This window comes from Pezoporus wallicus, unplaced genomic scaffold (genome assembly GCF_028554395.1).
Source record: "Pezoporus wallicus isolate ANWC-B61680 ecotype Strahan unplaced genomic scaffold, APGP_CSIRO_Pwel_v1 contig_7363, whole genome shotgun sequence".
NCBI classification, from domain to species: domain Eukaryota; kingdom Metazoa; phylum Chordata; class Aves; order Psittaciformes; family Psittacidae; genus Pezoporus; species Pezoporus wallicus.
The window spans coordinates 550,176-622,264 of NW_026641434.1; the positions used below are offsets into that span (position 1 = coordinate 550,176).

The 72,089-nt window shown below is 42.1% G+C and overlaps 1 protein-coding gene across 2 annotated transcripts; it reads left to right on the forward strand.

Moving 5' to 3' along the window:
• The first annotated feature begins 300 nt into the window (after positions 1–300).
• PCSK1 (proprotein convertase subtilisin/kexin type 1) lies at positions 301–33,281 on the forward strand. 2 transcript variants are annotated; one of them, XM_057423925.1, is made up of 14 exons: positions 301–498; positions 2,263–2,367; positions 5,814–5,924; positions 8,169–8,315; positions 8,751–8,827; positions 10,967–11,097; positions 15,068–15,240; positions 17,502–17,714; positions 18,859–18,959; positions 20,049–20,282; positions 21,759–21,916; positions 23,901–24,034; positions 25,927–26,088; positions 30,297–33,281. In XM_057423925.1, exons 1-14 carry the CDS (start codon positions 319–321, stop codon positions 30,657–30,659), a joined length of 2,289 nt encoding a protein of 762 aa, XP_057279908.1. In that variant the 5' UTR covers positions 301–318; the 3' UTR covers positions 30,660–33,281. The 2 variants fall into 2 exon arrangements, with proteins under 2 accessions (XP_057279908.1, XP_057279909.1); XM_057423926.1 differs by having other exon boundaries at positions 11,009–11,097.
• Positions 33,282–72,089: the final 38,808 nt, after the last annotated feature.

Sequence of the window (72,089 nt, forward strand, 5' to 3'; positions counted from 1 at the left end):
CCCAAAGGGGCCGCCAGCGGCAGCAGGAGGGCCGGCCCCTGCCGCCCGCTCGCGTCCCGCCCGCTCGCTTCCGCGCACGCCGCCACCCCTCTCCCGGGAATTACCACCCCCTTCCCGGCTCGGGGGCCAGGTACACTTGACGTCAGGATGTCTGTCGTCGTTTTGACGTGTAAACACTCATTTCCATTCCGACTCCAGAGGGTCTGGGTGCCGCGGCCCCGGGCAGCCGCGCCAGCAGGCAGCAAGCAGGCAGCAGGGACCCCTATAGCCGCGCTCGCTTAGCAACACATCGCCCCGCAGCCGCCGCTCCCCGCGGCCATGGACCGGCGCCACTGGGCAAGCCGGTGCTTGGCACTGGTGCTGCTGGCCGTCTGCTGCCTGCCCCGCGGCGGCTGCTCTGAGCGCCAGTTCCTTAACGAGTGGGCAGCGGAGGTCCCCGCGGGCCACGCCGCCGCCAGAGCCATCGCAGAGGAGCTGAACTACGACCTCGTGGGGCAGGTACGGCTGCGCACACAGGCGGACTGCCCGGCGCCGGGGTCCCCTCAGTCTCTCCTTTTCTCTATCCCTCCCTTTCTCTGCCCCTTCCTCCGAGCTGCACCGAAACTTGCGCGTGGCGGCTGTTCGCAAGGCTCCGGGGAGTTTGAAGTGCCTTCTACCCCCGCCCCCTCCCTGGACCCGGGTCCCCGCAGGGCGGCAGCCCCGCGATAGCAGCGCCCAGCCGGGGACTGCTTTTCCTGAAGGGGCCGGGCAGAGTCGGGCTCTGCCTGAGGAGGGCTGAGAGTCAGGCAGGGAGACTCTGCTCTCCCCGAGGGACCGGGCAGCGCACCTCATCTCTCCTTGAGGGCACCTGGCAGGGCACCCCAGTCCTCCTTGAGAAGACTGGGCAGAGCACCCGGCTATTGCTGAGGGAGCCGCGCAGTGCACACTGCCCCCCAGCCGGGAGCCCTGGCAAGAGGAGGCCGCGGGCAACCCACCCCGGAGGCTCCGTCGCCATCGTGGGTCTCCTTTCCATGAGGCCCTCCCGACGCTTTTCTGGGATGCTGTGACGTCAGCGTTGTCAAGGATGAGTAACCGCCTTTAGGTGATAGTCCCGTATTGCCCCCACACCCCGTCCCCAGGTGGGGGTCTTTCGCCGGGCAGTGCGTCTGGGAGCGCTGGGGGCCCTGGCACCGCTCGCCGAGCCGCGGCCCTGCGCCGGGAGCAGGCCGGGAGCGGCGGAGTCACCTCTGCCCGGGTGGGCCGTGAGCCTCAGGGCAGCCCATTCCCGGCTGCTCCCCGGGAGGGCGGGCGGCCACAGCCTTGCTCAAACCTAGGGTGTGATCGCACCGCTGTGGAATTGGTCTTTCCACCTTTGGAGTGAGGGGATTTGCCCCTACCGATTTCAAACAGCGCTGCTCGGGGAAGAGGGATGTTTAAACCCACATCTGAGAGTGAGCGGGTACTGTGCCTGTCAAAATGCCTGTTCGGAAGGTGCCCATACAAATCAATCCTGCAGTGAGGCTTCTGAAGCCACATGGTGTTTTTTACACGTGTTCAGCAGCTGAAACTGGTGTGTGATTACATTAAAACCTGTCCTTTGAAATGTGGCCATGCCAAGGTATGTCCATGACAAAGTATGTCCATCCTGGTCGCTACTACAAGTAACTGTGTTACCAAGTACTGTAGTGGTAATGACTGCTACCTCGCTAGCTCAGATGATTCCCCCAGCTTCTAGCAGCACACAGGCTGTGATAAGCACTCAATACTTGAAGAGTGTTTTTTAGTTTAGATTAAAATAGAGTCATAAAATAGTTAGGGTAGGAAAGGATCTTAAGATCATCTAGTTCCAAGCCCCTGCCATGGGCAGGGACACCTCACACTAAACCATGTCACCCAAGGGTCTGTCCAACCTGGCCTTGAGCACCAACATGGACGGAGTATTCACAACTTCCTTAGGCAACCTATTCCAGTGCCTCACCACCCTTACAGTAAAGAACTTCTTCCTTATATCCAATTTAAACTTCCCCTGTTCAAGTTTTAACCCGTTACCCCTTGTCGTATCACTACAGTCCCTAATGAAGAGTCCCTCCCCAGCATCCCTGTAGGCCCCCTTCAGATACTGAAGGCTGCTATGAGGTCTCCACTCAGCCTTGTCTTCTCCAGATGCTCGTTTCCTTTCTTTTGTCTTTGAAGCAGAATGAATTTGGTCAGGTTGCAATAGTTGGTACTTGTTTGCAGTATGGAAATACCTCTTGATAGTTAAAGTACACCTGTGACTTACAGATCGGATCACTCAAAAATCACTACCTGTTCAGACATAAAAGCCATCCAAGGAGGTCCCGAAGAAGTGCCATTCTCATCACTAAAAGACTTTCTGATGATGAGCGGGTGAGTATTAAGTTTACTCCTTGTCATGCTCTGTGTTTATTCTGTCTCCTTATTGCTCGCTTTACGATGAGGTCACAAGCAGGCTTTCCTTGTTTTGCAAGTCTAAGCTATTCAGACATGCTGAATAATACTTTATTATTCTGTCATTAACAAGCAAAGTCTGACCCTCTCTTACCATATTTTTGCAAGTGCTTTCTAAATTAAGATTTAAAATATGCAGCAATGCAAAGGCTTAGAATTTCAGATGTTTGTTACTGTTGAAAATACAAACAACCACAGGGCTTGATTCAAAGTAAAAACCCATGGATGCACTAAGTTTAATCAGGCCACCCCTGTGCAATTACCATGGGAATTACATTTGATTTGAAGTGATTGAATATTAAATAAAAAAAAAAAGTAGGTGAAACAGACTGAGGTTTTGCTGGATTCACTTCTGTGACAGCTTAAAACCCCTTCTCAAAGGATCCATCACACGTTCTAGACTTGCAGTCCTTAGGTACAGTGGGATCCCATGGCAGACAGAGAACAGGCACAGTGGAGAGCCAGGATCTAAGGGTCTGCACTGGTGCAGTAGACACCCCAGTTATCTGACTTTATTTAAGAGAGAAGCATGTCTGTTTGTAAGTGTACTGGAAAACTGGGGTGGGTGGCATATTTAAGGAACAGACCAGAATGCTGTCAACCCCTCTTAAAACCAGTTTCTGGCAAATTTCAGAACAATGAAATTTTAATTTCAAATCAGCATTGTTGCAGCAGTGATTGTAAAAATACGGATAGCCCAAAACATGAAGTAACCCAGTTGTGAAAACCAGCAATTTATCATATAAGGGCAAACCACTTGACAAGTAATTGATTATATGGAGGTTTTAGATGTAAGTGTCATCTAGGAAGAAATATTCTATATGTAGCTAGAAGAATTAAAGGAGGGGGTGAGATGGTTTATTTGCCTGTTCTGCTTCAAAATGGTACACTCCCATCTATATATCCATGCAAACATTGGTTTAACAGTTAAAGTCTTCCTGATGAAATTACTCTAAACTGGGGATGTTCAAGACCACAGCTTTAGTGTAAATTCTACCTAATATCCACACCCATGACCAGATGTTAAATGTGGTCATAGTACAATGTTCAAAACCAGTTTTGTTCCAGTTCCTCCCTTTTTCAGACTAACTATATCAAATCTATCTCTGTAAGAGGGAAGCATGACTATGTTTAATATACCAAATTCTAATGCCATAAGCAGAATGGAAGCAATTGTGTTACGTGCCTTACTGCCAAACATTATTGCAGACTTACATAGATTCAAAACCAGAGTTTCAAAGTGCTGGAGGTGATTTGATAAATTTACTCCAATTTCACTTTTATTTACCAACTAGTATGCAAATTAGCTATGTGAATGAACAAGATGTAATTATGTGATTATGTAAGAATATAAACACAAAGCAATCATGTAGTACTGCATACATGGACCTGCCCATGACAGGGGGGTTGAAACTAAAAGGTCCTTTCCAACCCTATCTATTCTGTGATGCTATGACTGTTTCTCCAAAAAGCTGCTCTTCTTCAGTAACTGCCCATTTAAAAATATTTAAATTCAGTCTTCAAAAAGGGAGGGAGAAGGGAACAGTGCTTTTGTTTGAGTAATGCCTTCATGAATTTTACGGTATGTTAAGTGTGAAAGCTGGGGTAAAACTTGGCTCTCATCTGAATATTTATCTGCTTCCTATAGATATCCCCATGTTTGTTGTAAAACAGATAAAGACTGTGAATATATTGAAGGGATGTAATGGTCTGGTTCCCTTACTTCTTCCAGTATTTGCACTAGTTCCACAGTCTACTTTCTTGCAAGATACTGCAAGGTTATTTTCACTGCTTTATGTATCTTTGACTGGAAGCTTGGCATAGGGCCTTCAGCTTTTGCTGTAGATGGATGGTTGGAACCTCACCCAGTTGCTGAGTGACAAACATTTGGCTTGTTTGACATATGTGCTTGGTAGTTTCATCTCATTTTTCTCAGTGCAGTTGTCCACGTGGAAAAAAATAACAAGCATGTAAGTTGTCAATTGTTAATTACTGTTGGATGGTGAAGAGGCCAAGCTTTACTGTGGGCAGGGAATAGCGATAAAGGTAATTGGTCTAACCTGTTCAGAAGTATGTGTGGCCCTGGGTGTAAATAGGGCAATTTAAAATGTTTATACTTGCACAGGTATATTCATCTTCTGTGACTAACTGCAGTTTATAGGGGCTTTAACACTGAATATATAGCAAGGGGAACAGTATTAGGGAACTTTCAGTGAGCATGCTTGGAGTAGTTACCATTTTCAAGGATTTATATTATTGTAATGAATTTTCATTAGACTCTCACTAGGAAATCACGTTTTAATCAAATCAGTATCATTTTTAATCATTACAGTTTCTGAGTCACTCATTATTGTTTCATATATGGTGATAGATGTAAGGATCAGAGAGAAAAGTAATGAAATCTATTCAGACATTGAAAACAAAAGGTTAAATCCAAGTCGTCCTTTGCTTTAGGCTTATAGCAAGATCTTGGCCGTCTACTGAACCTGAATTTGCTTTGCTCATTTTGAAGTTGGGATGAAAAGCACCAACTTGATCTGTGTCAGAGTGACCATTCAGGTGCTAGCAATTAATAACATTTTATACCCGCTTGAACAGGAGCACACAGCACGGAAGAGGTATTAGAATCAGAATTTGGTTTTGACTGGGTTTAATAATACCTTCAAGGGAACTAAGTGGGATGCATTTTTAAACTGCAGCCTAGTGGCTTAGAGATTGCTGTGTGAGTGGACAAATGTTGTGCCGCTTGTACTGATGCTCCAGCAAAACATGCTGAAGCATTTTGGCTTTCACTTTCCTGAAGCTGAATTCTGCTGTGATGAATTTAGTCCAATATTCATAGCTTACTAATTGATTGCACTTCAAAACACCACTGCGAAGGAGACTTGAAGGTCCAGCTGAGCTATGAGTAACAGCATCATTATGATTGCTATACTAAAGCCAGACATAATCTTTCTGCTTTCCTTTTAAATCCCAGTAGAAATAGAAGGTGCTTAAAATGTAGGTGGGAGAAAAAAGCAGGCTGTGGTTTTTCTTGTTTCAGTAACCACCACTGCTTAGATAACCTTCTAACTGTATTGAACATTTGGTAATAAAAGCCTGCATTGTGTGGCACTCACAGGAGTTCTACTGTTCACTTGTACTAAATGATTTTCTATTAATTGATTCTAGAGTATTGTGATTTCACTGAGTCCTCTTCCCCAAAGCACACTGTGCTAAAATAGAAGCAATTCTTCTGTATCAAGCATTGCTCATTTTGCTTTAGGCATCAAAATTTTGCTGTGTGTGGAAAATCCTTATCCCCTAAAAGAAAAAAGCCATAACCCATAAAGGCTTACTTGTCATATCTATGCAAATAATTGTAGGTGTCATGGGCAGAGCAGCAATATGAAAAAAAGAGAACTAAGCGTGCCATCGTGAAAGACTCAGCAGATAATCTTTTCAATGATCCTATGTGGAATCAGCAGTGGTATCTGGTAAGAATTTATTTCACTATGGAACTGGGGAATGGTGAATTTCAGTTGTGCTATCAGCTGCCTTATTTTACTAGTATGAGTGCGACTGCAGTGAAGGGAGTAAATGAAGAGTCCCCCTCATTAGCATATGCTATAAAAATGAGAGATCTCTGCACATAATATTTCTGGGCAACCTTCTGTTTTTCCTGAAGTGTCATTTGTACAAAGACTCTAAAAGCCAATTCAGGCAGCTGCTTAGGATGGGGGTTGATGTTAGAAAGTGTAGCAGTTAAAAGCTACCTTTGTGATAATTTTAAAATATTTACTATTGGCATATTAGTCATCCCTTATCATGTCTGAAAGTGGCCATGTATTTCTTTATTAAAATTAGTAGTGCAGAGTGCATGCTTCGGATGAGAACAAAAGGATACACATGCATATGACAGGCACCTTCAGCCTCTTGGACTAGGATTTATGTAGAAGCGGGTCTCTACAGGTCACACGTTCAGTACCTCAAGGAAGTCAAATTTCCTGAGTTCTATAGTTCTTGTTTGCATCTGACAACTCAGAAATACAGTTGAACATTTATGTTTTATATGGTTTCTTTTGAGAGTCTGTATTTCCACTGTGCGTTCTAGCTGTACCTTTGTTCTAGGCTTCATTGCTGTCACTCAGAATAGGGGTGGGATCAAAGGTGAGTGCAACAAATCAAGAAGAAAGGTCAATGATGTGCCCCAGTTGGCTGCAAATATTTTTCTCTTCTTCAGCTCAGCTTAGAGAAAACAGACCAAACCCTATGCTGTTTGTATAATGTTTTGCCCTTCCTTTCTTTTGTTTGTGCTAGGAAAAATAAATTAGAAACTGCATAGCATAAAATAGTTCCATGAAGATTCCTGCAGATTTCTTTTCAACATAAAAAGATTGTCATTAAGAATTTAACTTTTACTTGAAGCTGAGTATCTGTTTGCTCCTTTGCCTGTTTCCAGTAGGAAGCAGGAAATTTCCAAGATGTCTGTGTTAGACATATATGCAAACACACGCAAAGAGCAAAAGAGCAAATTGTAAAAACAACAATGTCCTGTTCTCCAGGAGGCATAGCTCCTTTTTCCACCTTTCTGTGTTTTTCACTTCTTCCCTTCAGTTTTCCCATATGAGAAACAGGAACATTATGCTTACCCTTGTTTGCAGTGTACATTGATTTTTTTTTTTTTCTGATGAAATGCATAAATATGTTAAATATTTTTTCCAAAATGCATTTCTTGCTTTGTAGTAAATAAATTAGTATTACCTTATTATTATGATTTGCAACAGTTTTTAGCTTCATTCAGTGTACCTTCACACATCACCAGAAAAAAGGGTTATTTGATGGCTTCAAGAGAACAAAATGTGAAACCTCGAATAACTCCCTGAATGGCAGCAGCGAGAATAGAAAGCATAAAATGAAAGAAAGGTCATTTCAGTAATGAATTTCTTTTTCTAAGCCTCATACTTTAATGCAGAATTCCTGTGGAAACAAAGAAATGAATAACTTGTGATCAACTAATGTAATTATGCACAGAGAAACAGGAAAAAAAATGGCTGTTTTTTTACACTTTTGTTTTTATGGGTTTTGTAAGGAAGTAATCTAAATTAAATATATGTACTGCACATCTAATATTGAAGAGGAAAAATTACCCATTTAGGAGCTACTCTTCAAAGAATTTTCTGTGGAAGAGAAGTCTATAGATGATTCATGCTTCCAGTTGATTTACCACAGGAGCAGTAATGAGGATAGTCAACAGAAACTTGTGATTCAGCAATTGTTCCTAATCAAAGGACTACCTTAATTGTTTTATCCATTAATTGCTTTGTTCTGGCTAACTTGAATGTCAAAAGAGGAAATGCATTTGGAGAAAGCACAGCTTACTGTACTGTGGGGTACTGTCTTGGCTTCTCATCAAGGGAAAAAACCAAACATTAGCAGGTCTGATTATTAACTCAACGTTCCAAGGTTCATTGGTGCATCCTCACCATTGCCATGTTTCTGTTGCCTTATGCCCAGTAAATACAGGATGCTCTTTGTTCAGAGATGCTTTTCACAGAACTTAATTAAGGGCATAAATCCTTAAGTGCTGCAACTAATTTTTACTTTATCTTTGCAAAATATACGCAAAATCTACAAGCTCAGGCTGGGATGGTTTAGAGCATCTTTAAAATACAGCTTTAGACCTGTGTAGTGTTAGTGGATAAAAATGTTGACGTATTTTAATCCTTTCTGTCTCCCAGCAAGATACAAGAATAACTCCATCCCTGCCCAAACTGGATCTCCATGTTATTCCTGTATGGCAGAAAGGGATAACAGGCAAGGGCGTTGTCATCACAGTATTAGATGATGGCTTGGAGTGGAATCACACTGACATCTTCTCTAACTATGTAAGTTTGGCCATTAGAATGCTATGGAATAAATTAATCAACTGTAAATTTGATATACAGACACTCTTACTCATCTTGCTGTCTGTTCCGTAAGTCAGCTCCTGCAGTACAGAGACTGAAATGTTTGCCTTAGGCATAATTTAGAACCTGGTCTGTGTCACAGGAACTGGAATGTTACTTAACAATGATAGTGGGGTGGTTCTTTTGTTGTTTTGTTTTTCCCTTGGTGGATTTAATTCCCAGGCATGTTAGTTAAAGCTCCATGAAAAATTTATGGAATTGCTAATGCCCATCAAATTCTACCAACTTGATTGCTGTCAATATGAGGCACACCAGATAAATAAACACAGACTGTAGAACCCATTTTGTTACGTATTTTAAAATGCATTTTGTAGTTGTCCAAATTAAGTCTGTTGTTCTTTTTCTTACATGTAGGATCCAAGGGCAAGTTATGATTTCAATGACAATGATCACGATCCCTTTCCTAGATATGATCCAACAAATGAAAACAAGTGAGTAGCCTTCTAGCTGCGTGAACAGAACAAAACAGCACAGTGTTAATTTGTCTCTTAGAATGTGCAAATGCAGAAATACTTGTATATGTCCTTTATGACAGTCATATAATAGAAGGAGGAATTTGTGTAACAAAATCACAGGATGGTTTAAGTTCAAAGGGACCTCTGCAGGTAATCTGGTCCAAACCCCTGCTCAGTCAGGGATACCTAGAGCCAATTGTCCAGGACCACATCCATATGGCTTTTGAATATTTCTGAGGAGGAAGGAAGACTCCACAACCTCCTGGGCAACCTGTGCCAGTGCTCCCTCACTCTCACAGTGGAAAAAGTGTTTCTTGGTGTTTGGGAGGAACCTCTTTTGTTTAGTAATCTCCCTCTGCTGTTTTAGTAATCTCCCTAGATGTGCCCTGAGTTTCTTCATCTTTGTCAGGTAAGCTACTGACATGTTTCTGTAAACTGAAGGGAACTATCTGTTCATGTCACTGTGTGTGATTGTAGAGTGATACCTCCCTAAGTAGAGTTTTACTTCAGTTCTTTGCTTTGCACCAGGAATTTTAGAAGAATATGCTATAAAGGGCTCTGAAAGAGACTGTATCTTAGAGGAATCTAATTTACCAAGGAACCTATTCCTTGAGGTCAGCTGTTGTAGCCAAGGACACTCTACTCCAGTTTTGGCAGTACCTTTTGAACTAATAGCATAGCTTCTAGCTCAGTGTGTGCAGCCACAGGTGAAGTCATACTTCTGACCTCGTGAATTTGACACATGGTCAGAGACTGAAGTAGGTTACTTTCACTCCCATGACAAACTTTCTGTCTCTTCTGAGGCATATGGAAGCTTTATTTAGACCAGATGTGGCCTAAATATCCTCAATGTAATAACCTAGGAAGTTACAAAATGCTTGAACACAAGACTGTAGTGGCAGGACAAGGGGTAACGGGTTAAAACTTAAACAGGGGAAGTTTAGATTGGATATAAGGAGGAAATTCTTTCCTGTTAGGGTGGTGAGGCACTGGAATGGGTTGCCCAGGGAGGTTTTGAATGCTCCATCCCTGGCAATGTTCAAGGCCAGGTTAGACGAAGCCTTGGTAAGATGGTTTAGTGTGAGGTGTCCCTGCCCATGGCAGAGGGGTTGGAACTAGATGCATTTAAGGTCCTTTCCAACCCTAACTATTCTATGATTCTAAGAACCAGCCAGCTCACTTAGTGGACTTGAGTGGCCTGCAAGGTGAGAGAAATTTTTTCTGATACCCTCTGTAGAGCTACCTTTCGGATACTCTCTGGAACGCCTGGATGGGTCTGTCATATCCAATCATTTCTGTCGTGCTTCAGGGAGGGATTTTGTCTATCAGAAAGGGAAGAGAATGGACTTTTTTAAAAGCTGGTACTTGGAAGAAGTCAATTTCCTAAAACAGGATGCTGCTACTCAATACAGATACAGCAGGAAACTAATGCACTGATTCCCTGTTGTCTCTCAGACAGCACAGTGACATCCACAACATAAATCAGTGTATGGGGGAAAAACCCAAGTAATTAATCAAAGGATAAATATCCCATGAATAAGACATCTGAAAAATGACATTTCTACTTTGTTACAGTGTTACTTAAGAGCAAGAACCCATTATCCTGTTGTTCTGATGACATTATCTCTTAAATCTACCTGGTTTACCTCTAATCTTTGTTAATAAGTAAATGTAATTCTGCCTAGAAGCAAACAGTTAATTGAATAACAGTCTGTACTATTAAATAATACAGCTCTTCTACAGTTTACACTTATATGCAGATACTCTGTATTGTGGCATCAGAATCACCTATGGAGAAAAAAAAATTGCATAGAAAGTAGTTGGTTACAAGAAAAATTTGGAGATGATGAAGATACTTTAAAAGCTTAGTTTCTGAAATCCTAAGTACTGGCATCTAACAGGTCTATTGACTTCAGTGTGTTTTAAGTAAGGTATTTATCATCTCCTCACAATGATCCTTTGATCATGAAGTAGATGAAGTTAAGTTGCTTGAAGCCTACGAGAAACAAGTATTTTTGTGTTACGCAGATACAACTGTAGCTGCATTGCGTTCATTTAAAGGAAGACCTCCGGCAAATCAAAGTCACTGATGACTCTTTTGTGTACATTACACAGAGATACTATGAGACGTAGCTTGTTCTTGCTATATTTATTCAGGCATGGAACGCGGTGTGCCGGAGAAATTGCCATGCAAGCCAACAACAGAAAATGTGGAGTTGGAGTTGCCTATAATTCCAAAGTTGGAGGTAAGAAAACAAAAATTATTAGATGCCTAATATGAACAGAAACCAGGCAGATCCTGTGAAGTGCTGAGCATTTTCACCTACCATTAATCTGAAACACCAATGATTGTTCCTTTTCAGAAAACATCGATCTTGCAGTGTTAGGCTACAAAATCCCAAGTCTGGCCATATTGCAGAGTGTTACTGCGTTTGACAATGTTTCATGAATATCAGCACACTGTCTGGAACCTGGCTGTTAGTTGAATATAGGCAGAACATATAACAACAGCAACAACAATATAGGTGGTGGTAATGATGATGGTGATAATAGTAGTAGTAGTAATAATAATAATAACAATAGCAAGAACCTATATTGTACCCAACAACAATAGCAAGAACCTATATTGTACTGAGAGATAAGACTATATCTTTTAAGGAATGATGGACCCACTTACAATTGCTTATCCTGGAAGGAGGTGGGTTGAGGAAGAAGGATTGAGTAGAGTGAAAGTAAAAATACACAAATTTATACCTACGCTTGCTTGCAGAGTATTGTTTACACAATTGCATTTGAAAGGTCGTATCAGTGAGGATATTCAAACTGCTGTGGCTTTTGTTTCAACAGCTTACCTCTATACTATCATCCTAAGTTAATTTTGAAAATAAGTATTCTTGCTTGCCCGTCCATCAGTATTGCTGGGTTTTTTTGAAGTGGTGACTGAAAGCTTAATCCATTAGAGGTCTATGAAATAGTTGTGATCAAAGCATCAGTGGCAAATGGTTATTTAGCTCAGAGGAAGATACTTGTACAGAGCTAGTTTTTCCATTACTCCCTTTTTCCCTTTTAAACAAAGAGATGATGAGTGCCAATTGACAGCCATAACTGCCATTCCACCATTTCAGTCTTAGGCTTGTAGGTTCCCATTTACTCTACTGAGCTGTCATAGATGTCAGCTTTGCAATCTGCCTTTGCCATAAAACATTATGCTGTCATGCTCTGTTTAAGTAAAATACCTCACTCATAAGAGGAAGACGCCAAGGTTTCAAAGCAGGGGAAAATGGATGAAGCTGAAAAGATGTCTGAACTCCCGCTGTGCCCATATTTTAAGGCACTTGCATCTACAGAGAAGATTCTTCCAGTTATTTGCATATGCTCTGTGTTCATTTGCAGATGCAAACTACAGATACATGCAGGGTGATTTGTCTAGGACAGGAAAATAACAGGATGAAAAGCAATCCAGGAATCTGAATTACACAGAAAGCTGCTTATACCTGGGCTGCAGAGGAGGAAGAATGGAAAAGTTGACAGAAATTGTAAGCTGTTATATACAACAAGCTTGATTAAGATAGGTACATAACAAAAATGTGTTCAAAGAGCAGTGGAAGATAGGCGACGTCTTCAAAATATTCATGTAAATTTGAAGTGGCTAAACATTGGAAGGCTTTTTTGATGTTCTGGGCTATACAGGATTAATTAATTTCTTCACAGTCTTTTCTTCCTTTTTTTTTTTTTTAAATCCATGAATTGGCACACTACACACTTCTATTTGGTATTAGTTCAGGATGACTTCTTTAGGTGGCTCTTTGCTTGTAGCAGTTGCCATACTGAATAAATCCAGTGGTCCACAGCCAATGGCTTCTCTTTGATAGTCAGCAGTAGCTGCTTTAGGGAAAGAAACCCTGATGTGGAATACTGTGTTCTCTTAACCTTCAGCATAAGAGGTTGGTTTAACTTTGTCTTGAGGGGTGAAAACAAAACATTCAGTTCAGAATGCTTTGTTTTCCATGAAAATACTGTCTTTAGTAGCCCTGAGTGTTCTCACTAGTAACATCAATGTCTGGATCTATTCTGAAACCATGATTAGTCTCTTCAGTACTCTGTGCCTGTGAATCCCATAGGCTTTTCACTGCGCTCTGTAAAAAAAATAAAAATGGCTCTCAATACCAGTTTTCCAAGTGACACCTTTCAGTGTCCTTTAATATTCACTTCTTGTTCTCTGTAGTGCTAAGAAATACATGTGTATCAATCGCTTTTGGGGTAAAACAGGGTTTATATGTTTTTTTACATGTACCTAACCATAGCACTGTGCTCTGATATTTCCATGATGCTACCATGAAAATCAAATGATTAAGAAGCTCCATTTTACAAAGGACTGGGCTGAGAGATCCTGCACAGTGACATGTTGCTAAAAATAGCCTTCTGCCCGGCAGATACATGTATGTGTCTGAAATTACTTTGGCTTTGGCTTTTGATTTTGTGGGACTGTTGATGGCAGTAAGCATGTGCAAGAATACAAAAGAGTTTAGGCAATAGGACATAATTTGAATCTGCTTAGGGAAATATCACTGCAGCTATGAAATCCTGAGTTGACTTAAGCAAGCAGGATTTTTGGTGATCACAAAGACAAGACTCATTTTTTCCTTGCACTGTTTTCATCAGTGTGTCGTCAGTGTTCTTGCTTTCTCCCTTATTACAGTATTTATCTTCAGAGTTGGCTTTGTCTATTTCTGTGGGAAATATCTGTACACTACTCTGCATTTTCAGCACTGCATTATGTGTTTCATGCTCAAACCCAGAGCTCACAGTCATATTTCCATGCAGGCAGATCTTTGCTCACAGTGCACTACTATGAGAGCATCTCACAATTCTGAGCCAACTGAAAAATGAGTATTCAAAATGTTATGAGTTTAAGCCTATCCAGGGTAAGTGGTATTTTTAGTACCTGAGGCCCAGGAGATATGGATATACTTTGATTCTTTTTCCAACTTTGTGAGTGATAGTGGATTAGCAGTGGTTGAGTAGATTAACTCCTTTGTCTGTTTTTGATACTAATTAAAATGAAATAATAAAGCCAAGCTTTATCTCGGAAGTAGTATGAGTCTTAGAGGCCAGCCGTATGGGAAAAGGATTATGCTTACAGTCTTCTTTTTTTTCCTGCTTTATACTATGAAAATAATAACAAGGCACTGAGCTACAAGAGCAAAGTTGTTTATGTTTTTCCTACTATCCTTTGGGGAAAAAAAAAAAAAAAATCCCCATTTTGTGGAAAACACTAGAAAATGAATCCTCACATTTCACGAATGCCAGTAATGGTGCAGCTGCTTTAGCACCAGCTTCCTGCGTTCAAGAGAACCCAGACATTTTTTCATTTTTACTGCCTGACAAAGTGGCTTAATCCTGACAACCATGGCTCTTACATTGCTGCTGTTGCTGGGAGAGCCATGGCATAGTGGGAATTTTGCCAGACTTCTGCTGTGGACAGAGGTAACAGTCCTACTGCAGAGCTCCAGTGCTGATGAACCTCTGTCTGCCACTGAATTTTAAGTACTGCTGAGATCAGGCTTGCTCTGAAGAAGATTAGTTCATGCAGTTCTTAATAAAATGTTAAAGGCTAGGTGTCTCTAGCATTTTGGTATTGCATACAGGAGAAAAAAAAATGGTCAGTGGGAAAACAACAGTGGGAATTTTTTGTGGTGATGATTGAAAAGCTAGTGAGATACCAGCGTCAAAGACAGCAAACCCATTAATAACTGTGAGGACAAAGTGGTTTAGTTGGAACGTTGGGAACTACGTCTTTGAACAAAAATTCTCAGAACTCTTAAAGATAAAAGTAATGGTTATAAAACCTATTTCATTTTAGTGACATGCTAGCAGTTTTTGTTACAGATTTAACAGAGAGGAAGAGTAAAAGAAGAGCTCAATACAGTAGGAAAAAGCAGGAAGAGTAAAGAAAACATCTTGGCTTTATGTAGAAAGAGAAGTAAATAATAGTCAACTTAGATTTTTAGAGGGTTTTTTTTAAGTGTTTGTAGAGAGCACTGAGCTCTGCATATAATGTGTAACTGTACAGTTTCACACTGACATGAATGTTGCTTACATGAAGAGCAGTAGGCTGTGCTTGCAGTAGTTGCATATTAATTTGGCTGGAAATTTCACAGTTAACAAAGGAGGGAACACAATGTAAATACAGTTTGCTTCTTTTTCTTCATTAAGGTATACGAATGCTGGATGGAATAGTCACTGATGCTATTGAAGCCAGTTCAATTGGTTTCAATCCAGAACATGTGGATATTTACAGCGCAAGCTGGGGCCCTAATGATGATGGTAAAACTGTAGAGGGACCTGGGAGACTGGCACAGAAGGCTTTCGAGTATGGAATAAAGAAGGTACAATGCTTAAGAGAAAGAATAAAATGTGGTAGAGAACAGAATTATAAAATGGTTGACACCAGGGGAAAAAAAACAAAACCATGGTTTGTGCTCTTTTTGCTCAAGTGTATTTAAAAAGGAGGAGAGGTATTTTAATAGTACAGGTCAGAGAAATTACCAGCTAGAAAAGCACCGTTGAAGCTTTCTAACTGGTTTTAAGCTGTTATTCTCCACAGATAAGCTTTCTTTTTCCATCCTCACTTTTTCTGCCTTTGTCTCATCCTGCCACCCTTCTCTGCGCTGAACAGTAATTGGATTTCTGCACTGAAAGCCTATCCAATTTAATATAAAATTTCGGCTTTGTGAGTATTTGTCTGTGAGAAATAGCGATGGATTTCAGCACCCTGTGGTTGGGCTTGTTTCGTATTAATTGCATTAGTTTATAAATTGGTGCATATCATGATCCAGTTAAAAGGAAGATAGTAAAAATGCATTATGAAGAGAATTGGAAACAATGTTTTTACAGTTCTTTTTAATGTTATCCTCTTCAGATCTGGTTGGATGGTAAGTAGGGTACAAACTGAGAGCTACTGGGGATGTATTAATACCACCTTGCTCTTGCCAGTGAGGTAAAAAGGTATCTAAAGATGGACAGCTACTAATACAGAGAGGAAGACAAATTCAGAGATGAGAGAGGAGAGAAATGGAGGGAAGCTTAAAGGACAGAATCAAAAAGAATGGATTTTGGAAGAAGGGCAATTAACATTAGCATACAGGAGGAGAGAAGAAAGAAGAGTCTGACGACTGATAGGCATACTGTGAGGGAAGACTGGAGACCAAGAGGAGTGGGCTGGCGATAAACAGAGCTAAGTCCATAGATAGGCAGCAAGAGAAGAGGGAGAATTAAAGGCAATAATTAGGGAGGAAGTGTGTCAGTGGGCCTACTCTGAAAAAGCAGGTTCTTTGGTGAAGAAAGTAGCTTTTTTTTACAGCTCGTATTATTTCTCAAGGGGAGCAAATTTGCCCATTCATTTGTCAGGCTTTCTTTGGCAAGGAGCTGGATGATCTCCACTCAGTTTAAAGTCAAACAGAGTTCGGGTGACCAGTGACTTTCATCCCTGCCACATTCATTGCTGGCCTGTATGCTTAGTCTTAAGTGTTTTAAGGGGCATTAGCAGTACTCTTAAGTGAAACCAAAGCAAGTATTTACATATACCAGTGCTTTTCTGGACTGCAGCCTTTGTTCTCAAAGTAAGATACGATCTAATTTTCTGTAACTGACATAGCTTGTTCTTCCCATTTTAACAGTTGTATCACAAAGAGTGCAGTTTGCTTTTTCTTCATTTTTGGTATTTTAAGTGCTGCAAATGTCTTAACACTTCCATGAATAATTTCAAATCTCATCTGAGTGGGATGATAAAAATCTGTATTTAACTGCTGTTTCTAATGAATGTGCATAAATCAATAATGAGCAACATATGAACTTTTGCTTTTCATGTGAATCTTTTTTTTTTTTTTTTTCCTGAAGGACTAGCACAGCTTAAGACTGGATAAGGTAATACGTGTTTCCCTACGATAGCTGTGATGCTTTACATGCTGTCAGCTGCCAGCATCAGTTGTTAGCTGCTGCTCCCTCTTTACATACTGGAGATCAGAGCAGGGAATGAACATGGTTACATCTGGAGGCTGGTGTTGGTAGCCCACAGGCCTGTAAGAGGATTTTCAGTGAGATGTGCTTGCTGGTGTCCTGTGTTTCAGCAAGTAAAGGCCAACCATGAAAGGCTTCCTTACAAAAAATGAATGGATGGAAAAGTCTTATCATGTGCATAATTCATACTGTTTACGCATAGCTCCATGATTGCAGAAAGGCAAGTGAAATAAGTGAAATAGAGAAGTTTTTACTTCCCATTTCTTAAAAAAAAAAATCAAAATGCTTTTTTTATAGAAGTAGTCTGAACTAAAACATCAATGTGTGGGAAAACTTACCTGTTGAATACAGATTCTGTTTTTAACTTAAAATCCTATTCTGAGGAAAGTTGCTGTACGTGGAACACTAACCCTCGACCAGTCAAATTAAGATATGTACTGTAGGGTGTGTAGTAGGATACCTCAAGTAGCTGGTTTCTTCTGTCTCTGTCTTCTACGGTGTGCATGGAAAACTGTCCTTTTCTATCTGAAAATGTTTTATTTATCGGGCTTTTTTGGGGGGGAGAGGTTGTTGAGAGTACATTACAGAGACTGAAATCTCTTTGATAACTGCTCATTTCCATTTTCTCTAGGGCCGAAATGGGAAAGGCTCCATTTTCGTATGGGCTTCTGGGAACGGAGGCCGTCAGGGTGACAACTGTGACTGTGATGGTTACACTGATAGTATCTACACTATTTCCATTAGCAGTGCTTCTCAGCAGGGCCTTTCTCCCTGGTATGCAGAGAAGTGCTCTTCAACTCTGGCCACAGCTTACAGCAGTGGGGATTATACAGACCAAAGAATTGTAGGTTGTTTTTACCAGATTCAGAACAAACATAAAAATGTATTTCATATGCAAATAATAAGTGAGAGCTCTTAAATGCTTGTTTTCTAGTACCCGCTTTGTGTTATGTGTTACATGCTTAGTGCATTTGCCTTGGAAAACAGAGGGGTTTGTGTTTCAAAAAGTGATTGCATTCCTGGAACATCTTCGACTGTAAGCAATAGCTAAACAAAATCATTGCGTTGATCCAGTTAAATCAGCTTGCTGAATTTGCCTGCTGTTTGTATTGCAGAGGTCTCTGCATGAAGCTTTATATGGTCTCACTCTTCAGAAAGGACAAATGAAGGGAGTTTTAGAGGAAGGGCAAAAAGAACCTTTGAATTTAGTGAGTCAGTATCTCTCTATACCTTGCCATTACCTTTTGTAAGATTGTGACAGCAGTAGTACTGCTTGCAAACCTTTAAAAGGTACTCAGCAAACAGGCATATCAATCTCCATGCTTTCATTCCTGTGCAAGAAATAACTTGTACTGAAGAAAGTTCATGTGATAAAATAATGTTGAAGTACTTATAATTTCTGTTCAGCCCTGGTGGATGCTAATTTTACTATAAACTACATTGATGGGGATTAAAATGTCATTCCAAGTTAGCCAGGAGATGTGTCCTTCCTAAGTGGTTTCTCTTCATACCTGAGATGTAGATACATGGGTAAAAGAGCTTGGTATTTAATTTCCAAATAAAGCACATGTTTCATTGCAAATTATAGTTCTTCTGCTGAAGAGGGAGCAGAACACCAATACTAATCCTATGAATAATTTTCTAGGAAGCAGTGATTTTAAATGTTCTAGGCCCAACACAATGATCTGTTTTTATGATTCACCAGTAAGCCTGAAACACTTATTGTGAAACCTGAGAATAAAATAAGATACTTAGTGTGGGAGTATTTTGTTCCAACACAAAGCGTTTTGATACAAAAATTATAGTTGAAGTAAAAAGAGTGGATTGAAATATGAACAGATTTAAGCATCCCTCACTTTTGTGCTGGTGAGAAATGTATTGACGTGCATCAAGTAAAGGATATATGGTTATGCTTGTGAGTGTGGATATGACTGTATTTACAACTGTTTATTCATGCAGTCTTTTTTTGTTGTTGTTTTTTTGCTCAGACAAGTGCTGATCTTCACAATGAATGTACAGAGACTCACACTGGGACCTCTGCATCTGCACCACTGGCAGCAGGAATTTTTGCTTTGGCACTGGAAGCAAAGTAAGATGCCACACAATTACCTTTGAAACTCCTCTTTCTCAGCCACCCCACCATCTTCCCTGAAGTGTTGTCTGTATGAAGTGGCACCATCTCATGCTGCAACTCCACTTTTTGTCAGTCAGACTTGCTCAGGCTGATGACAAAAATAAGCAGCTATTTGCCTCAACACCTTCTGAGTAAAGAAGAACCAACATAAGTAATATGTGATGACAGAGGAATTTTAGTCCATTTCATGCATTGGCCACAATTGTTCACTAAATTCTGTCAATTGCACTTCAAAGCAGTGAGGTTGCACATGTATCAGAACGTAATTTGAAGACAATAGGTTGGAGGAGTTTAAGTCTTTAGTCAATTTACTGAAGCTTTTCTGCTGCTGCTGAGGCATAAAATGGAAAATACCCAACCTTGACTGTCAGAGCAGGCTGGGAGCAGGCAGGTTAAGATCCTGTAGGGCTGGTAGTCAGAATGTAGGACTTAAAGAGGATAAGAAAGAACAGGATAAGACAAGACAATGGCTTTTTCACAGAAAACACATCATGCATTAAGGCATAGGCTTAGTGCTTGAATGGTGTGGGTTCAGCTCCAGTTCCCATTGCATACTCCTTTGATGGCATAAGCCAAGATAGGTAGGGCCATAGAGTTAACCACAGATAGAATCAAAACACCCAGTTAATTTTCAAAGTCCATGTCCCATAAAGACTGATGGGACATACTGAAATGCCTGAATAATTTGGAAGAATTTGACTCTTAATTTTGCTAGATAACTATCCTTCATTTACACGGAAACCTTGTCTACCTGGAGAAGCATTGTGAGGATAAGCATGTATATTTTAAGCGCTGTATATTTTTAAATAATGGAATACCATATACATTCAAATCGCATTCTGTTGCAAACTAAATAATAATAATAATGTAATTATATCATTATTAATAATAATCACGCTATTATTTTTATTATTTATATGTATTATTATAACTGTAATTATTATTGATTATATTATTATTGATATTATATTACTATTATTACTATAATAATAATTGAGAGAAAAATAGCCCTGAAACAATTAACGAGGAACATTTTCTCAACAGCCCAAATCTAACATGGAGGGATATGCAGCACTTGGTAGTGTGGACCTCAGAATATGATCCACTGGCTGGAAATCCAGGATGGAAAAAGAATGGAGCAGGACTGATGGTCAACAGTCGATTTGGGTTTGGACTACTCAACGCCAATGCATTGGTAGATTTAGCTGATCCCAAAAGATGGAAAGGTGTGCCAGAAAAGAGAGAGTGTATTGTCAAAGACAAAAGCTTTAAACCAAGGTAAGAATTTGCATTGCAGTAACTAAGCTTATATCTCTTTTATTAAAGCCTGAAGGATAGTATTCTGCACAGATTGCTCTGAACCAGACTAAGAGATTTCTTTTGATTCATTTAATTTTGCCTTACTGTGTTCATCAGGGGCAGGCAAGGAGCATTTCTTTGCTTGCTTTTTTTAGTGTAAGACTGATGGAAATTACTAGCATGAAGCTGTAACAAAGATAATTATGTCTGCTTGTGCAGCCAGTGTATGGATGGATGATGCTGTGAGACTGAAAGCAATCAGGTAAGCTATGAATGTTTAGAGTGCTGTCAAAAGATGAGTAAAAAGATACCAAAGACTCCCAGGGATTTAAAAAATAAAATAAAATCTGTAATCAGTCTTAGCAATTCTTCTCCCGTGGTAGGCACAGTGCATGTTGAAGTCAAGGTGATAGACTGAGCTTTAGTCACATGTGGCATGTCTCTTATGAAACACAAATCTCAAAGGCTCACTAAAAAGACTTACCAGCCGCATTCAGAAGTGCTCCCAGCATAGTGGGCCTAACTGAGCTCAACATGCAGGTAAGTTGTAATTAGTCACTAAGATGATTAATTAAGAAGGATATAATTTTTTGTCTCCACTTGTTCACTTACAGATTTATTGTCTATTAAAAACACAGCTATTTCAAAGATTGAAATTATACTCTGTGAGTGCATTAAAAATCTTTCGGCAGAAATATATTACTGTGTTTTGGAGTGTCACTTCTTGGTAACCTTATTATTTATACTGTTCTACTACCAATTTACTTTTGTGAGCTCTCCTTTCCAAAGAGTGTTGACCCAGTACTGATGTATGTGATACTTTCTGTTTATGTATGCTTATTGCAGTCCTCTATCTTACATTATAAAAACAAAGATCCTACAATTCTGAGTTTAGAATAATTTATGTGGAGATTTGGATACCTCATTCTCATTAGAAGTAATGAAATTTATACAGGGAGAGGTTTGCATAGTAGCTCTTTGTACAGATGTTAGCTTTTCCTTCTTGAGATGGTGCTGACTACAAAAGGTTAAAACAGCTGTGCCTGCTGCAGTATTTTAACTCCATGGTAACAGCTCTTCTGAATATTTGAGGCAATTAAGACTAAGCCATGACATAGTCATGTGATGCAAAGATTGGTATTTTGTAGTCTCTGTTGGACAACAAAGTTTTGATAGAAACCCTCAGTTGTCAGACTTGCTTGCTTCCAGGATATGTTGCACAAGTCTGTCTTAAGCAGCTCTTATCATTTGTCCACTTAAGTATTGTCTGTGCTTCCAGAGCTCCCCGTGGCTTTTACTGGAGCATTCAAAAAAATAATGAATGTACAGTTTGTCTTTACTTCTTTCTTTTTTATAATTTTGAAATGGGTGTTAAATGTGTCATTTGCACGTAACATAATGATCCAGAATCAAAAGTTTCTATGCATGATCAAAGAACTCTTGTAATTTTGCCAGATTATTAAGAGCAAATGAGGAAGTCATCATTGAAATTCCTACAAAAGCCTGCGAGGCTCAAGAAAGCTTCATTTCATCTCTGGAGCATGTGCAGCTGGAGGCAACGATTGAGTATTCCCGTAGAGGTGATCTTCATGTCACTCTGGTATCTCCAGCAGGTACAGGAAGCAATTGCACACTCTATTTGTGTTGCTGTGGTGTGTAACATTTATTTCCTTAAAAACCACCTCTGTGTTTTTCAGTGGTTTAGAAAGAGCTAAATACATCATCAGACAAATGTAGTGACCTCCAGTGGGAGAGCATGAGTACAAAGCACCCTGGGAACCAGAAAACTGGTTCTCTGAAACCCTTTTTTAGCCTTCAAGTGTTCTGGGTTATATTTGTGAGAAAAGGTTTGAAAATCAGACTTCAGAAAATGAAGGCACTGTTTATAATAGGTTTCTGTTTAGGAACAGGACCTATAAAAACTGAGAGTTCCTGGCAGACAAAAAATTGCAGTTCAATAGTGCTTATCAGCCTTACTACAATTAAACAGACTAATGGAAAACTGAGGAAATCTGACTCCCTAGATTTTGTGTAACTGTGTCTTCCCACTGGTGTATTTAATAACATGGTGTCTCTGTCAGGCACCTTTGTATAGCTATACTAAATGTTTTAGAATATGGCAAGCCATCTTGACAATGCCCAGAAAAACACCATGAAGAGAAGAAGAAAAAAAAGAGAATTAGTATGAACAACTTGGTAGAGACTAAGATCTGTTAGATGAACTGGTGTTAGAAGGAAAAAGACAGAAAGGTGTTCAGGTATGAATTTAAACATGAGGCTGATCTAATTTACTGAAGTTAAAGCCTAATCTAGTAATTCAGAGGTAAACTACTAGAGTCTTCATTCATATTATTACTGTAGGATCTCACTAGGGAGCAGGATTAAGATACTGTACATGCAGTGTATTTCAAAACCCTACCTTGTCTGGGATTCCTTTTACGCCTAACCTTAATTCTTCCTATTCTGAGTCTACCTTTTGTGCTACAGGAGCAATGTCATTGTGAGGTGTTTTACCCTTGACTCTTGGTGGTATTTTCAAATTCAATTCCATCTTATCTAAGTTTTAGTTTGGAAGTAAATATATAATCTGTCTCTAGGTACCTCAGGGAGATGACAGGAGTAGTAACTCTTATTCTACTTTCATAGAGGTATTTCGCTCCCAGAACACTGTTCTGTTGCTAATCTGTAGGAAGCATGGCTTCATCTTAGAAAAACACCTCTTTTTGAAAGACTGACGACAGTAATATGTTCTTCATCTTTGTATGTATTTCTAAGAGTTTAGCTGAGATAGTCAAGTGCTGCTGCCTCCACTATAGTATCATGTTTCCTTCATGGTTAAGCTATTTTTCCCTTGGTTCTTGCTGTTTTTTCCCTTTTCTGCAAAACAGTACTACCAAATGTTTGTCATTCCTTCTCTGTATTTATGATGTTACCTTTAAATATATTTATAGCTTGTGATCAGGCTCCCTGGGGCTTCTTTGCTTTTTATTATGTAACTATAACTCACTTGCTCTCCCATTATATGCAGAAAAGCTCAAGAAATTTCCTACTATGCAGCAGGATCTTTTCTGAAGCAGAAATATTCTGTGAACTGCAGCATTTTTGTTATAGTAATATCAATGCATATTCTTTTCACCCTTTTGAAGTCTCAGGCTGTAACTCATACAAAAAATCCCAACTGTGATAAATTTAGGATAAGGCTTTGGTTTCACAATACTGTGTAAACTGGTTTGCCTTCAGAACTTCTGTCTCAGAAGTTTGTTGAACCAGTCGCCAGTGGAAAAGGCTGATTGCATCTGACCTCTGTTTCTTATGTTTCTTTATGTGCATCCACTGCTTTTTTGTGTTGGAGATTGAACACTAAGCAAGATGTACCTTTTAGCATGATCTGATAGTTTTTATGCTGTTAAATACTGCTGTGAAAATAACTAAAGGAACCACTGATCAGAAGTAGCACATTTCCTGTTCCACACGCAATTATGCAATAGTGCATTTTCCAGGTTATCTATGCGCTAGATAGTGTGCATGTTGAGTAACGTGAAGAGTAAAAGCAGTCACACATGAACAGTCACTACTGTTGATCTTGCACTAATACAGGGACCAGCACTGTCTTATTGGCTGAGAGAGAGAGAGATAGATCTCCCAATGGCTTTAAGAACTGGGACTTCATGTCTGTTCACACATGGGGAGAGAATCCAACAGGCACCTGGGTTCTAAGAATTACTGATATGGTAAGTATGTCTGTATGTTAACTAGCTACATTTGGAAGCTAACACAGGTAAAAGGATCATTAGCCACTCTTCTCATTAAGCAAACTACAAGAATTCATTCAAACTAAATCACCATCTGTATTAAAGATACGGGGCTTTGAGTAACTTCATCTAGTGGAAGGTGTCCCTGCACATGACAGAGGGGCTGGAACTAGATGAGCTTTAAGGTCCCTTCCAACCCATACCGTTCTAGGATTCTATGATTAAAAGAAAAAAATAGGGTCAAACTTTCTTGTTCTTTACATAAACGCAAAGAACCAGCCTCATTTCACCAACATGTACCTGTCAAAAAAATTTCATGCCTGTGTTTCTCACACATTATATGTCAATGAAAGAAATTGCTTCATGTAATTCGCTGTGATTCATGGAGTGAAATATGTAATCAAATTAACATATGATTAACTATTATTTAGTTAATAATATTTCTTTTTCTGTAGAAAAGAACACAGGGCATATCTAGTCTTTTCTTGGTGTGTACATAATTTTCAGTAGTTCAAAACTCATGTGAAATTCATTAGTTGAAAATGAACCTCAGAGAGCTGTTTTGATGTATACCTTTCCCAGACTTCTTTCTTAGAGTAATTACTGCTGAACAACATTTAAGGATTAAAGACAAGGAATCTACAGATAGGAAATAAATAAGTTTACTAGAACCACCTGGGGATATGGATTACAACAGCAAAACACTGGAATAAAGCTGCTTGATAGGCAGCTGAAAAATCATTCTCTTCAAAGAGAGAGTGGTCAAGCACACTCATCTCTGGAGGATTTCACTGAAGTTGTCTGTTAATAAGCTTGTCATTAGGGGTCAGATCCTGACAGAAACTGAATGCTTCCTAGCAGACACTGAACCTCCAGTCCCTATTAGCCTCAGACTGTATAAACAGGAGGATAATGCCAAGTACTAAGCCGATGGACAAGGCAGTAGAAGTAAATATCAGTGTCAACAGTGTGGTGTTATTGCTGCAGGCTTATAGATAGCCCCATGGTTACAGATACCCTGCTCTTTGTAATCAATATAGTGCATTTTTAAAAAAGTTTAAAGCATTTTGTTTGCAATTATCTTTCATTTTCAATTTTCAACTGCGAGTTTTCTGAAACTTATAATAAACCAAGCATTCTGTCCTCAAGATGTCATGTACTCTTTCTTCAGCTTGTAGTGTTTTGTGATTCCTGAAATAAGCAGAAATCACAGATTGCCATACAAAGTTACTCATAACTTAGTTGTCATGAGAGCTGTGTATGTTAACTTTGGTATAGACTTCTGTTAAGAAAGAAGAGCTTCAGTCTCTATCTTCAGTCACTAAATGATAGAGCAAAAATTCTGAAAGAAGCTTCGGTAAAATAAAGTTTTAGCAGCCTCTGTACTTGTCTCTTCCATTTTCTACTGCTAAAATACCACTGCCAAACCTAATGGACCTAAAGCTGTCTTTCAGATTGCTTTGTACATCACTGCAGAATATTATTCCAAATTACTGTTCCACTGGTAAATTTTGTGAGGAAATTGCCAAGGAATGGCCTAGTGAATAAACAGTAATAACACAAAATACTACTTTAGTAATTTTTAGCATTCTGTGTTATAACAAAATTCCATTGATGCTCACACAATTAATTAATAATTATGTTGCATCGAAGTGTGAGATTTGGAGTAGTTAAACCATTGGATTAAATCCTGCTTTCTGATATATCCTGTCTCTAATATATCTCTTTTATGCTTATAAGTAATTGTCTTAATTTAGATACTGAAAGCCTTATAATTTATTTTAGTCACTTCTGTCTACTTTACAATCAAATGTCCTGTTTCCTCTTCTTATGTCCTGAGAACCTATGCTAATGCCATGCGTGTCTTTTAGTCCAGACGAATAGAAAATGAAGGAAGGATTGTAAATTGGAAATTGATTTTGCATGGCACTGCTACACAGCCTGAACATATGAAGCAGCCACGTACATACACATCTTACAATGCTGTGCAAAACGACAGAAGAGGAGTGGAGAAGATGTCAGATTTTGTAGAGGTAGTGTTCAGTTAGGTTTTTTCCCTATCTATTTTACAATTTATAAGAAAATGGTATTTTTTGCTAGTAGGAAGATATGTACTCCTTCTGTATTTATGTCATCTAGCCCCTAACCACTTTCGAGTTTTGTATCGTAATTTTGTCCATGTCCACAACTGATATTTTTATTAGTCTCTGTTTTCGTATGCCAATATATAAGGGGTTTAGGATAGTAAGAGGATATTGTTACTAAAGCAAGACGGTATTGTTACTAAAGCAGTAAACTCAATAGCTAATGCAATTGAGTGATACAAGGAGGAGGAAGACACCTTGGACAGACACACTAAATTTATGTAATTCTGGTAAGAACAAGTGTCACATCCAAAAGGAGCTTTGCCTGCTGGAGTGTTCCCAGGATGTTTGGAAGGAAGTTAGTAACAGAAAACATGACAAAAGTCAGGAATTCACTGACTCAGAAGGTTTCTTAAATGGATGTGTTGCTGTTATCTCCTTTGTCACTCTTGCTTTACATATCAGGTAGCGTGCTCTAAACAAACTCCAGGCTTGTGAGAGTGACAGTTTGTTTCTAGATACATAGGGTGGTAGTATTGTACATTTTCACAACACTTGATTATGTCAACATCTTTAGAATACTTAATCACATAATCACAATAATGTCCATAAAGTATAGAGGGTTTAACCTTCTTCAGCTGGGTTTGAAGGAGAAGATTGAGGGAGACATGATTATGATCTTTAAACACGTTATATAAGTGTATGCAGGTGTAGCAGCCATGTACATGAAAATAAATTGGAAGAAATATGTCAGTATGGCAGGCATAATAGACACTGTTGAAACAAGGTTATGCCTCTCACCAACTTCTCTTTTCATCTGTATCTGGCATTAGTCTTCCAGGAACAAACAAGAGGAATTAGAGATGTGTGCACGTCTATGGGGGTATGATATAATAGGCATCACAGAAACATGGTGGGATGGTTCCTACGACTGGAGTGTTGGAATGGACGGTTACAGGCTCTTTAGAAAAGACAGGTCTGGCAGGTGGGGAGGGGGAGTTGCCCTTTATATGAGGATAGGCTGGAGATTATGGAACTCTGTCTGGGGACAGGTGAGCAGTCCACAGAGAGTTTGTGGGTCAGGGTTAAAGGGAATATAGCTATGGGAGACATTACTGTGGGGATCTGTTACAGACTGCCTGATCAAGGAGAACCAGCGGATGAAGCACTCCATAGACAGATAGGAAAAGCCTCACGCTCGCAGGCCCTTGTTCTCACGGGTGACTTCAACCACCCTGACATCTGTTGGAAGGACGGTACGGCCCAGCACAAGCAATCCAGGAGGTTTCTCGATTGTGTAGAAGACAACTTCCTTCTGCAAGTAATAGAGGAGCTGACAAGGAGAGGTGCCGGGCTTGACCTCGTGCTCACCAACAGGGAAGGGCTGGTTGGAAATGTGATGCTCCAGGGCAGCCTTGGATGCAGTGATCACGAGATGCTCGAATTTGAGATCCTCAGGACAGTGAGAAGAGTGTGCAGCAAGCTCACTGCCGTGGACTTCAAGAAAGCAGACTTTGGCCTCTTCAGGAGCCTGCTTCGGAAGGTTCCATGGGATACAGCCCTATAGGGCAGAGGGGCCCAAGACTGTTGGTTGATATTCAAGGATCACCTGCTGCAAGCTCAGGAGTGTTGCATCCCAACCAGAAGGAAGTGCAGCAGGAGGGCCAGGAGACCTCCTTGGGTGGATGAGGAGCCTCTGAGGAAAATTCAATTGCAAAAAGAGGCTTATAGTAAGTGGAAGCAAGGACAGGTGGCATGGGAAGAGTACAGGGATGTTGTACGAGAAGCTAGGGACCAGGTTAGGAAAGCTAAGGCCCAGTTAGAATTAAACTTAGCTAGAGGTATTAAAGATAACAGGAAGGGATTCTACAGGTACATAGCAAATAAAAAACAGACTAGAGAGAATGGAGGCCCCCTCAGGAAGCTCTCGGGAGAACTGGCTACATGGGATTTGGAGAAGGCTGAGGTTCTGAATGACTTCTTTGCCTCAGTCTACACTGGCAAAGGCTCTGACCAAACCACCCAAGTCTTGGAAGGCAGATGCAGGGACTGTGAGAATGAAGACCTTGCGCCCACTGTAGGAGAGGAACTGGTTCGAGACCATCTTAAAAATCTGAACGTGCACAAGTCCATGGGTCCTGATGAGATCCATCCGCGGGTCCTGAAGGAGCTGGGAAATGAACTTGCGAAGCCGCTAGCCATCATATTTGAGAAATCATGGCAGTCAGGTGAAGTTCCCGATGACTGGAAAAAGGGAAATATAACCCCCATTGTCAAGAAGGGGAAAATGGATGACCGGGGGAATTACAGACCAGTCAGTCTCACCTCTGTGCCTGGCAAAATCCTGGAGCACATTCTCCTGGATGGCATGCTAAGGCACATGAAAAACAACAAGGGGCTTGGTGACAGCCAGCATGGCTTCACTGAGGGGAAATCCTGCCTGACCAATTTGGTGGCCTTCTATGATGGGGCTGCAGAACTGATGGACAGGGGTAGAGCAGTTGATGTCATCTACCTGGACTTGTGCAAAGCGTTCGACACTGTCCCACACGACATCCTTGTCTCTAAATTGGAGAGACATTAATTTGATGGATGGACCACTCGGTGGATAAAGAACTGGCTGGATGGCATCATGCAAAGAGTTGTGGTCAATGGCTCAATGTCCAGCTGGAGACCAGTAACGACTGGTGTACCTCAGGGATCGGTGTTGGGACCGGTCTTGTTGAACATCTTTGTTGCTGACATGGACAGTGGGATTGAGTGCGCCCTCAGCAAGTTTGCCGATGACACCAAGCTGTGTGGTTTGGTTGATCCGCTGGAGGGAAGGAATGCCATCCAGAGGGACCTTGACACGCTTGTGAGGTGTGCTGATGCCAACCTCATGAAGTTTAACCATGCCAAGTGCAAGGTCCTACACCTGGGTGGGAGCAATCCCAGGCACAGCTACAGGCTGGGCAGAGAAGAGATTGAGAGCAGCCCTGCGGAGAAGGACTTGGAGGTGCTGGTCAGTGAGAAAATGAACATGAGCAGGCAGTGTGCACTTGCAGCCCAGAAAGCCAACCGTATCCTGGGCTGCATCAAAAGGAGCATGACCAGCAGGTCGAAGGAGGTGATCCTGCCCCTCTACTCTGCTCTTGTGAGACCTCACTTGGAGTATTGTGTGCAGTTCTGGTGTCCTCAACATAAAAAGGACATGGAACTGTTGGAACAAGTCCAAAGGAGGGCCATGAGGATCATCAGGGGACTGGAGCACCTCCCGTATGAAGACAGGCTGAGGAAGTTGGGGCTGTTCAGCCTGGAGAAGAGAAGGCTGCGTGGAGACCTCATAGCAGCCTTCCAGTATCTGAAGGGGGCCTATAGGGATGCTGGAGAGGGACTGTTCCTTAGGGACTGTAGTGATACGACAAGGGGTAACACGTTAAACCTTAAGCAGGGGAAATTTAGATTGGATATAAGAAGGAAATTCTTTCCTGTTAGGGTGGTGAGGCACTGGAATAGGTTACCCAGGGACGTTGTGAATGCTCCATCCCTGGCAGTGTTCAAGACCAGGTTGGACGAGGCCTTGGGTGACATAGTTTAGCGTAAGGTGTCCCTGCCCATGGCAGGGGGGTTGGAACTAGATGATCTTAAGGTCCTTTTCAACCCTAACGATTCTATGATTCTGTGATTTCCAAGATATATGTCATGGCCAACTCTTAGCCATATTTCACCATCTTTTCTCAGGTGAGATTACCTGCAGAGAATGTTATATGGAAGCACAACAGTATGTGACACATTCAGAGCTGCCATCACTACTGTATAAGCTTCCTTCAGGTACACTGCTGAGGAGCTGTCTCCCATAGTGCAAACAGAAGTAACTCTTAAGACTGGGACACATCCTTCTATAAAATGACGTGTTGTAACCTGCCAATGTGGAATCTGAATTTATAACTTGCTACGTTGGATGTGTGGTGGAGGGATTTGGTAGTTTATAGAATATAGTGCTTTGATAGTCTCTTTTTGTGTACAATTGTCTAGTTCTTTTCTAGATGCTAAGTGGCTCCTGGGTGAAAAAACAGCATCTACCCACACATAGATAGAAATAGATAACCAGAGCACATCTGAATCCAGTTGGTTTTCTCTGTCACGTAACTTTTTTATGCTAATATGTATTCTAGGACCATACCACACAAGAGAACCTGCGTGAAAAACCCAATGTCACAGAAAATACCAGTAGTAGCAGTGACAAAGCAGAAGATAAAATCCCATCAGAGGCTATGCTACATTTACTGCGAAGCGCTTTTAGCAGACAGATGGCTCAGAAGCAACTGCCAAGGAAGACTGCAAGTGAGAAGTTAAACATTCCGTATGAGCACTTCTATCAAGCCCTTGAAAAATTAAACAAGCCTTCCCAGATGAGAGACTCAGAAGAAAGTCTGTACAGTGACTACGTTGATATCTTTTACAATGCCAAACCATACAAGCATAGAGATGATAGACTGCTGCAGGCCTTGATTGATATTATAAATGAAGGAAACTAAACTATAGGGTCTGTCACTGAGTTGGATATATTCATTCTCCCCACTTCACTTGTAGGCTTTTTTCAGAAGTCTGTTGTATGCTCTAGTTGTGTGATTGCTGCTTTGATTGCTTCATATTTAATACAAATATCAAAGAAGAAAAAAAAAGTGTGTGGGAGTATAAGCCAGTAAACTGATGCTTTTTAGTAATAGCTTTTTTCAAAGCCTTTCTTCATTACCATCAAGAGTAGATTTGCCCCCTCAGGCATGAAATCCAAGTAGTATTCCCCTGAAAACTCGAATGCTCTATTTTAAATGATTTTCACATTGCTTATTCTTCTACCCTATTCAAAACTTGAATTACCAAGCAGTTTTGAAGCAAACTACCAGAGCTATGGGGAGGTACTCTCATCCCTGGATTTTTAATAAATATTGAAGTCTTATATTTGGAATTTATCACAGATTTAACATGTGTATCCAGTACTGCTTCCATCATAGGTTTTATGTTTCTTCTTCAAACAACAGTGCTCCCTTACCATTCTATTCTCCCATAAAGGAGCAACTCAGAGGCTGGAGTTCGACTGGAGCATCAGTGGACACTGATGAAGTTATTCACAATTTAAAATACAGACAGACACTAGCATAAAATATCCCCAAATGAGGATGGCCTTCTCGCCACCAAACTTTACTTAAGTGAAGTGCCTGTATTACGAACCTAGTCGTTCTGGGCTGTATTTAATGAGGACAGAGGCTCCTATAGTTAGCACTTCAGAGCACTTGGATAGTCTTTATGCTGTTTTTAATTATCTGGATGGTGTACTGATCTTTTCGTATCAGTTATATGAGCTTTGGAGACCAACCACCTACCTATGGAGCCTCAGTCAGATTTTTAAAATTAAGTAATATAAACGAGATGCCTATGTCTGCAGTAGTTAGGACAACAAAGCTGGGATCTCTTTGTCCTTTCTTTGAACTGCAGCTGAGATGGAATAGAAAGGGTAACTGTGCCAGCAGATCCCATTTAAGGACTGGATTTTGCAGTGTCTGGGATAGATTGTAACATTTCCCAAGTATCTAGGAAGTTAAGGCAAAATGGAGGGGAAAGGTACGAGATACAAAAAATACTCCAAGAATGGAGTCAGAAATTTTCCACACAAAGCTCTCTAAAGTTGGTCAAGACTGACATATTATTTTGCTTTTCATAATTAAAATAATGCAGTGTTGGATGCTCAGAAATTAACGGGGATCTAGAACAAGGAAATGGAGATTCCCAGGGGATATTTTTCTCATTGCAGTGCCTAAGATAATCCAAACAAGTGCTGAATGATTTTTACTTTATTTTCTCTCTCATCTACTACTGAAATGTGTTTTCCAGACACTCTAGAATATTTGATTCTCCTTCACTGTCTACTCTTTAAAAGATGATGCACATGTCTCTAAGTCAGGAATTTAGCTTTTTGCTCACAATTCATCAGTTTGGATAGTGATTTTTCATACTTCACAGTAAATTCTGTAATTTAAAGCAAATCTATTTATTGTAACAATATTTAGGTCATCTTCTGTGAAAGAAGGGACTGCTCTAAAGACAATTTTGAGAATTGTCTTTCCAAACTGGAGATTTAAAAATCTCTGCTTATTTATTCTTTGTGATAGTTTCATGCCTGTCATGGGCTTAGTGTGCTTTATTGCCAGCTTTAGATAGGTTTAGCTTAGTTGATTTAATAACTCTTCCATATTTCTTGTCCATACTCAAGGATAACAGCTACACAATTCTGATACTGAATCTTTCCCTCTCTACTACTAAAAAAATTTGCTTAGAATGAGAAGTCATTAAAAAATTCCCCATAAGTGGTCCAGATCAGAAAGCTTTCTTCTGCTGTCCCTTACATATACAAGCTTTCTGGCAATTTGTAACTATTGAACAAGCAAAACCATAAAAATTTGTAATTGCTGCCATTGCAGAGTGAGGGCACTAACTTAATTCCACTAATGTTCCATTTTCAGAACTAGGAGTTTATCTCCATGGTAAATATTCCCATCTGGAGAGGTAAGACCACTTTTAGTCCTGTGCATTGAAACTTAGAGGCTGGTTCCCTCAGATAACAGTGATTGTAACCAGTCTTCATTCAGGTGTGTTACAGAAAGGAAAGTACTAGCGACACTAAATCATGCCTTGAAAGAGGTTTTCAGATAAAACAGGTGGAAAACATAAGACCTTCCTTTCTTTTAAGATTAGTTCCCACGTTGTAGCCAAAGTTTCATCAGAGGACAAGTTTAAAATCTCTCTTTTGAATGTTTCCAACACAGAGTAGATTGTAAAGGAGTAAATTATTTTTATTGTTAGTCTTTCCTTGGTGCCTGTGTGGGTTTTGTGAAAAATGTAAAAGGAAAAAAAAAAGTTTTCTCTCAGAATTTTAAATTATATTTTCATTACAGGTATTTATAATATAGCAAAGATTTTATTGAACAGACAGAATTTTAAAAGGCATAATAAATTATATTGAAGAAACAGATTTTTCTTGGGAAAGAGACAATTTCATCCAATAAAGATATTTTTTAAAAGGCATGTTCCAATAGCAACTGTAACATGTATGTAATGTGTTAGATTTGCCTACCAGTGACTTAATACAGTGTGCTAGCAGAGCTCAGTGTGTGGTCTTAACATTTTTAAAGAAAACAATAAGCTAAAGTCAAGCTATTGACTTAAAAGGACTGGGAAATACAGTTTAGAAATAAAAATAATGGCTTGAAGAAATAATCTGGGATTGGGTGGAGAAAGTGTATGATTTATTGCATATGAATGGCAGGAACACTGGAGTGCTTACTCTTCACAACTGCAGCCAAAATAAGATTTGCTGCAGACATCAGTGGCAGCAGTACCGTCTGTAATTAAGATCCCATGGCTCTTAATTACAAAATTCTGCCTTTTTTACATACAGGTGTGTGTGTCAGAAGCGCTATAATGAAATAATACAGCAGAATGATACAAGGGCTTAGCATTAAATATGACGACCTTCTTGCATCAAAGCATGAGCAGTAAAAATATTTGTTGTTCCACCCCACCGGCCACTGCTTGCATTTCAAGACCTTATATACCATTATGTACTGGAAATAATTGTGGAGAACTGCCTTGTAGTGTACCTGTGTGCTGGCCTGTACCAAGGAGTGGGCTCTGTGGGGACCATGTGTCCATGCACACAATTTGGGGTGTTCTATGGGCTCTAACCTGCACTGATGTACAGACATAACCAGAAAATTCCGCTTTCATGAAACCTCATTCTCCCACTGTTAAGCTGAAAGGACATCAAGAGCAAACACTGCAGAGATGAACGAGTCTGCTTTCCAAACCTTTAACATCTTGAGGACTTACGGATCATGCACCTATTCAGTTTGCTCCTGAAATCTCAACTAACTACTGCTCAATTACAAAAATCCTGCTTTGTCATGTGCTGTAAGGATAGTTAAAACATTTTCTGTGCTTTCAATAAGCTACATTTCTATTCCAGAAATCCTTTTAGTAAATGTAAAAATAGATTTCTGCAATAGCATTAGGAAAAGAAAATAAAAAATCTAAGTTTACATTTGAGCAGTATTAACTGTCTTCCACACTGAACAATGGATTTTCTTTCAGGTTGGCTGGGCTTTTAAATTTCATGCCACAGCTCTTTTGAGTTACCCATCCAGAGTTTTTGATCAGTCATGTCTTGTACCTCCAAACTTGAAATGTAGTTTCCAAAAGAAGCATCCTTTTACCTCACTCAAAGTCACTTTTGAAATTTGAAAACAATCACGAGCATTTTCTGTAAGAAAGGTATTTTAAGAGAGAAGAGGGGACTTCAAAAATAGGTTTTAGAATCATCTTAGTATCAGAAGTTAAGAGAGGATGTAGTCTGTTCATGCAAAGAGTACTTCATGGGAAGGGGAAACATGTTGCTTATGAGCTCTTAACATGTCTTAGGTGCAGATCACACAGTGGAGGTGACAGCCATGCTTAACAGCGCATGCATCAGCAAAACAGCAGGAGCAGTGCTGTCCCTGAGAGGCTCCTTCTGCAACAACAAACCAACCTCCACCACTGCAGACATTGCAAACACAAGGAAAGTTGGCTCCTGAAGTAGTTCAGCTCTGACAAAAAAAAAAAAAGTTTAAAAATTACAGGGAAAAAAATAGTCATTATGCAGCACCACTCTTGTGTTTATGCAGATACAGAACATCTGTGCAGCCTAAAGCCTTTCTGTTTGATGTTGTTTGATGTCTTTCCTTTCAGAAAGCTTCAGGAAGCTCCTTTCCAGAGTTCCTAGGAACCATGTCTTTCACAACAACACTGTAGAAAGCAACAAATCCAGAAATGAGTATTTTGTTCTGAATCAGTTACATGGCCAGCTAATATTTCTGTCTGCAAACGTATATTCTGACTGCAGCTAATATTTCTGACTACAAATTACAAAAGGCCCAAACTCCAACACTGCTAGGCAACTAATAGAGATGATTTCTGTAAACACTTTTCTATTTAATTACACAAGGATTCATTAAAAATATTGCTTCTCTTATTGCAATTTGCAGGAAATATTGCAGGAAAATGTAACCAGAAAGAATGAGAAATTTTGATTCCAGCCATGCAGTAAATGCCCACTGGAAAAAAATAGGTCAGATATATTCCAAGTTACACTAAGATACCAGGGAAAAATAAATAGATAATATGTGAGTATGGGTAATTATCAGGAAAATGTATCTTAATGGTTATATGATTTCAGCTATTTGACTACCTCCAATCAAATATAGCTGAGCATATACATCTTTCTTTCTGGTGTTGTATGCTTTCCCTAAAACAGCTGAATTGGTTGCTGCTACATGTACCATTTTGTTTGACTATGCCCCCATTATTGGTGTTTCAAATCATAAACACGCATCATAAAGCAATGCCATATATTCTGATAAGGAAATGCATGTAGAACTGAGGACGTGCAGCTTTGCATATGCCAGTGCACAAACTGCTCATGTAGAAAAAGACCTAACGTAAAAGTTAGACAAAGAGAAAAGACATATGCGAGCTCCATTAGGCCTATTGAATTAGTCCTGTTCTTCAATATAACTATGGTATGATGCGGAGCATCGCTGACATCCAAGAAGCCAAGGCACCATTAAGTACCACAGTTCAGTAGTGAAATCAATCATCTTCATGCTAATTCACAGTTTGTAAGGGATGTATTAAAATCTGAAAATTTAGAAGAAACACGTAGATATGAGTTTCTCCTCTTTCATGTTGCATTTCAATTACCCTGCTTTAGAGGGATGCACCATACTTGAATGAAATTTTTCTGAAATCCCAGGTTGGACGGGGCTTGAAGCAACCTGGTCTAGTGGAAGGTGTCCCTGCCCATGGCAGGGGGTTGGAACTGGATGAGCTTTAAGGTCCCTTCGAAGTAAGTAAAACTCAAAGTATTTTAGGATTCTATGAAAATAGCTGTAGCACTTAAATCGCTGCTTAAGCTGTGAGTTACACCAGGCTGTCTGAAGCCCATGCAATGCATTGCTTATACCTTTCCATGACAAAATAGCAATTATATGCTCACCTCTCTCCGTGTAAGCTGTCTTTGATGGCAGAACCTAGCAACTTTTAGTGGGAGCAGCAAGAAGTAAGAAGCTGCAGCACTAATTTGCTAGATGAGAATTTAAAGCTAAATTTCAGCTCAGATTTTGCATCACAGTAGTATTGATAATGCAGGTTACTTTGAAGAGGAGCATAGAACAAAGGCAGATTTGTTTATCTGATAATCCTTTTAAAAGCGGGAGTGCATTTTGCCAAGGAATTCTGTATTTCTGCAGCTGTGTCAATGGAAAAGTAATCCTAGTCTCATAAAAATAGCTATAACTCTCTAGGGAGCTTTGAACAGTTTAGACAGTTAAGTAATGCTGACTTTTGTAAGCCAACAGGTAAGTATTTTATCAGGCTCTGTAAATGGTGGATCTTGGCTCTGTTGTGAAAACACTGCAGTCAGAATTCCTTCTTGGCTTTGAGCACTGAGTTTGAAATTCACTAGGGGAGGATATTTATAGTACTCTTAATATTTCTTTAGATTTCCCTTAAAATTAATAGAAAGTGTCTCTTTTAGAGCATCTATTAGGATACAGGCTTTATTCTGCACCACGCCATGGAGAAAGCTGCCTCACCAGGAACACAGTAGCTCTCTCCTGAATGGCCCAACTCAGGTGCTGAATTTATGTCTCTGAAATTAGGCAGTGTGGATGCTGTCCCCATCCCTTCCCACTCTTACTCGCAGACCGGTGCTGAGCCATGCTGAGCACTGCTGGATTATCTGCACACTGCTTGAAAGGCTAAGCTGAAGCTGTAAAAAAACCATCCCTTCAGTCAGCAGGGGCTCTCCAGTCCAGTGGTGGCTACAGGAAATTTACAAGGATGTCAGTGAAGTGCAGCTGCGCATAAAGAGACACCATATATGACCCCTGCCAGGCTAGAGGAAAATCAACTCAGAAAACAATGGGCATTCTTCAGTTTATCGAGTTGTGTAAGCATGTGCTGCAGGTGATGTAAGGACATTAAACCTGTGCTTAATCTTATTTGCTTGCTTCAATCACTCTCCTGACCTGTTTAAGTATAGTTACAGGATCAAATACCTGGCTGAATCCAAAAGGATTGCCCCTTGAGGGTGCCTCTGCACAGAGTAAGGGGATGTGATGCTTAGTTATTGCTAATGTCTGCTTGCAATTCAGTATTAAATGTTGTGAGTGAAGCTTAGATTTTCTTAGAACATGCAGGTGAGTTTTGTGAGTTGATTACATTGTGTACTGTGTCTCAGCCTGGTGTGGTGAATCACTTTCCCTCAGGGAAGTGTGCACAAGACATTCTTTATCAGGGAGGCAACACTTACAGAGCCGCAGGTGAGCCCTGTACAGTGGAGACTTTACTTCATAGAGGTTAACTTTCTTTTTTTTCTCCCAACATGTAGGGGAATGGTCTTAAACTGACAGAGGGGAGATCTGGATTAGACATTAGGCAAAAGTTCTTCCCTGTGAGGGTGGTGAGGCCCTGGCACAGGTTGCCCATAGAAGCTGTGGCTGCCCCATCCCTGGCAGTGTTCAAGGCCAGGTTGGACGGGGCTTGGAGCAACCTGGTCTAGTGGAAGGTGTCCCTGTCTGTGGCAGGGAGTTGGAACTGGATGGGCTTTAAGGTCCCTTCCAACCTAAACCTGTCTGGGATTATATGGTTTTATAGTCTTACTAAAAATTTCAGGATTCAGACTTACAATTAAACTTGGCTAGGCATGTTAAGCATAACAGGAAGGGATTCTACAGGTTCGTAGTAGCAAATAAAAAAAAGAGTAGGGACAACATACACCCCCTCAGGAAGCTCTCGGGAGAACTGGCTACACAGGATTTGGAGAAGGCTGAGGTTCTGAATGACCTCTTTGACTCGGTCTTCATTGGCAAAGGCTCTGACCAAACCACCCAAGTCTTGAAAGGCAGACGCAGGGACTGCGAGAATGAAGACCTTGCGCCCACTGTAGGAGAGGAACTGGTTCGAGACCATCTTAAAAATCTGAACGTGCACAAGTCCATGGGTCCTGATGAGATCCATCCGTGGGTCCTAAAGGAGCTGGTGAATGAAGTTGCGAAGCCACTGTCCATCACATTTGAGAAATCATGGCAGTCAGGTGAAGTTCCCGATGACTGGAAAAAGGGAAATATAACCCCCATTGTCAAGAAGGGGAAAATGGATGACCGGGGGAATTACAGACCAGTCAGTCTCACCTCTGTGCCTGGCAAAATCCTGGAGCACATTCTCCTGGATGGCATGCTAAGGCACATGAAAAACAACAAGGTGCTTGGTGACAGCCAGCATGGCTTCACTAAGGGGAAATCCTGCCTGACCAATTTGGTGGCCTTCTATGATGGGGCTGCAGAACTGATGGACAGGGGTAGAGCAGTTGATGTCATCTACCTGGACTTGTGCAAAGCATTCAACACTGTCCCACACGACATCCTTGTCTCTGAATTGGAGAGACATCAATTTGATAGGTGGACCACTCGGTGGATAAAGAACTGGCTGGATGGCCTCATGCAAAGAGTTGTGGTCAATGGCTCAATGTCCAGCTGGAGACCAGTAACGACTGGTGTACCTCAGGGATCGGTGTTGGGACTGGTCTTGTTGAACATCTTTGTTGCTGACATGGACAGTGGGATTGAGTGTGCCCTCAGCAAGTTTGCCGATGACACCAAGCTGTGTGGTTTGGTTGATCCGCTGGAGGGAAGGAATGCCATCCAGAGGGACCTTGACACGCTTGTGAGGTGTGCTGATGCCAACCACATGAAGTTTAACCATGCCAAGTGCAAGGTCCTATGCCGGGGTGGGAGCAATCCCAGGCACGCTACAGGTTGGGCAGAGAAGAGATTCAGAGCAGCCCTGCGGAGAAGGACTTGGGGGTGTTGATTAATGGGAAAATGAACATGAGCAGGCTTCAGTGTGCGCTTGCAGCCCAGAAAGCCAGCTGTATCCTGGGCTGCATCAAAAGGAGCGTGACCAGCAGGTCGAAGGAGGTGATCCTGCCCCTCTACTCTGCTCTTGTGAGACCTCACTTGGAGTATTGTGTGCAGTTCTGGTGTCCTCAACATAAAAAGGACATGGAACTGTTGGAACAAGTCCAGAGAAGGGCCACGAGGATGATCAAGGGACTGGAGCACCTCCTGTATGAAGACAGGCTGAGGAAGTTGGGTCTGTTCAGCCTGAGAAGAGAAGGCTGCACAGAAACCTCATAGCAGCCTTTCAGTATCTGAAGGGGGCCTATAGGGATGCTGAGGAGGGACTGTTCCTTAGGGACTGTAGTGATACGACAAGGGGTAATGGGTTAAAGGGGAAGTTTAGGTTGGATATAAGAAGGAAATTCTTTCCTGTTAGGGTGGTGAGGCACTGGAATGGGTTGTGAAGGGGGGTTGTGAATGCTCCGTCCCTGGCAGTGTTCAAGACCAGGTTGGACAAAGCCTAGGGTGAGATGGTTTAGTGTGAGGTGTCCCTGCCCTTGTCAGGGGCATTGGAACTAGATGATCTAAAGGTACTTTCCAACCCTAACTATTCTATGATTCTATGGTTCTACATCGAACCTGTATGGTCTTAGTCTTCTTATGAGGTTCAGAGAATGCTGTCCACTTTTTAAGAAGCTAGACTGAAACTAAATTAGTTATAATAATAATTATTATCTATATATTATATAGATAATATATATATTTTATACATATATATATTCAAAAATCCAATGGGTTTTCCCCACACAGGTCAAAGAACTGTTGTGGTTTAAGCCCAGCCAGTAACTCAGAACCACTCAGCCACTCACTCACTCCCCCCACTTCTTCCTCCCATGCTCTCAGAGTGATGGGGAGGAGAATGGAAAAGGATGTCACTCCCATGTGTTGAGATAAGAACAGTCCAGTAATTATGGTATAACACAAACCACTATTGCTACCATCTATAATAACAATGATAAGGGAAATAACAAGGGAAGAGAATACAATTGCTCCCCACATCTACCGACCCGTGTCTCAGCTATTAACAGAAGGTGCCCTACTGCCCAAGAGAGAAGATATAGGAGAAAGAGAGAGAGAAGATATAGAGGATAGAGGAGATAGAGAAGATAGAATAGATAGAAGATATAATATATATATATGTATATATTAGTTATATATATTATATATATAACTAATTATTATAATAATTAATGTGCTGTTACTTTGCATGAATTTTGAGTAACTCCGCTGTCCTTATAGGCTCACTCCAAATTTTCTTGTGTACCTGACAGATGAAACTAGAGCAAAATACCTTCAGTCGGGTGTTGTTCCACAGCAGTGGAAAGGAAAAGAGGAAAACAACAGAGTTGAGACAGACCCCAAAAAGATCAAATTTTGTGCTTTCTTTATTCAAGCAATTCTCAGTTGCATTACTCTGGCTTCAAAGGACAAATTTTTAAGATCTTTCTGCTGGTCCTGTTGATAACTCAGATATGGTTTGTTTTGTAATAAAATTCATTGCTTTCTTGATCTCTCTCATCTCCCTTTCCTGCCAGAATTCTGATTATAAAATCCAAAGCCCAGCATTTCAGATATTCAAGGTTCATCCGTTCTGCAGTTAATCTGAGTTAATCAGCTCAGTTCCTTGACTTGGCATCTGTAATTTTACACTGAAAGTCGAAGGCATTATCCATTTTTAAGAGCATTCATCAGCGTGTGCTTACCTTTGAAGTCACTCAGTATTTACTTTTCTCAGCAAATCTAATGATGATTGTGTCAGCTCAGCTTGTTGCACAATTCAAAATCCCCTACACACACCTATTCAAAGCGTGACCACAGCTCTTTTTTCTTGCAGAGGTGGGCTGATGAACGAATGTGTCATTGCCGAAACTTTAAAAGGGTACAGAAGGAAGTAGGGACTCAACATCCTTCACCTGTCAATGGCATCCAAGGACCTAAATCCCTTAGGATTTTTGCTAAACCCCAGCCTACATTGCATCTCTCTGGAACAGTATATCTCTGACAGATTGTGAAGTGTGGCTGGGGGGATTATGCACAAAGTTGAGTGTAATCATCTCCTATTAGCACAAAGCTGAGGCTGAGCCTGCAAGTGTCTTCTGTTTGCCTGCATCTGCAGCATGCAGTCATAAAATTAGTGTCTTTGTGTAGGTGGACGTAACAGTGCAAGAGGTTTGATTTACTGCAGCTCATCTTGCACATAAAGAAGCCTGATGCCCAGCTCACCCTCTCTCCTTATGGAGGCCAACCAGCATGCCCTTTCCTGAGCCATGAATGGAGCTCATCCACTCATAATCTTTGTTTTCATCCACCAGTACTGCTGTCAGTCTGTTCAAAGAATAGAGTGATGAAAAAGAGTTTACAAACTATATACATTTTTTTGCTTCAGAGAGACATCCTCCTTGCCCTCTCAACCCTCAGTAAATGGTTGAAGGTGATTTTCCTTCTACTAGAAGCTCCTTGCAGGGAACTGATCACATGATGTACAACAATTTAGCAGGAATGCATCTTTTTCCCTAATCTGGGAAAACTTGAATAACCTGTGAAACCCAGAGTAATTCTTGCAGTGTTGACAGAAACAGGCTGGTATTTAACCCGCGTCCAGCCCAGTCTTGCCTGGCCTGAAGTCTCCTGCCAAAATGCCCAAATAAAAGGTCTCTTTGCTGATCACCACTCTACCTACAATCACCTAAGATTTCATCTGTTCTGGGCACTGTTTTCTGGTATTGCTAGTCCAGGAGCACTTATTTCAGTGAAACAGTGATTCTGCAGCATAGCTCATATTGATTCTGCGAACAGAACAAACTATAGCAGAAGTGCACTTGTTTTCCTGGTCTATGCTTTCACCAAAACGTTCTAGCAGTCCAAACACTTCTTGTTTCTTTTACATATAAGCAGAAACACTGTGTTTTGGATTCCAGTACATCTTTTGTGCAGTGAAATTAATGACAAAACACAGTATCTCGTGTATTTAATTTTTGTTACCATCAATAAGATCTACATGCTGTGTGCAAGCTTTGTAGGTCCTGTACCATGCGGGGATTTACTGGTTCCTTTGCAAAACAGACTCCAGCCTGAAATAAGGGCATTGTCAGGACTAGAAACCTGTAAATTAGCCAAGAACTGTGAGATGTGAAACAGAACTACCCAGTCTGAAAGTAATGGTTGTTCTCCTCTAGAATTACTGATAACATACACATACAAGCACTCATGTACCTCTGTATAAAACAATACAAACCTTATAAAAATAAGCATCACTAACTCCTCCCTTGGGTAGCATTAGTGTTCCTTCAGTGACAATGTTTGACACTCATTTGTAGGCAGCAAGAGGAGAGCAGAGTGCTGCAGCTCCCTCATTCACCAAGCTGCCCTGGGTTTTAATGTTTTCCATCCTGAAGATGGCTAGGAAAAAGAAGAACACTAGCACTTCAGCTAACCAGAAAAGTAACACAGAAGAGGCAAGATCACCTTTTGTTTACTCTGAAAGAGGGGCAGGCTGAGTCATCTTCAGGCACACCGCATGTTGAGTGCCTGGCTGTGCCGAATGTGCGACTGCTGTTCAAAACCCTTCCTACCTTCCTATTCGGGATTATTCTTGGCATGCCCCAGCTACTGCCACTGACAAACAGGTTTTTCAGAAGTCTCTCAGAGAGATTAAAATGTTGTTTGTGATATTTATAGGTTTAGGTATTATATAATCCACAGCAGTGCTTTTCTCTTAATGACACAACCTGAGCAAGGTGCTGTATGAGATAGCTGTATGACAGGCTGTGTAGGAGAGCCCCTACTCTGAGCAGATTGTAGTTGGAGCAAAATGCAGCAAGGGGAAGAGTGAAGCCATGATATGAATGTCAGACAGCATTTGAATACTTTGGCAGAGACTTCTCTGCGCGTATACATAAAATCATAGAATAGTTAGGGTTGGAAAGGACCTTAAGAACATCTAGCTTCACCCCCCCTGCCATGGACAGGGACACCTCCCATTAAACCATGTCACCCAGGGCTCTGTCCAACCTGGCCTTGAACATTGCCAGGGATGGAGCATCTAGCCAGTCTTGCAGTAATAGCAGTAATCACAACTCCTTGTCTCTGTCTGATTGCCCAGCAACTGTTCACTACAACTTGGAATGGCAAAGACCATGCCTGTGATCATGGCATCCAAGTTTGGTGCTCTTGTCATGATCCTTCGCATGCAAATAAAGCATTTTTTGTTTTCTGACAAATCACACTCAGCCTGGGAATTTTCTTGGCAAGAATGACTTGCTTTCTTCTGCTGTAAACAGAAAGACTGCAAGTTTTGCAGGGAGCCGCCATCTTCCAGAGCTCCTGCTCCCCAGATGCTGCTCAGCACCTTCCTCAATTCAGTTCTGCTTTCTGCCCAGGACAAGCAGAGAAACCCATGTTTGACTGACATCCAGATGCAGAAAGATCCTCACAGCTTTTGCTGCTCCTCTGTTAGGGCAGGGTCTGCCTTGCAGGGTTGGCAGTTTCAGACAAGGAGCTCCCTTGTGATATCACATCTGCCTGAGTCTTTTCTTGCCATCCAGAGATTGTCTGAAAAAGAATATCTGCAAACAGCTATGATTTATGATGACCTGTAGGTAGCACTGCTTGCCAACACCTGCCATGGACAAAGGACTCAACATGCTCTGTAGAGAGAGTAAACTGGGGAACAAGATGTTAGCCTGGTGTTCACTTCCCCAGAGCCCACCAGATCCTTGGTTTTGTCACAGCTGTGTGTGTGTGAGGACTTGGCTTGCATTGGGTACTAGACATTGCAGCAAAGCTGGAGGACACCTCTGCACAACTGTGTCTAGGCAGGTAGCAGCTCACTTCCTGCACTGTTCCAGTCAGCAAGCCTTCTGCTCCCTTCTGGGAGCAAGGTGGGGAGTCTGGGCCAGGTGAGCAGAGATGGGTGTGCCACCACTGCTGAGCTACCTGGACTTCTGCCACTGCCCATTTGCCTGCTGATGGGGCTCAGTCCCATCCAGCCCAGGAGAGGATCAGGCTCCAACCTGGTACCACTCCTGAGCTTCCCAGGTCGTCCTGGTGTGAGCTGAGCCTTGGACAAGCGATGGTCAGACACTATTTCTGACATTACAAATAACCAACAGTACCAGAGGATTCCTTCTTGCACTTACTATGTGGAGGAATTAATTCTTTGTGGTACCTGATTTTTCCTATGAACTTGAATAGAGTACTCTTTGTGCGCTTTAATTTCCATTTGACCTGGCTCCATTGAGATTAAAAAAACCCAACCCTGCAGTATTTTTGCCTTCTCTTTTGACTGTTTAATGTAAGAGTCTTGTTGCAGCTACATGGACACATGGAGTACCTGGAGGGACGCTCCTTTTATGCTGCTGTACTGCTATGGCTCTGATGAAATTCAGAGCAAGGTAAATAGAGGTGAGAGTATGGGAAATGGATTTGTGATGCATATGAATTACCTGACAAAACTGTCAGGAGGAAGTCACTGAATTTGTTCGGGATTTTTAAAAAGTTTTTTAACAAGGGAGTGGAGCTAATAGAATGGTAAACCAACACTTTATTCCTCTTGCAGCTCAAATCATGAACCAGCAAATTGCCTATGAGGTTTTGGATGCTAAATGCCCTTCCTTTTACTGCTTATAAAGCCCTGCTGCTCTCTGAGCTAGCCATTTGCTTGTGAAAACATGCACAGTGCATAAGACTGCACTGAGGGATGCCACTGTCTGTAAGAGAGGGCAGCAGACAAGCTAAAGAGTGGGACCCATGTTACAGGCGGCTGCTCCCTTTGCAGGTCTTCCATGGAACTCAGCAAGTGCTGCCTAATGAAAAGTTGCTCATCTAGTATGGTAAAGAGGGGCTGCAGTCTGCCTCCAAGTCATCTGAAGGCATTTACTCAGCCTTTTACATTACTCTATGGTATAACTGTATGGTCAGAGTCTGTAATCACCTGGAACTCTTTCTATGCTGTCTCTGCTATTCTGAGCTCAGATAAATAAGAAGCCTTACTTGTGTAAAGCTGATTTTCTTCAAGCAGGTATTAATGTTGCATCATAGCCATCTTGCTGATTATGTATGATCTTACAGGTTGTCACTTTCAATAGAATTTACTCAAATTGCTCTTATATTCTCAAATATGGGAATTTCCTTATACACTATGGCCCAAACACATTGTGAAGAGACCTCTTCCAATACCTCAGAATATATCTTCCAATACCAATAGCCTTCCAGTAACTAAAGGGGCCAACAAGAAAGCTGAAAAGGAACTTTTGACAAGGGCCTGTAGGGACAGGACAAGGGGGAATGGCTTTAATCTGACAGAGGGGAGATTGAGATGAGTTCTTAGGCAGAAGTTCTTTCCTGTGAGGGTGCTGAGGCCCTGGCACAGGTTGCCCAGAGAAGCTGTGGCTGCCCCATCCCTGGCAGTGTTCAAGGCCAGGTTGGATGGGGCTTGGAGAAACTTGGTCTAGTGGAAGGTGTCCCTGCTCATGGCAGAGGGTTGGAACCAGGTGGTCTTTAAGGTCCCTTCCAACCCGAACTGTTCTATAATATGATTCTATGATCTTCCTTGCTTGATAGGTGAAGCTGTGGTTTCAGTGCTCTGAGCTGCATTTTGTCTTCCTATGCCTCCTCCAATAGAGGTGTTGGTTTTGCCCCCCACAAGTGCTTTCCAAGCTGTGGCTTTGCTAACCTGTGCTACAGCAGCAAAGTTGCAGCACTTCCAGGCTTTTCCCAGAGATTGAAATGCCTAGGTTCTTTGCCACTGCTTTTATTGGTATTTTATGGGTTCTGGGAGTGTTGAGATGCATAGGTCACAGCAGCTTAGCACAGTGGTGCTCTCCAAAATGGTGCTGAGATGTGGAGGCTGCTAGGCTCCCCACTGGACGACCCAGCCTTATGTGACTCCGGCTTTCGCTGCAGCACCTTTGCAGCACAGCATAGTGCATGATAACTCATCTGTTCTCCTGCAGAAATTGCTTTCCTTCTTACTGCTTCCCAGGTTTCCTCTTAACCCAAGTGATGTTTCCTCTGGCTACAGTTTCCTCAGGTTTCTCTTTATTAAATTTGATTTCCACCAGTGAGCTTTGTGCCTTTTGTTCTGTGCCCATGATTCTGGTGTCTGTTGCTTTGCATTAATCAGCAGTTTTCATTAGTGCTAACTAATCCTCTCAAGTATCAAGTCTCATTACTTGCTGCTTGTTTCTTCTTCTGGATCATTAATGGGGATTTTAAATAGACTGAGCCCTGACACCCATCCCTTTGCCATCATATTGAACAAACCCTCCTCATTTTGCTATATTATAACTTATCATTTTGTTTTCAGTCTTTCAGCCAACTTTAAAATTAGTGCTCCTTCCAAGCTGGATTTACTTTATCAGAAGGAAATTTTACTAATGTGTCAAGTGTTTCACTGCCATCCAGTCCGGCTGGTTTTTGCTCTCCTTCAGCCTTGACCTCTAGTGCTTATTTGGTGTTTCTTTCAAAATAAGAAAATCAGTAACATTGTCAGGTAACAACTTGTTTCTCACTGCTCAGAGGTTTCGTCATCTAAATTACCAGCATTACAAACAACTGCATGTTAGCTGCGTTTCACTTCTGTGCTAAGATTCAGCTGCTCTTTCCAGTGACGATGATTATCTGGTACAGTGTACTGTTCCTTAAGCACAGCCTGCTGCAGATGTCATATATTCACAGGAACATAGGAGTAGAGGACAACATGGTTTTTGGATAGATGTTTATTTTAAATCATGTTCAGCTGCAAGCCCCTGTTCCTTGCCATTCCAGTTAACGATGCAAAAAAACCTGGGGTGGGAACAGAGAAAGGAAGGATGGAAATGTGACTGTGAATGAGTACATAAATGCACGGAGGTTTTGCCTGCTCACTTAAACATCCTGGTGTTTGCAGCTCAGGTTTTGTGAAATGTTTGCTAGAGTTCCTGCTGTTGTGTGCTGCTTTGTGCATTGCAGCTTGCTCCAGCCAGCCCAGGTCCACATCCCTCTTATGTTTGGGGCCTCAGGACTGCAGAGCAGGGGGTTCTCCCCAGAGCATAGTAGAGGGGGAGAATCCCCTCCCTCGAGCTGCTGCTCACACTCTGAGAATGCAGCCCAGCACACTGGGAGGTTCTGGGCCCATCACACTGAAGCTGGGTCATGGGCAGATTCATCTCATCCAACACCCCCAAGTCCTTCTCCTCAGGGCTGGTCCCAATCCATTCTCCTCCTAACCTGTAGCTGTGCTTGGAATTGCCCCACCCCAAGTTCAGGACTTTGGACCTGGCCTTGTTGAACTTCATGAGGTTCACATGAGCCCACCTCTCAAGCCTGTCCAGGTCCCTTTGGATCTCCTCCCTTCCCTCCAGCTGTTGCCTGCACCACACAGCTCAGTGTCACCAGCAAACTTGCTGAGGTGCATTAGTCCTACTGTCCATGTCACCAACAAAAGTGTTGAGCAGGATCGGTCTATACACTGACTCATGGGGGTCACCCCTTGTCACTGATGTCCACTTGGACACTGAGCCACTGACCGCAACTCTCTGAGTGTGGCCATCTAACCATAATCTGATGGGAGGGACCATACTGAAAGCAGGATATGAGTTTTCCTCCTTCTGCTCCAGGGAAACATCAGCCTCTCCAGGGATAGGTGTGTCCTTCAGCAGAGCATATATTTATAAATTTAATATTATGTATTTTTATATTAGATAGGTATGATATTAATATGTGTAAAATATATAAATTAATATGAAATACAGATTTACAGTCTACCAGTGGTATAGCACACATCTAGTTTTAACACTGCACCAAGAATCCTTGTGGGTTTGGTGCTATCTGTCCCCACTGAACTAAGCAGAGCTCTTTTCACTGGGTTTCATCTTGTGCTCTGGTAGGTACTAATAAATAACATTGTTTTTTCTAGTGCAAAGTGAATTGAATAATATTTGTTTTGTATTCTGGTGTGTGAAAATGTGATGTTTTTTCTTACATTCAGCAAGAAAAAACATGCTCTGGTCTTATTTTCATAGTTAGCAAGAAGACCATGTATAATTATAGCATTGCCAGGTGCCTTGTTATTTAGCATGCTTACAAACCATGCAGAGCTCTCAGGCTGCCTTGAAACTCACTGAGCTTGTTAAAACATAAAAATAGTACAAAATAATTGGACAATTACCAGTGTTGAGAACATCCTTCATTTTACCACAGGAAAATTACACCTTTACTGAGAAGGTAATTTTCATAAAATCAACCCTTCGGGATAAGAATGTATTAAGCAAATAAAAAGGTTGATTACCACTACTTGATAAAAGCTTGAAATAGTCAATGGTGAAGTACTAATAGCATGAAAACCTCTTGCTCTTTTTTTTACCAAATCATGTTATCTATTGATGTAATAATTACAGCATACAAGTTCAAGAGTAGACTTGATTTTGCCATCACTTAAATGGAGGAAAATCCAGTATTACTGTGAAAAATTGAAAATTATATTTTAATTTTCATATCACCTTGTGATCTTCAGAAAGAATTGCTCTGTAGCATTGCATGTTTTCCTTCAGCTCTTCAAGGCTGTCCGTTTTGTTTCTAATTAAAACATGACCTTGCAATGAGGGTGACAGTGGCCTTGTCATTAGTAGCTTGAAGTGTTCGTCTTGACTTCCTTAGATGCATAAATACCATGATTTAATCAATCTTTCCATATTTATCTAAGGCTGACAGGCCACCTGCTAGCTGGAGCATTTTTCCCTTTACCTTAGGTTCTGGTAGCCCATTTCTTTCTTTTTTTTTTTTTAAATCTTACTGTGTAAGAAAGTGTGAAAGTGAACTGCATTTGAATCAACAGCCAAAGTCTACATTTATTTGCAACTATTTGGTTGTGTTTGTGCCAAAGATTGAAAGGCTTTAACAACCCTCAGTTAAAATGAAAGCCCATTACATGAGAGAAAGGAAACTTTTGGCTGTATAATGGGGTGTGAAGGAAGTATGTGTGTGTATGTTACATACAAAGTGTGCTTATCCTCCGAGCAGGATTTTCCAAGTGCAAAATATTTTGGTCCTGCATGTATTGATATATGTTTATTGGATCAAAACTTCTGATTTACTGACTAATGTGGCAGGAACGAAGACAGTACTAATAACTTTTTATCTCTGCTCTGTAACCTGTTCTTCCTAAGCAGGTAATCTATTCAACCATTACTAGATTATCTTCTCAAAACTCTAAGTACATTAAAACCAGGTTCATGAGTAAGGAGAATTAGAAATTTATTAAAAGTCTTCTGTACAAGTAGTGAAGTAAAAAATGCTGCCATTAAGCACAACCTAAACCAATGAGGCACAAAATAAACAGCAAATTGATAGCCACTCTTGCATACAAAACACATGAGATATTGTTCCCGCAGCAAGACCCAGCTATTGAGAATTTGAAGGTTAATAGCTCTGTTTGTGGAGGCCCACCTTTAGGCCGGAGCTTGCAAGTGACATGCTCTGGCTGCCACACTGGATAAATCCTTTAAAAAAAAAAATGCCAGGAAAAAACATCCTCTTCCAGAGGGCTATGCTGCTCTGAATTCCCTTGGAAAAATAATGATTTGTGCTTATGTATCTTGTTGGAGGAGAAATCCCCATGAAGACAAGGTAGTTATAAATTGGATAAATTAGGGTTAGATTCTACTAATTTGCACGTTGAAATACTCAGCAGCCTATTTTTCATCAGCCAGCTCCTGAGGCAAAAAGCACAGCATCAAATTAGAGACACGGTGAGAATCGGGACAGAAAGGTCGGATATCTTGGAGTTGTTATACCAAACAGAAAATCTTGGAAAGGGTTTAGCTTTAAATCCTGCTGCCAGGGAGCAAAGTCACCTAATCCTGTTCTATAGGGAGGTGCCTGACAGTGGTCAGAAACTCTCCGACTTGCCACTGAGAAGTTCCCAGTCCAGAGCATGACCACTACTTGCAAAACCTGAGTTCATAGAACTATAGACTGGTTTCGGTTGGAAGGGACCTTAAACACAACCCGGTTCCAACCCCCTGCCATGGTCAGGGACACCTTCCACTAGACCAGGTTGCTCCAAGCCCCATCCAACCTGGCCTTGAACACTGCCAGGGATGGGGCAGCCACAGCTTCTCTGGGAAACCTGTGCCAGGGCCTCACCACCCTCACAGGGAAGAACTTCTGCCTAAGAGCTCATCTCAATCTCCCCTCTGTCAGGTTAAAGCCACTCCCCCTTGTCCTGTCCCTGTGTGCCTTTGTCCAAAGCCCCTCTCCAAACACTCCCTAAAGAACTGACAACCCCCTGCTCTGTGTTTATGCTCCAAGCTGCTGTTCCCACCATGCTTTTAACGTGACCTGAGCAGAAGTTAGGGAGTGAGAACTGCATCAGCACTGGCTCCTGTGCATGGACTGGTGCTGGTGCCTGACGTAAGTGGGATGAGCCTGGCTCAAAACTGCAGCTCAGCAAACCACTGATGAGAGCCACAGGAGGGGCAGAGGCTAGTTCTTTGGTCTGTCTCTTAGCAGCTCATCTCTCCAGCACTGGGGGGGTTAGTCAGTGCTGCCCTTGTCCTCCAAACTCTGGGGCTGAAGCACCAAAACTTGAAGTCAAAATCAAGGACAACAGTGACTCCTCCAAGGTGAGGTGGTTTCAGCTGTGAAAAAAGAAGATTTTCCAATTCAACCTGCCAACCCCTTATCCCTTCCTCTCCTCTGAGACCCTCACTTGGTGTGAGGGGCAGATCCAAATACTGCCAGTTTGCAGGTGAATCAGCTCCTGGAGGGATCTATTTGGTCCAGCCTGAGGTACAAAGCAGAGGTATGTGCCTGGGATGGGGGAAAACCCCTTATTCTGTCCTGTCTCTCTTAGGCAGCATGTCCCTATGTTGTGGTTTAAACCCAGTCAGGTAACTCGTTCACTCACTTCCCCCCCTTTTTTGCCCTCCCCCTGCTCCCGGAGGGACGGAGAGGAGAATCGAAAAGAATGCAACTCCCACAGGTTGAGATAAGAACAGTTTAGTAACTAAGGTATAACACAGATCACTACTGCTACCACCAATAATGATGAAGGAAATAACAAGGGAATACAACACCTCAGCACCAGCCGACCGATAACTTGCCCCCCTCAGCCCGACCAAGCACCGACCTATACCTCCTCCAACCTTGCAGTCTCCCAGCCCTTCCGGCTAACTCCCAGTTACATCCTGGGCATGACGTGCTGTGGTATGGAATACCTCTTTGGTCAGTTTGGGTCAGGTGTCCTGTCTCTGCTTTCTCCCAACTTCCCCTCCTCCCTGGCAGAGCATGAGGCTCACAAAGTCCTTGGCCAAACCAAAACATCCTTGTTATCAGCTCTGTTCCCAGGCCGAAAGTCAAAACACTGCACTGCACCAGCTACCAAGAAGGAGAAACATGACTGCTACTGCTGAACCCAGGACACCCTACCTCTTAGACTGTGTTTGTGGGGATTAAATTTCTGTCACAGCCACGGGTTTTAGGGTCATTTAACCTTGACTTCAGCCTCCTGTGCTTATCTGGGGAAAGGAGCTGTTTTCCTTGCTAAAACATGCCCTGTCTGCCAGCCTGTCCTCATCAGTGTCACAAGCATGGGTACTGGAGGGGAAGATGTGATCAAATTTGGTTGCAACAGCAAGAGGCAGCTTTTCAGTACCCCTGCTTAAACATCACTGACTGCTACTGAAATCCAAGGAACATTATTTTCTGGGGTAAGCACATAGTGTAACTCCTTATTTATAAAATATTTAATCTCTCTCAATCTCAATATGTGTATCTTGTAATATGTAGGGTAAAAGTGTGTGTGTGAGAGACATGAGTATCTCTTATGCCCACGCTTACAGTTCTTTGACTTCCTTCTCCAATATCCCATCTAGCTGATTTTATTTTGTGTTTCTATGGAGGCTTTTTCAGCCCTTTCCTTAGTTTTGTAGTCATGCTCTGAGCAGCTCTAGGAAGTCAGAGGTACAAATCTCCAGTGCATCTGTATGGGTGTGCTTGTACTGCAAGGGTCTGGCAGGACCTCAGTGCACCTGGATCCAGCAGTCAGTGAACTGGGTCTCTGAGGACCAGATCAGCCAGAGGGCTTGAGCAAGAGCCAACGAAGTGCAAGTTGCTATTCTCTGGCCAGAAATCACCCCTGAGAGTAAAGCATCTGGGATTGGACACAAGGTCTGCCATGAGTGACGATGTGGGTCAGGGTGGAATAGTGGCTAGGAAAATGGTAGCCCATGTATCAGGACTTGGGTGAGAGCTGAAACACCAACTGAAGAGCAGAGGTCATTATGTAGGAGGAGGACCCAGGTTGTGAGAGGCAGCAGGTCTTGTTCAGAGGGTAAAACCTGCCCTCCCCCAGAGGCTGGAATAAATGTTCATATTTTCCAGAAGCTGAAAATGGAAGTGAATTAGCACCTTAGTTGATGAGCCTTAATGGGGATGTACCCTACAGGTAATGTGGTGGCCTCATATATTACTACATTGTTGTCCTCCAGTGAGTCACTATTCCCATAACAGAAGGTGAAAGCCAGGTGATGAAAACAACAGTTGCTTTTCCAGCTAAAAAGGTCACTCACCAGAAAACTATAAGAAAATCATCCCCTCTGTCAGAATAGCAACAGAGGAATTCAGGCAGGGTTGATGGGGTGGTACACTAGTGCATGGGGCTGCAGCAAGAAGCAGTGGTCTTGCTTCTGCCATGTTCTTGGAGTGACCAAGTCCCCAGGGTGCCCCAGGGTGGTGGGCTGGCACTGAGCAACCCCACACCCTCAGCCCAACAGCCTGCAAGAAGGTTCTTTCAAATCACCTGGTGTTAATGTGGTTTAGCATGGGGTGCTGAGCTGGATGGTGGTTACCCATCAGATTTCAAATTAACTCTAACACTTATTTTATTTTATATCAATTATAGTTACCAGGAAAAGCAGTGTGCTAAGTCAAGGATCTTGGCTCTGCGTTCAGCTCTGGGGACTCCAACAGGAGTCAACAGGAGTCAACAGGAGGCCATGGAGATGTCGCAAGGGCTGGAGCTGCTCTGGAGACAGGCTGAGAGAGCTGGGGTGGTTCAGCCATGACAAGAGATGGCTCCAGGGAGACCTTATTGTGTGCGGACTTTCAATACATTAAAGGGGCCTAAAAGAAACCTGCAGAGGGCTTAGGACAAGGGCCTGTAGGGACAGGACAAGGGGGAATGGCTTTAACCTGACAGAGGGGAGACTGAGATGAGATCTTAGGAAGAAGTTCTTCCCCATGAGGGTGCTGAGGCCGTGGCACAGGTTGACCAGAGAAGCTGTGGCTGCCCCATCCCTGGCAGTGTTCAAGTCCAGGTTGGACAGGGCTTGGAGCAACCTGGTCTAGTAGAAGGTGTCCCTGCCTGTGGCAGGGGGTTGGAAATGGATGGGCTTTAAGGTCCCTTCCAACCCAAATCAGTCTGGGATTCTATGACTGGCTCAGTTGTGTCTGACAAAGCAATATAATGCTACTAAAATGCCAACACTTAGGGTAGAGCCCAATGGGGTTGGTACCTTCTGGTCCCAAACTCACTATGCTCCAGACTCAGTGTCTTAATGCAGACCAACACCCCACTCCAAACTTTTGCAGAAGGGCTGGGACTCCAGGCTTGAAGCCCACCCATGAGGCTTGGCAAGCACTGGTATAACAGGTTGAGAACATCTACCTGTGCTCACATTCCCAGAAACTGGACAGGGGCAGGGTGCCCAATAATGCTCATGGAAACACTGGAACTTCTCAGTAATCTGTAGTAAGAAAGATAACTTTCTGGGTTGCCTGAGGTACACAGGCACTGCTCTCTGAACCTGCCCTGGGTTCATCAGTAGCAGTCATTTTTCTCCTTCTTGGTAGCTGATGCAGTGCAGTGTTTTGACTTTCGGCTCGGGAACAGAGCTGATAAAAAGGATGTTTTGGTTTGGCCAAGGACTTTGTGAGCCTCACGCCCTGCCAGGGAGGAGGGGAAGCCGGGAGGAAGCAGAGACAGGACACCTGACCCAGACTGACCAAAGAGGTATTCCATACCACAGCACGTCATGCCCAGGATGTAACTGGGAGTTAGCCGGAAGGGCTGGGAGACTGCAGGGTTGGAGGAGGTATCGGTCCGTGCTTGATCAGGCTGGGGGGGGACGGGGGCAAGTTATCAGTTGGCTGGTGGTGAGATGTTGTATTCTCTTCCCTTGTTATTTCCTTCATCATTATTGGTGGTAGCAGTAGTGATCTGTGTTATACCTTAGTTACTAAACTGTTCTTATCTCAGCCCGTGGGAGTTGCATTCTTTTCGATTCTCCTCTCTGTCCCTCTGGGAGTAGGGGGAGGGCAAGAAGGGGGGGAAGTGAGTAAACGAGTTGTCTGACTGGGTTTAAACCACAACAGAACCTCATGAGAAAAACAAGCAAAAATTCCCTAAAAAAGTTGTCCCTTGTAAAGGTAAGATTACTGTAATTACTTATTTTCTGTGACCCATTTGTGCCAGAGCTGCAGGAAAGAAATTTACATTCCTGCCACAATTAGAGAAATTGGCTAGGTAAAAGTACCTAAATATTTTCAGCAGAATACCTGAAATTCTTGAACATGGTTCTGCCTCTGTCGATTACCATTAACTGTCCTTATTACCTACCATCTGAATTTACCAATAATCTCTGCCTTCTGGAGCTTTCAGCATGAGAGGAAAGCAAAGCTGACCTAACACTGCTCATTCACAACTATGCTCCGTTTTCTAGTGAGACATTTGTTTGTTTTGTTTTGCATCTAATAGGTCCTGCAATTGAACAAACGACCAAATCAGTATTAGGTAAAGTCAGGGAAACAGATGGCAAACAAAACCCTCTAGCTTACTTTTGAAATAAGCACTCATTTATTAAGAAAATGTATTGCACACCCACAGCTCTGCGATTCTACCTAAGGGAAGAGGGAAAAGGCAAGCTAAAATGCAAGATGAAGCGTCCTCATTGCTCTTATTGTAACACCTGGAGCTCCATCTCGTGGATGCTGGCTACCAGCAGCTTCTGCTGCTCAGGATGCTGAGGTCCACCAGACCTCTTCTACGTCTGGACCTGAACCAGGCTGGCTGAGACATGGACGTACTTCTTGTTGGTCATTTATTATTACTTTTTAATGCTGATAAACACAGTACAGGTGTTATAGAACCATGCTGGAGTTACTGACAGACCTACCCCAAGTCCACAAGGTTCATCTGCTAAGCCTTTCTGTTCTGTCATGCAAGAAAATTGGTTTGTCTGATTAAAATATTTATTGTGCAAACATTTTAAATCTTTATGCTGAGATGCTTCTCTGATCCTTCAAGAGGCATGTTCAGCTGTCTAAGGTCTTTAAAAGATGTGCGATGTCCATATGTCAGCTAAGAAATGCAGACTGATATATGTCACGGTGTTGTAGCATATAATCTACAGCATTTGCTTCAGAAAGAACTAGAACAAAGCCGCTGGAGAGTGTGAAATAGTCTCTACCAGGTCCATTGCTAACTGTGGGGAAAAAGCCAGTAGCAGGCTGTCAGTTAAGCACAGCATGTAGTCATAGAATCATCATAGAATCACACACTGGTTTGAGTTGGAAGGGACCTTAAAGCTCACACAGTTCTAAGCCTCCTGCCATGGGCAGGGACACTTTCCACTAGACCAGGTTGCTCCAAGCCCTGCCCAGCCAACCTGGCCTTGAACACTGCCAGGGATGGGGCAGCCACAGCTTCTCTGGGCAACCTGTGCCACGGCCTCAGCACTCTCATGGGGAAGAACTTCTTCCTAAGATCTCATCTCAGTCTCCCCTCTGTCAGGTTAAAGCCATTCCCCCTTGTCCTGTCCCTACAGGCCCTTGTCCTAAGCCCCTCTGCAGGTTTCTTTTAGGCCCCTTTAATGTACTGAAAGTTCGCACACAATAAGGTCTCCCTGGAGCCATCTCTTGTCATGGCTGAACCACCGTAGCTCTCTCAGCCTGTCTTTGTAAGAATTAACTGCTTAATATGCATCTTCTGCTGTATGTCTTGGAAAGCAGCATCAAGGCTGGCACAGCCAGCCCGCATCCTTGCCAATAGGCAATGCAGACAGTACTGGGGAGTAGCACGGGTTCCTGGTGATATTGGCTGCTGCAAATGGCTGGGGAGCCAGAGAAGGATGTTGTGGTTTAAGCCCAGAATGAAGCGCTGATCACTCACCCCCTTCCTTCCCTGTTTTGGGTGGGATGGGAATGAGAATCGAAAGAATGTAAACCCAATGGGTTGAGATAAGGACTAAAGTAACTAAAATAAAGTAAACCACAATACTAATACTAGTACCTGTAGTCATAAAGAGAATAACAAGGAGAGAGTCTAAAACTAAAGTGTAAAAGGCGGGGGTTGGGGGGGGGGGGGGGCAGGTGTATGGGGGAGAAACCAAAAAACCCAAATCAAAACAAAAGCCAGCATTGATGCCCAATGCAATTGCTCACTGCCTGCTGACTGATAGCCTGATCCAAGCAGTGATCGGTCTCTTCTGGGTAACTGCCCCCAATTTATAAACTGGGCATAACATGCAGTGGTATGGAATACCCCTTTAGCTAGTTTGGGTCATGTGTCCTGTCTCTGCTCCCTCTTAGCTTGTGGTACCCCTCCTCACTGGCAGAGCGTGAGACTGAAAAGTCCTTGATCAGGTAAGAATCATATAGCAACAACTAAAACATCAGTGTGTTATAATCATTGTTCTCAGATTAAAAGCAAAACACTGTACTGCACCAGGTACTATGAAGAAAATAAACTCTATCACAGACAAAACTGAAATAACAGATGCTCATGCTGTTAGGGCTCCTCAAGAAGAGGGGACAACACTTGCAAAAAAAGAGCATACTTATGTGTTCTGTTTGCACCAGGAAGTGTGGTAAGCATGTAAACAGAATCCTATAGAAAGAACTAATTTTCTGAAGAAAAGAGATGTTAATAGCTGAGTTGACAGTCAAGACAGAAACACAAGACAAATGGTGAGTAATGCTGACTTGAGGGCATTCTGGCCACAGTGAAGAAACCCTGTGCTGGAAAAAAATATGTAATTTAGTCTTCTAGACAGAAAATATCTGGAGGTGAGCACCTATTGTTAAAGCTCTGTCAAGCTAAAATACTTGCATTTCTTTTATGGAACCCTTAAACAGACCCATACTAAACCATTTGCAGGAAAAAAAAGAAAGAGAATGAAAAGAAGAAGTATTGCTCTGCAGCACTGACAAGGATGTGGAAGCTAAATGTTTTAAATTAAGAGCCAGATTCATGGCAAACGTGTGTGATAGATTTAGCTGGGTGTTGTTTCCTTGCTACAAGAGCCTCTGAGATGACAGGGTTTGGAGAAGATACTGGAGCAAAGTTCATACACTAAAGCTCACATCCTCTCCAAAGGCAAAACTCTCATTTTGCCATGTTGTACAGATGTGTGTGGCTACAGACCAAGCACTAAGTAAAGCCCTTACTGAACAGCCAGCTGGACACGTTCCAAGATGCTCTTGATGGCCAACTGACACAGCAGAGGTCATGTAGAGAATCCTCTGTGGAGGGGGAAATTCTTAACCAACTACTTTCTAGCCACAAAAGCTAGCAGGAGAGTTGGCCAAACTTGCATGGAGCTGACAAGCCTCGCCACCTTGCTGCTGTCTGGTTTTCATGGGCTCGATGCAATCCCTGCTTCAGCCCCATAGAGCCAACCTGGGAGTAAATACATCTGCACCCTGATTTAGCAGAGAGCATCAGCTCTGGTAGGAAGTCCAATGCCCCTATTCAAGCTCCAAGACAAATTGAGGTGGCAGCACGACTTGATTGATGTGCAGAATCCCCGAATGCATTTTGAATAGATAAATTTTATTTTTTTTTTACCCTCGGGGTGAACGTGGTCAGTGAGGGGTGTGTGCCAGACATGCGAAACTCTGGGTGTGAACTGAACACTTATTTCAGTCCAAATGCTCTAGAGGGCACCGCGATCCCAGAGTACCTCAGTATTTATCACCCATTTGTGCAGAAGGCTCTGACTGTGAAACTTGTCATTTAAAATGGCAGTTCTTCATTTAGGATGTCTGGGAAGATTTCCCACTGCTGAGACAGCATTAGTCCTTCCTCCTGAAAGACTTCAGCCTCCCTTGGGTGTCTAACCTTGTCAAAAGGCATTAAGTACTGAAAAAAAGCTGTATTTGCAGTTGTGACTTTATCACTAGAACTGATTTTGTATTAGCACAGGCGTGTGCTAATGCAGGAAAAGTAATCAGCTGTAGGACTGGTCTCTGGGGGGGGACTGCTGCCAGTAGCTGGGACATCTTCCCACCTCTGTGTGGGCGCCCTCTCATGTAAGGCAGCCAGAGGTCTACACGTTGGCCAGAAGAAGACTGGACAGACCCTTGAGTGACATGGTCTAGTATGAGATGTCCCTGCCCATGGCAGGTGGGTTGGAACTAGATGATTTTAAGGTACTTCCCAAACCTAACTATTCTATGATTCTGCATGTAGGCAGGACCAGCTCCAAAGAAATCTGCAATTGGAATCTGCTGGAGGCATCTTGGGAACCATTCCTCTTTTGGTTTTTGTTTCATTATACATAAATAACTAGGTCCTCCTTTCAGACTACCAGCAGCTACTTCTAGAATAATCCTAAAAAAGAGGTTTCTGCCAGACTAGGCTTTTTTTTTTAAGTTCAATGGTAAATGAAATGCTGGTGTCATCGCTTTGAAAGACCTTCCTCTGATCATAGTGCTGCCTCCAACTTACAGCTGGGGAGAAGTGCTATCAACGGGGCATCAAACAGTTCCTTCACACCATATCTCTATTTCTAGCCCTGGTCTTCACTTTGTTACAGAAAACAAAGATGAATAATTTTGTTAAAAGCAGCCTGTGCTGTATTTCTGTGATGGAGATGTGAGTTTTGAGGTCTAGACACAAGGCCAAGTGAATTGAGTAACTAAGGCAAATGTGAATTTGACCATGTATCTGCAAAGTACAGATACAAAGTACAATGCAGCTAGAGCCCATAACCCTGTTTTTTGGAAAACAGGTCACTCAGTAGGAATGTATTCTCTCACTTTGCAGAGGAATAACTGTGAAATGGATCAGCCTGGAAGTTAGACTAGATATTCTCAGTCTCCTTTGGCTTCAAGTTGGATGAATGCATTAACCGAGCATTAATCCAAATGAAGTCAGAAACCCCAGGAAAGGAAAACTAACCCTAGCAAGACAGAACTTGAGAAGTTAACCTGCATTTTTCCTTTTGTTCTCCATCAAAAAAAAAAAAAAACAACAAAAAACACAGAAGCACTAAGCCTCTTCTACTGGAAAGTCACCCTGTGGGTAAGGTAATAGGCAGCTATATGAAAACTTTTTGGGAGGCAGAGATCTTACTCATATCTGTATAGGAATTCAGAAAAGGCCAATACTGAAAGTTTCAGGTGGTAAACTGTCCAACAGGAATCAAGCTTGTGCATGAACACAGAGAGATCGTACATGTTGAACGCAGTGTTCAGTTCACTTACCCAGCCTCAATTACAGCAAGTGTACCTGTGCGAGGTACCTACAGTGTGCATGAAAGAGAAAGACAAGAAGAAAAATCTTTCAGAGCTGAAGTTACTATATCAAATGGTATTTTCTATTGTCCTGGAGAATTCATGCAGAAAAAGAGACATTATAAATTCTCTAATGACAGGGCAAATTTCAAATGGAGCTCCTGTTTCCTTTCCACATGAAAGTCAATCATGTCAGAGATGCAAATTTGCAGGGAACCTGGCCTTGTTACTTCTGGTGCTCATGAAATAACTCTTTTTCTTATAATGAAGCAACTTTATGGGCTGTGCAATGTATTCTGTGTTTAGGGATACCTTACAGCAAAACTTTTATCCACTAATTAAAAATAATTTGAGCTGAGTCTTTCCACTGTGTTTTTAATAAGGGTTTTAACACAGGTAGGTTTGTGTGAGATCTGCTTTGGTAGATCCATCCTGCTGCATGAGCAGTTCTCTAAGCCACCTGTGAGCAGATGCTTCTTTCTAAGACAAAACCTCATAGCAGAAGGCTTGTCTCGAGAAGCAGTCAGAATACATCTACATCTTAAAGCATGGGAGTAAAATTAGTACAGAACTGATGTAGGTTCATACGGGTTTGGTAGAGACAGTCGGTTATACACAGGGTACAGGCTGAGAGGTGGTTGGTTTCTCAGAGTTTTGTGGACAAGGCAACTTCTGACATGCCAGAGTCTGAAGGCAACATTTCCAGCAACTTCAGGTTACATTTTCAAAAGTGATAGTTCCTGCCTCCCTCTTAATAGCAGCAGTAACTCTTTTGACTCAAAATTCAGCTGTGTACAGCTGGAGCCTGACTTTCTTCTCTTTCGAAGTAGTGTGTGCATTGCATCTCACAAAGTCATCAGCCCATTGAGAAGAGTTTTCATCATTTTACCACTGCAGAACTGGGGCCTGTTTAGTCGTGAGCAAGGTTAGATGGGTGTTTTATGGGATGAATCTAATCTGTTGACTCTGATGTGGGGGTCATAGAATCATAGAATAGTTAGGGTTGGAAAGGACCTTAAAAGCATCTAGTTCCAACCCCCCTGCCATGGGCAGGGACACCTCACATTAAACCATATCACTAAAGGCTCTATCCAGCCTGGCCCTGAACACCGCCAAGGGTGGAACATTCACAACTTCACTGGGCAACCCATTCCAGTGCTTCACCACCCTAACAGGAAAGAATTTCCTCCTTATATCCAAACTAAACTTCCCCTGTTTAAGTTTTAACCCGTTACCCCTTGTCGTATCACTACAGTCCCTAAGGAAGAGTCCCTCTCCAGCATCCCTATAGGCCCCCTTCAGATACTGGAAGGCTGCTATGAGGTCCCCACGCAGCCTTCTCTTCTCAGGCTGAACAGACCCAACTTCCTCAGCCTGTCTTCATACAGGAGGTGCTCCAGTCCCCTGATCATCCTCGTGGCCCTTCTCTGGACTTGTTCCAACAGTTCCATGTCCTTTTTTTGTTGAGGACACCAGAACTGTAGATTTTCTCATCGACCAACACCCCAAATCCTTGTCCACAGGGCTGCTCTGAATCTCTTCTCTGCCCAACCTGTAGCTGTGCCTGGGATTGCTCCCACCCAGGTGTAGGACCTTGCATTTGTCACGGTTAAACTTCATGAGGTTGGCATCAGCCCACCTCACAAGTGTGTCAAGGTCCCTCTGGATGGCATTCCTTCCCTCCAGTGTATCAACCAAACCACACAGCTTGGTGTCATCGGCAAACTTGCTGAGGGCGCACTCAATCCCACTGTCCATGTCACCAACAAAGATGTTGAACAAGACCGGTCCCAACACCGATCCCTGAGGGACGCCACTTGTTACTGGTCTCCAGCCGGACATTGAGCCATTGACCACAACTCTTCACGTGCAGCCATCCAGCCAGTTCTTTATCCACCGAGTGGTCCATCCATCAAATTGATGTCTCTCCAATTTAGAGACAAGGATGTCGTGTGGGACAGTGTCGAACGCTTTGCACAAGTCCAGGTAGATGACATCAACTGCTCTACCCCTGTCCATCAGTTCTGTAGCCCCGTCACAGAAGGCCACCAAATTGGTCAGGCAGGATTTCCCCTCAGTGAAGCCATGCTGGCTGTCACCAAGTACCTTGCTGTTTTTCACGTGCCTTAGCATGCCTTCCAGGATGGGTCATCCGTTTACCAGGGTCATCCATGCTCCCTTGGTCATCCATTTTCCTCTTCTTGAACATGGGGGTTATATCACCCTTTTCCCAGTCATCAGGAACATCACCTGACTGCTACAATTTTTTAAATGTGATGGACAGTGGCTTTGCAACTTCATTCGCCAGCTCCTTCAGGACCCGCAGATGGATTTCATCGGATAAAGAGGGTCCATCCTTTCCATGCCATCACCCCAAGAGCTGACTGTTTAAAGGAGCATCAGGGCAGCATCTAGCCCATGCCTCTTTGGAGCTCTCCTTTTTTGACTGAATACCAACAGAAAGCTTCATTCACTGTATTTAGGCTCTTACACTGGAATTACGCCTGCTTTTGTGTGTACTTTTCTCTGAGAAGTCATCTTGTTATCCAAAAGCTTTTCAGAATGCCACTTCTTCCAGCCAAAACTGTGCAAGCTTTGGTGGCAGTGTTTATTCATTTATCCTCAATATGAATACCTTTAAAGGTAACTAAGAATACAACTAGACAGACCTAGTGCTGGCCTTCTGGCTTTTTTTCAGGGACTATGTGGGGCCCTTGCCCTTTCTCCATTTGATTTGAATTAACTCCTCTCCACAGGGGCAAAGCCTGGTTTGCTGTGGGCAGTAAAAAGCCTCCTTGCTTCTTCACGTTCTGTGAACATTTGTGTGGAGCAGTGGCTATAGGCGGTGGAGAACCATAGTCTCAGCTGCTGGAGGACAGATTCAAGGAGCAGCCAGTACTCCTCCCCACTCCCAGCTTTCAGATGGCCTCATCTTACTCTTATCTGGATTGATTAAAGAGTAAAGTCTTTCACTTAAGTCTTTCTCCACTATAGATGGTGAGGCAACCTCTTGAGTAAAGGGGAAAAACACAGTGGAGCCGTTGTGATGGTTTTGTAGTCCAGGAATTTCTTAGGAATTTTATAGCTATTTTACAAACTGTGGAATCAGGGGCACACAAACCCTTATTTCTTAACATGGTCTGATCATGGTGGGTCTTTAAAAGAAGAACAATTACTTCTAATAGGAAAAGATTTGCAGGCAAAGTGCTGGGAGTGATAAGTCACTGACTGCCACCGCTCTCTCTCCTGGAGCAGGATTGAGGCTGAGACAGGGCAGTACTATCCCCTTACCTCCTCACCTCCTCACCTTTGTCACTCCTGCTTCACTCCTCCTCCTGCCCAAGGGGAACAGAGAACCCTCCAGCAAAGTCTGCTGATGGCCAGGCAGGGGAGTGGAAGCAGACTCAGTGTGCGGTGAGGAGGAGGAGGATGAGGAAATCATATCTCCATGTGGCATTTGCAGAATCAGCCCTGAGATGTTGCATTCAACACCTGGGGTTACACCAACCGGGCCAGCATGTGTCTGCTGTGTGTGACCTCCTTCAGCTGCACTCGCTTGCATTCTGCCCAGCATTGCCCTGCAACCTTTTCACCACATGTGTGATAGCTGTTGCCCATCTCACATTCCTGGGAAGAATTCAGTGTTCTGCTCAGGGCTGACTGGGCTGACAAAATGAGGCTGCTGAGCTGTTATCTGTGCACTGTGTGCTTTATCTTTTGTTTCAGGTTTCCCACTCCACATTAATTTACTTAAATTGATTACTTTAGTTCCAGTCTGTGCCAGCAGCTTTTCTGAAACTAGCTATGAAAAAAACTCCAAACAAACCCAAACCCTCAAGAAGCTGGACTCTAACTGGCTTCAAATACTGCAGTGAAAGGGTGCCATGTCAAATCCGGACAGCATTCCTGTACAGACAGCACCACCTTTCCTTCTATAGATGAAAATCCAAATACAGAAACCTGGTTATTATTGGTGCCCAGCACTTGATCATAGATACCTTAGTCTTCAGCTAAAATCATATAAAAGAATTTAAGGGAGGAAGAGAAAGGAAAAGAAGATAAGTCTAAAAGGAAATGGCCTTGCAACTGTTGTTTTTGAAGACCACACTTTCATAACTAAAAAGCCTGTATGACAAGCAGTGGTGATTAATTGAATCAACAATGCGCTCTCTGCCCACTTTTCTGTGGGCTTTGTGCTAGGTCTGTAGCACAGTTGGCATTGCTGCTAGTCTGCTTTCACAGCACAAAATGCTGGTCCCAGAAGAGGCTTTACGCTATGTACTGCCTATGAAGACTAATGAAGCCATTGCACAAATATCAACAAATCGGACTTCAGCCCCGTGCCTGCCTCCCAAGGCTCAAAATACTTTGGCACTTTCAGTGTTAATATTAGAAGGCAGAGCAACAAACAGCAGACTGTTGATTCGCAACAGTCTGGAAGCTTCGAATTGATTGAATCCTGCTGAGGACAAGCCTAATTACATGGTGTTTAAATTGGTGTCACAGCATCCAGCATGTATCAGGGCTCCTGAAGTTGCAGACAGAAGGATTTTAGTTTTCCATCCCTACGTCCTTGATGCACTATTATTCTTAGTATGGCATACATACCTCATCATCTCCCCAGGATAAACAATTGTAACTATTAGAAATAGCTGACGAACATTTTTCTTTTAATATTTCTTATTTAAGAAAAAATTCTAGTTTTTAAAAGTGGTTGAAGATAAATAAACAATTGGGGAGAAATTTCAGTGCAGCTCTTTATTCTTCTAATATTTATATCAAAACCAATGCAATGCCAAGGCAGTTGTTGCCACAGTTAATTCTAGGGTAATACAAGTAGTAAACTGGTAATGTTCTTTTTATTATTCACAAGTATGTATGTATATTTCTTTATTATGTCTACATATCTGCATATAGATACAGTTACAGGTATTGATACATATATATATAGATACTTAGATGCGTAGATACAGAGACATATAGATATATATGCATACAGATATATAGATGTAGGCATATAAGCATATTGGTATATAGATACAGACACAGATTTACCCAGCAAACTGGATAGAAATGCAAAAAGGTAAATTAAAAGAACACGGACAAAAAAAATTACAGGTTATCATATATACTAATTCACTTCATCAGCATTAATTCCTTGGCAGTCACACAAGAAACTTGATCACCTCCCTGTATCGAGACTACAGACCTAGACTTTCCCAAACTAGTAGAAAGCAGACTGGTCATTTAAGGAACAACTACTGCAGCAAGACAAGCCATGATTTTCATCACTGCCCAGCACAGTGTACATAGTACATCTTTGGCCATATAAAGGAATGAAAGCTGTGAACATCATGCCATGCAGAGATGAAGCTAGTGCTGCTAAAAGGGATAAGTTTCTCCTTGTTGCAGGTGACATGTAACTTGGCACGGTTATAAGGAGGAGAGCACTGATCCACCTAGATCTCTAGGGTAATGTGCGCTTAATTCATCTTTCCTGTGAGTTGCCCTACATATTCTGTTCTGCATTATCATAAACTGCTGCTGCTATAAGAAGGGAGATAACAGTCAATAATGATCAACACACGTGCTTACCCAGATTCCTTTCTGTGGTGTAAAAATACGATCTTATGGAGATGCTGGGCAAGTTTTGGCTTAGCTGCTTAGCAGGTGAAGCTATCCTTCTAACTTTAATATTCTTTCCAACATGAAGGAAGGTGGAGTAAAGATAAAATCATGTGAATTAATAAAAAGTTTTGGGTGAGCTTCCAAACCTCAAAACTTTGGCTTCATTTAAGCTTTAGATGAAGCTTATGAAGGTGATTTGCATCCAAAATTAATACATTTTGCTTATGCCATGATCTTACAACAGCCATTGGAGCCACCGAGTTTTTGTATTTCTAATCAGTGATGTCATTGGTTTGTCAGCATCCCTCCCTAAATGTAAAGTTGCTTGTGTATCACTTTCTCTTCAGATAATGTATTCTTGTGTCTGAATTCCTGCACTGAAGTAAGAAGCGAGTCAGAAAGGGCGTGCTCTAAGTTTTGGAGGCTCTTCTGAAAGGCCCTTGGGAAGAGGGGCAAAACCAGGCAGTTGTTACAAGTACCAGGCTAGTACTCAACTGTGAGATATGGCATGGCACTCCTGTTTCTACTTCCTGCTTTCCCTGCAACTTGCATGCAACATTGGTCTTATTCTGATTGTATACTGAACTTATTTATAATGTGATCCCATGAAAATAGTCTGTTTGACTTTCAACGCCTGTTTCCCCAAGTGGATTCCCCAGCTACCACTGTCTATCTCTTGGCTTGCAAGTGTTCATTGTTATAATTACTGTTCATAATGAAAGCCTCCACAGAAGAGCAAAGAGGGAATATATTTAATTTTGCAAATGACATACACAATATCTCCCAATGACATACCCTATAGCTCTACAGGCCTTTCCTGCATATAAAAGTATCAAAAGGGCTTAAGGGGGCTGTTCCCAACATGCAAAGCAATAACCTGAAAAACTGCACTGGTCATGATCGTATGTCAGGTGCTTGTGCTGGCTTGCTCTTATCCCCACCAAAAATGATTTTTAATACTGCCTGTGCCTGAGGGGCCTATTCTTGTATTTCTCAGTATTTGATCTGGTTATGATCTTCCCAGATTTTTTAATTTCTGAAGACCTTAATTTTCAGGTTGCCCAGAGAAGCTGTTGCTGCCCCATCTCTGGCAGCGTTCAAGGCCAGTTTGGACGGGGCTTGGAGTAAGCTGGTGTAGTGGAAGGTGTCCCTTCTCACGTCAAGGGGATGGAACTGGTTGAGCTTTAAGGTCCTTTCCAACCCAACCCAGCCTAGGTTGTGATAAAACCCACTTGAAGTGGGATGGGGAGCAGGGAGAGAGGTGGGGGAAGGGGCCTGTAGCATGGAGCAGTTCTGTTTGTGGAGCTTCATTGCTTCAAATGTACAGGGGTTTTGCCAGCATGATTTGTGTTTAAAATTTGAGTTATGTGTCAAATCCATCACTGGAACAAAGAAAGGCAGGAGCTTGTTAGCTTGGTGAAGAGGATGATGCTGCATCTGCAGGGAGCTGCAGCTATGGAGCACTGGCTGACATAGGTGCTCACCTCCCCAAACATCTCATGGCTCTGCCTGTGCCTGGTGGTCACTCTGCAGTGAAGAACGGCCCAGGAAAAACCCAAGCACAGCTCAGTTCTTGTGGGTCACTGTCATGGTTTAAACCAAACCAGACAACTCGTTCACTCACTTCCCCCCTCTTCTTGCCCTCCCCCTACTCCCAGAGGGACAGAGAGGAGAATCGAAAAGAATGCAGCTCCCATGGGCTGAGATAAGAACAGTTTAGTAACTAAGGTATAACACAAATCACTACTGCTACCACCAATAATAGTAACGATAAAGGAAATAACAAGGGAAGAGAATACAACACCTCACCACCAGCCAACTGACAACTCTCCCCCCGCCCCAGACTGACCAAGCACCGACCGATACCTCCTCCAACCCTGCAGACTCCCAGCCCTTCCGGCTAACTCCCAGTTACATCCTGGGCATGACGTGCTGTGGTATGGAATACCTCTTTGGCTAGCTTGGGTCAGGTGTCCTGTCTCTGCTTCCTCCTGGCTTCCCCTCCTCCCTGGCAGAGCATGAGGCTCACAAAGTCCTTGGCCAAACCAAAACATCATTGTTATCAGCTCTGTTCCCAAGCTGAAAGTCAAAACACTGCACTGCACCAGCTACCAGGAAGGAGAAAAATGACTGCTACTGATGAACCCAGGACAGTCACTCATGCCTTGCTGTCTGTAGAAACAATGTGAACACTATACATTTAAATCCAACTTGGTTGAATTCTCTAAGAGTTAACAAAACAGCATTGTATGCCTCTGACAGGGCTTTTGGGAAGCATCTGTAAACCTTTTAGCACACGGTATGGGATTTCAGAAGTGACAGTGAGGATTTCAGCTCTGGGTTTGCTCCTTGGTGATACACTGCATTTAATTGATACAGTGCCTGTTGCTGGTGCACAAAGCAAGGAGAAACACATTAAATTAGACATGTCGCTTCTGGGTGGGTCCCACTTTTGCTCTCCTTTTGTGCTGTAATAAATCCTTCAAGTATTATTTGCTGGTTTACTACCCAAATAGTACAAAGAAGCATCTTGTACCCTTTCGTATTTTAAAAAATGAAAAAGTTTAAGCTTTTTCTGCTATAAGATACAAAAAGATGCTGACTATATTCCAAGGAAAAGAGCCAGACTGCTGTAGTGTCCCTGTGCCTCATAAATCAGTCCAGGGGAAAATAACAGATGGTAGCCATGCAGAACTTGATCATCGCAACCCAAATATCTTCAAAATACTCTCACCAAGGTATCTGAACTCTTGAGAAATACCAGTTAATTTCACCTCAATTTGGCAATATAAAGTAGAATAGAATAGAACAGCATAGCATGACGTGGCATAGCACAGCATACATGGCATGGCATGGCATAGCATAGTGTAGTGTAGCATAGCTATGGCTGGAAGGGGCCTACAACAATTATCTAGTCCTGCAAACATACAGGATGCAATAAGAAATATCTTGAAGTATAGACAGGGAAGATGAGTCACCAAGAGAATATGTAATGTAACGATCCTGAGCCAGTGATGTGTGTCTCTGTTCTGACCACAGAGATTCCATTTCCCTTACCTCATCACAGTTACTCCCCCTCTTGAGCCTTGACCTCCTGAGAAAGGGACTTTAAGTCCCAATGCCATCTCTGTGAAAGCCATCTCTGAGAGCCATGGGACAGGGAGTGCTTTTTCTATTTTATACATTTTGAACATGGTGCCTTATTGGTGCAATTTTATTCCCAGCCACCTGGAAATGGCCACATTTTGTGTTTACAAAACTGGAGGGTACAGAGTGATAACGCAGCCCTCCTCATCTATAAGCATAACCTTGGCTGATATCTCAGGATTCAGAAAAATATATGCCTCCATGTGAATGCCCAGTTGGTGCGCTTCCGTTAAGGAATTCTGACAAATTCTTTGAGTTTAGTATTTTTGTTAAATTTTGTTACTGTTTTTTTCTGTTGCTTGATTTATTATGCCATTAAGAGAGTTATTAAGGGTTGCAAGCTACAGTATCCATGCACTACTCGAATGATTGGCATCGAAAAAATGCCATGAGAAAAGAGATGTTAATGAGACATCTTTTTCTGGGTATTCAGGGTGCCTCCATCACGACTAGGAAATGGAGGGGGGGGGGTATTTGTAATTTTCAGCTGCTTGCACTTTACATAAATATTTTGGCTATAGAATAATCTGTTCTGCAGATATTTTCCTCTCCTTCTCCCTCTTCTCCCTACATAGTTATTCCTTAAAGATGTAATGAAAAAACATGGAAAATCTGAGAAAGGTTGTTTTTCAGGAAGAGACATTCAATGGTATCTCCTAATAACAGATTATTCTGAAGCTTTTTGACGCTGAGTTGAGCATCACCTTCATTTCTTCCTACCAGACTAATTTCCAGGTTAATTGCTTCTCCCACAGCAATCGAAGAGGAATGGGAGTCCTGTTTATCAAAGCGCAAGAAGAGGTGGGGCAGAGACTTCATCAGTTCTGCCTTTCAGGAAGCACTATAGCATTACAGGTCAATGCAGTCCTATTTTGAAATGCCTTGACATTTTCAGATCTGAATTTTGCACTGAACTGCAGCATTTCGATCTGAGCAGGTGTAGAAGAGTGATGCAAAAAAACCCAAACCAAAACACAAAACTTAAAAACCCTCAAAAAAAAAAACAAACAAAAAACAAGAAAAACTCTCAAAAAACCAGAAAATGGTTTGTAACAATAAAGCTAAGCATACAACTGTATAATTTTTTTCATCAAAAAAGTCAGTTTAGAGCCATTTCCTCCCAGAGCAGAAATTTCTTATGGAGCTGTGTCCTGGTTTTGGTGTACTCTTCAGTGGTAGTGCCCAAGACTCAGAATTTGCAATTCTTTTGTCCCAGACCTAAACTGTTCACAAAAATAATTTTTAAAAAATCATATAACTATATGTTCTTGTACAAGCCACTTGCACAATTAAAGGTGCAACAAAGTAGTGCATCACAAGGCAGTAGCTGTAGAGATTGTTTAGTTAGGAACGCAAGGTGAGAGCAGGGAGCCAGACACAGCTGTGGAGAGGTGGAAATGAGAAGAGCTTTGTGTGTTGTGTTGAGCTACATGAGTGAATGCCCTCTTGCCAGCTGGGCCATGGGGGAGCCACTCAGTCTCTGACACTCCAACAGTAACTCTCAGAGCCCATAGTCCAATGTACAGGAAGGCTGGGGACGAACCTCCAGTTCTGCTCAGGATTTGGAAGGCCTGGGATGTTTCTTGTGCCATCAGGGTCCCTGAGTCTGAAATGGAGAGCCATCAAACCACGCAAGAGACAGAGGTGGCCAGGGCCACTCCTTGGGGAGATGCTGCAGGAACTGAGGCCTTCAGCAAAGGGCTTGTTACTCTCATGTAAAGATGATAACGGACCAGTAATTCCTTTGACATCTATAGAGCTGCCTTTGGAGGGTTTTCCTGTAAGATCATCTCAAAATACTTTCCCCTGAACCCTATTTCTAGAATGTCACCTGAGAGTTAGGACAATTTAAGAAATACATGTGTTTCCACAGGCCTAGAATTTGTGCTAAAGCCATTTTTCCTTTGAAATAAAATTAGGGCTTTTCTGCAGGGTCACATGTTGCACAACACTTGACATAATGTTACATTTTGGGCAGATGACATGAAATGAGACACTTTTCTAAGTGAGCATGAGTGGTGCTTCGCATGTTTTGCCTCTATGGTTCACTAAGCAACTTTAGAAACAGCAGCTTATTCTCCATAATACCTAAAAAAAACCCAGTAAAATTAAATTACGGGGTGGGGGGACAGAGAAGAGGCTCATACTTGCGTGGTATTTCTCTAGCAGCATGCCCATGATGCCTATATATGAATCACTCCTGAATTGTTCTTCTCACAAGTTTCCTTCAGATATGCCTGCACACAAGTCATCCTTGGACAAATTGGAGCAATGCTTTCCAGAAAATCTCCACTTCTCCAAAATCAGCTGTGCATGTGCTTTTACCACTCAGTAAATTAAATATAGTGAGGAAAGCTCCCAGTGTTTTCCTTAGGTGAAGAGCACAGATAATTATTGCAGGGTAGCTGATATCTTGGGAAGTTCTATTTTACACTACTCATCATCAATTAAGTTGCTTTGACTTTGGATTATTCCAGTTTAGCTTAAACCCATTGCAAAGCAGATTGAATAAAATGGGGGAAAAGCAGAAAATGAAGAAGAAATTATCTGGGAATAGTTGATTTTTTCAAGTAGAGACATGTACTTAGACCTCACCTGGCTCTAGGCATGCTCCATGGTCCTTGTTCATGACCTCTGGAGGACTGGTACTTTTTTCATCCTTTATCATATCTGATGTGATGCTCTTCCTGTCCTCTGATGTAGTTTGTGATTACCACCTGAATTACCTAGCCACATCAGAACATACTGGTCTGAATAAAGGATTTGACATGTGGGTTAAGGACATAAGAAGTTTTGCAGAAAATTTTTCTAGAAAGCCTGTATCCAGTGGAAGAAATTAGACTACTGGAAATGTATTGCTTGAAGTACTTAGTCGCTTAAACTCAGTTAGATAAAGTGAAACACACAATGGTGTAACAACAGAATCCTTGATTATGCCAGGTCTTCCATCCTGCCTCTTATCATTATTAGTTGTCTTAACCTAAAATATTTTGCAAATCTTAAATAATGTGCCCACATGAATGTGTCTCTGGCAGACATGTGTCTCTTCACTGCATATTAGAAGCAGAAAAGAAGAAAATGAACTCAGTAGCAATTGTTCATGCTTGGACCCATCCTTTCTCTCCTCTCCCTCAGCGTTCTGAGCCAACAGGATGCATTTCCACAAGGTGCTTTTCGCTTCTCTGTATTAACTGTAGCTGCACAGAGGAGAATGCAATCCCAGCATTAGCAGCTGTTTTCCATATCATTAGTTGTGCTCAAAATGTCTAACTGCACCTTGATCAGAATGTGACTAATATTTGCTTTTTAGCAAGGCAACTGTCTTTAATGAAACTTTGAAGACAATTAGTGAGTCAGTGTGTCAGTGAATTGCCTTTGTACATCTGGAGTTAAAATCTTGCCTGTAGTGTAGTAAAAGGAATGGGTTTAATGACCCCAAACAGTCTTCAATTGCCTCCATTTTGTCTTGTAAATTTCTTTGCAAGTGTAGTGATCTGGTTCCTTAAAAAACAAAGTTGAGTAAGTTTTCCAGCAGCAACATTTGCTTCTCTAATGAGTCTGTGCCTTGTGGGAGCATGCCCTTTCACAGGGAGCTGCTCCTTGCTGGGACTGCCAATGCTATTCCAGGTAGTCCCCCAGAAT

Bases quoted from the DNA above. Each gene is read 5' to 3' on its own strand.
- PCSK1 (XM_057423925.1), top strand. From the start codon at position 319: ATGGACCGGCGCCACTGGGCAAGCCGGTGCTTGGCACTGGTGCTGCTG. The intron at 2,368-5,813 runs GTGAGTATTAAG...AAATAATTGTAG, and splicing joins GACTTTCTGATGATGAGCGG to GTGTCATGGGCAGAGCAGCA. The intron at 21,917-23,900 runs GTACAGGAAGCA...GCACTAATACAG, and splicing joins CACTCTGGTATCTCCAGCAG to GGACCAGCACTGTCTTATTG.